This window comes from Juglans microcarpa x Juglans regia, chromosome 1D, assembly GCF_004785595.1.
Source record: "Juglans microcarpa x Juglans regia isolate MS1-56 chromosome 1D, Jm3101_v1.0, whole genome shotgun sequence".
Classification (NCBI taxonomy): domain Eukaryota; kingdom Viridiplantae; phylum Streptophyta; class Magnoliopsida; order Fagales; family Juglandaceae; genus Juglans; species Juglans microcarpa x Juglans regia.
The window spans coordinates 18,661,217-18,733,192 of record NC_054594.1 but is presented as its reverse complement, the minus strand read 5'-3'; the positions used below and the strand labels follow the sequence as shown (position 1 = coordinate 18,733,192).

Genomic DNA, 71,976 nt, shown 5'->3' with positions numbered 1-71,976 from the left:
CAATAGCGAATTGTAAATTGTTGCTCTCTTTTTTTTTTTTTTCTTGACTAGTCGCTGAAAATCAGTAAACAATCTATCCCAGTATCACCTAAATTCAGAAAGGCAAGACACCTAAAATATCTATCTGAATCTGCAGTCACCAATTAGACATTGACAGTAAATATTTTGTATCAGAGTAATAGGAAGAGTAAGGAATTCATGTGGAGAAGTGGAGGTTTAAAGTACCAAGCCCCCGGTGATTGAAAACGAGCGCCTACGCCAGGACCCCCAAATGCAGGACCACCCCTGAAAATGAGATCGAAAAAAAGGGTCAAAAACTGCTTATAGTGATTTCTGTCTGTGAGCGACACATGCAGGGAGGATTGCTCAAAAAGTTACAGTTAAGCAGATCCTGAACTTTAAATTAAAAATTGATGATGCCAGGTCCCTGATGCAAAATTCCACCGAATGCAATCTTCTCTCCCCCACCAGAAAAACCAAAAGAAAAAATATCATAATTGTACAAAGGAGACTGAAGGTAATGTTTTAGATTTCAAGACCTTGAATCTCCAGGCCTAGGCCTCCTAGGATCAGCAAATCGAACAGTAGCATACAAAATTGAGAAATTTCATTTGCAGTCTCTAAAAGTTTATGCAAACTTTTTATTAAATAAAAAAAATATTATTTTTATAAAAATATTATTATAATTTTAAAAAAAATTTAAAAATAAAATTGATTAGGCTTGTACATGCAGTCCTCAAATAGAAGAAACTATATATAGCATTGCTTGCATAAAAAATATGAGAAACTCTATTTGCACTCCCCACTCTAGGACTGCATGTACAAACTCTTTATTAAATAGAAAAAAAAATACTATTTTGATAAGGAAATTATTATAATTTTAAAAAATTTTAAAGGCAAAATTGACTAAGCTTACATGAATAATCTTTAAATGAGGACTGTACTATATGTAACATTGCTCAAAAAGTATAGTGTATAAATAATATTATGAACCCAACTACAATTGGGCTGGGCTTGTTAGGCCTCTAATTTAGTTGTTATCTTTATTTTAATTGAGTTGTTTAAATTGTTTATCGGCTCATGGGCTTAATTAATGTTAGTTAGAATTGGCCCTTGGCCTTAGTTGGTTAGTATATGTAGAGGAAATAGGGTTCCTTGTTTGGGATCTTGGATCTGGAACTTTTGGCTAAACAGAATCTGTAGTGTTTTCTTGGAAGGAGGTTGATTCTCCCTCAAAGCAGAATCGCTATCAATACAAATGGTGCGGTTAAGGCCTTTCATCAAACAGGTTATCTGCACTTGAATTCATCTTATTTTTGCATGCATCTTCATCATTCCTTCTTGCCCAACCTGCATACAATAACCAACAAAGGAGATTATTAGTAGCTTCTTAACATTGGTATCAAGAGACAGTCATCCTATTCATCCTAGAAATTCAATCCTTTGCAAACGAATACACCCATTACCAACCAAACAGATCCTCTTCATCCCAGAAATTCAATCCTACCCAAACAGATTTACCCCATTTTCATCCAAACAAATCCATCCCTACCATGGCAAAGAATACCCGATCCAAACAACAACAATTAGAAGCATTACAACATCAGGTAGAATATCACCACTAGGAATTTATTATAGTGAAAACCGATATCATGGAGCTGAAAACAGATATCTAGGAAATTAAAGATACGCTACGTACCATGGTCAACCAGCATCACAATCTACCTCCTCCTCCACCTCTTAACCATGAAAACCCCTTTGAACCAGAAAATCCTCGTGAATTTACACAACATTTCAACAAAATTTCTAACGGGAATGAAGTGGTGGCCGTAGAAAATGAGATGGAGATGAAAGAGATTGATGCAGAAATTTATTTCAATCAGATTCCACTCCTTCCTCCCCATGACCAGACTCTAATTCGTAACTCTAGAATAATCCTTCCCACGGCCGACACCAGTATCTGCCACATTCACCTTCTCAACACCATTTCCGAATATCTGAATTCACCCATTCCATTTTATGCATTCTCTTCTCTTCTGAGAACCTCCCTTGATTGCTCTACTTCACTCTATTCTTCTTATGTTCGCCCAATGCCGTGTTCGACAGAGGTAGATAATGCTACCATCATGGAGGCTGTTAGCGACCTGAAGACGCTCAAAGGCCATGGCGACAGGGTATTCAGGATACCCTATGAATACGAGATTGGTGAAGATGAGGATACAGGATACGATGAGTGCATTGTTTCTTCTGATATGGATCTCATCACTGAGGATGATTTCGGGGAGATTGTAGACAATGTTCCTGAAGTGGTAGCCTAATCATTGTCTCCAGTTCGGGCGACAGTGGTGGCCTCATCAACCAGACCAAGGAGCAGATTGGAGAAAGTACAAACGTCAAGAAAACAGCTCAGGCTCTACCGGTTGTGGCTTTAAAAGCTTTTTGAGATAGACAGTGGAAGATGCAATTCCACTTAAGGGCATCCATGAGCCCTTTGATAGAGGAAGGGAAAGAATTCCTGAGGGAAAAAACTGGTTTGGCCCTGGGGATTTGATGGGTCCTTTTTTAGAGATGTTCTACAATTACTTCAAAGACGAGCATCCCGATTCTCCTCTCAAACAATTATGAAAGAGGAATTCTGATGAGTGCGGAAATCTGCCCAATGCATTTCTTAGTACCTCAAGCCTTAGAAATGTATGATAGAGAGTACGAGCTAAGTTGCATTAATTCCCTTCTTGATGTGATGCGAACCCTTGATGAGCAGAGGGTGACTCAACACTTGAGAGAGATTGATGCAAGAATAGCAAGAGGAAAATGTGATCCAGCTTGTGATAATGCTGAAGTTGTTAGTGTTATGTATGAGATACTAATAGTCCCTATCCTTTTGGAAGATCAGTCATTGTTCACTGAATTCGAAACATTGATTAAAGCAATTATCAATGTTTTGCCACCAACACCTGAAACTTCAAGGTCAAGAGCAAAGCTGGACCATGCACCCATATGGCTTGGAATCAAATCATTGTTTGGATTCTTAAACCTCCAGCTTTTGAAGAAGGGATACTAGAACGCTATCCCATTTTTCTGGACCCTATACTCAATTATATCGGTGGTAAGCATATTTTCCCTATCTCTACTTTCACTTCCTATCGAGATTTGAGTACAAATTGTACCATTGAAGGCATTTTTGAGGATATTTGAAGCCCTTCATGTTTTTATGGTAATCTTTGGTGGAGGGTCATAGAAAAATCTCATGGTTTTACAAGTTTTAGTAGATACGAAGGTTACTCCTCATTTGCTCTATAAATTGTTACATGGGGTTGTTTTTGAGTGGGATGGGATTAATGGGACTGTTGTGTAGAGAAATTCTTTGAGAAATACATTCGGGCCCTCCTTGAGCACAATCTGTCTATTTGAGTTGATTATGGGTATGATGTCACCTTATTGGCCCTTTGATAGAGGAAGAGGACAAAAGAATTTGTGGAGAAAATACTTGAAAGGGGTTGGGCAATTGATCTCAGCAAGTACAAAGTTAAGGGACTCTTCCGATATGTAAGTGAAGCTACCCCCAAGTATTTTATTGTGGTATAATGGCTATAAAGACAAGAAGCAAAGCTCCTCATGCTCGTATGGATTCTGAAATTGTTAATGTTTGTTGGGGGAATTGGCGCATGCATTGTTCTCCTTGCCTTAGGTTTATTCTTTATTCTTAGTGTAGTAGCAGTATGCTTCTTGATGAATCTGCTGTTATAAATGCACTTATTGGAGTGAACGTATATGCTGCTAGTTTTCTCCTACCACTTGGGGTCATTTTGTATACCATAGCTGGAGAACTAAAAAATCCTGGATAACTATATACATTTTGATATAGTGTTATTAGAGAAGGAATTTAGCCTGAGATGCGATAAAGTCAAGCAGGTGGCCAGTGAATTGGCTGGGCCAGATTCTGGTGGTGAGCTTCGTGTGATGGTACTGTCTCCCTTGTTGATGACAGAGAAGAGACGTGAGCCAACTCTTAAAAAAAAGAAAGAAACCTTTCTGTTCCTCTACTCCAGTTGCATTTAAATACTCTACCATGGATTACACCATGTGCAATACCTTCAGTGATAAGAATCTTGATATCCTGATTTTAAAATTTCACTAGAAGAAGCAAGATGAATATGAAATGCTAAATTGGAATCAATACCATAGAGTTGTTTCAATATCTAAACCTTGAGGACAAGGTTCTTTAAAGTTGGGAGATTTGTTATGAACCCAAGTACAATTGGGCTGGGCTTGTTAGGCCTCAAACTTAGTTGTTATCTTTTACTTTAATTGAGTTGTTTAAGTTGTTTATTGGCCCATGGGCTTAGTTAATGTTAGTTAGAATTGGCCCTTGGCCTTAGTTGGTTGTTGCAGAATTAGGTCCTCATCTTCTAGTATATGTAGAGGAAATGGGGGTCCTTGTTTGGGATCTTGAATCTGGAACTTTTGGCTAAATAGAATCTGTAGTGTTTTCTTGTAAGGAGGTTGATTCTTCCTCGAATCAGAATTGCTATCAATACAAATGGTGTGGCTAAGCCTTTCATCAAACAGGTTATCTGATTTTGAATTCATCTTGTATTTGCATGCATCTTCATCATTCCTTCTTTCTCAACCTGCATACAACAACCAACAAAGGAGATTATTAGTAGCTTCTTAAGAAATAACTTTTAAAATGAAATCCATACAATATTTAACAAAACGCCATCCTTCAAAACATAAGAAGCAAGTTAACACCACCACAAATAACGAAAATACAAATATTTTTTCTGAAATGCCACTTAAATAAAAAGAGAGAGCATTCTTGGTTGTGCTTTTTTTGTGTACATGAAATAGACTACTAAAATCAACCATCTCACACTTTCTCACAAAAGTAAATTAACAGAAGTCAATCATACTTGCGGTTTTTAATCTAATTCCAAAATTTTGTCAAAAAAATAAAAAAGCATTCGGCACATGCTTAACAAGAGTTAACGATATAATGCAAACAGTAACAAAGCAGAGGAAAGGGACGAGAGTGCTCAGAGAGCATGAGTCATGGAATTCTGGAAAGTGCTCTTTCATTCAATGATTATTGTGCACGATACAAGAAGCTACTTATACACATATATTCTAACAAACTAACCAACTTACATACTAAAACAGAAAGCATCGTATTATGGAAATATGTACAAAAATAATAACCAAAAGAATAATAAAAACAAAGTGCAGTATAGCTAGTCATCTTCAGACTTCAGTATTTCTTCTAAAACGACATGTAGCCGTTGTGGGTGGATGACGACCTGCAGCTTTATTATGTAATAGCCCTCAGCAAGATGGAAAATAGAGATTCACTATTCCCATCTTAGAAAAATTTCTTTGCAGAAGATAAGAAGCAATGCCTTTGTAAAGATGTCAGCTAGCTGATATTGGGATGTAATATGAGCTGTGGTGATAGCACCTTCTTGAATTTTATCTCCTTATTAAGTGACAATCCAACTCAATATGCTTAGTCCGTTCATGGAAGACCAGATTAGCAACTATGTGTAGAGCGGCTTGGTTGTCACAATTAAAGACTGTAGCTTGTGGATGTGGAATCTTAAGATCAGAAAGTAAGTAGTGCAACCAAGTGAGTTCGGAACAAGTTGAGGCCATGGAATGGTACTCGGCTTCAACCGATGAACAAGATACCACAGTTTGTTTTTTTGTTTCCAAGAAACAAGTGAATCACCAAGAAGGATACAATATCCTGTAGTAAATCGACGAGTGTCGGGGCATGAAGCCCAATCCGAGTCGCAATAGGCTTTTGAGCTGAAGTTGAGAGGTAGATGGCAGCAAAATACCTTGTCCCGGGGCAGCTTTGATGTATCTCAACACTTTATGAGCAATGGCTGAATGTTGAGTCCTTGGGTTGTCCATAAACTGACTAAGGAGTTGCACAACGTAGCACAAATCAGGCCAAGTGAGGGTGAGATACAATAAGCGACCAATGAGTCTCCGATAAGAGCTTGGATCTGAAATGGGGTCGCCAGAATCCTTGCTCAATTTAAAATTCTGGTCAATAGGCAGCTTGGTGGGTTTGCTGCCAAGGGTTCCTGTGTCAGCAAAATATCCAATGCATAATTGCGTTGGCATAGGTGAATTCCTTTAGAAGATCGGGCAACTTCCAAGCCAAGAAAATAGCGTAAAGAACCAAGATCCTTGATTTAAATTGGCTATTAAGGAAAGATTTGAGAGCTATGATGGTTGGAACAATTTCTAGCCACAAATATCGTCTACATAGACTAATAAGACAGTAAATGCAGTACCATCAAGCTTGGTAGAAAGGCTATAATCAGCTCTAGATTGCTGAAAACCAAAGGCAATAAGAGAGGAGGAGAATTTTGAGTACCATTGTGTGATGCTTGCTTAAGGCCATAAAGGCTCTTAAGTAACTTGCATACTTGTTGAGGTCCTCCTTTGTTTGTATCCCTGGGTTTGCGCATGTAAATCTCCTCTTCTAAGTCACCATGGAGAAAGACGTTGTTAACGTCAAATTGATGAAGAAACCATCCTTGGATGGCTGTCACCGAGAGCAAAACCCGAACTGTCACAAGTTTAGCTACCAGAGAAAAAGTCTCAGTGTTAATCTATGCCCTCTTGTTGTGTAAAACCTTTGGCAACAAGTCTTGCTTTTAATCTCTCCACTGACCCATCAGAATTAAACTTAGTTTTGTAGCGTACTTGCAGTCAATGGCATCTTTTACAGGAGGTAGATCAGTGATAATCCAAGTTTGGTTTGTTCTAAAGTTTACAGCTCATTATCATGGCCTGACACCAGCCAGGGTGTGCCACGGCTTGCTTGTAGGTTTGAGGTTCAAACACAGTGGAAGTAGAGGTGGAGAAGCACTAAAAGTAGGTGAAAATTTCTGGTAAGAAATAAAATTTGATAGGGAATAGGAATTACCATGAGGAGGTGCAGAAATCTTGAATAACGATTGATCTAAAGCTGAAAATGAGGCTTGGTCACAGTGGAATTCCTGCAAGTACTGGGGAGCTCTTCTTGATCTAGTAGACCAACGAATGGTAGAGTATTGGATGGACTTGGTAGAGGTGGAGATGGAGGAGAATTGATGGGAGACGTATGAGAGGATGTAGTGGGCAAAGATGGTGATATGATTTCTGGAGGGCAGTGGATTTGGAGTGAGAAAATAAATGTTATTAGGTAAAATTGGGAGAAAACATGGTATGTGAGGATGTGGTGGAAGTAGGGATGGGCAAGGATTGAAAGGGAATATAGACTCATGGAAAATTACATCTTGAGAAATGAAGATGGTTTGGGACTCAATGTCAAGTAGTTTATACCCTTTGGTACCAAAGGGTAACCAAGAAAAATGCACATGCGACCTCGGAGATCAAATTTTTTCTACCATAGGAAAGGGAGAAGCAAAACAGGTGAGAATAGGTGGGTGGAGTGTGGAATAAAAGTTCAAAAGAGTTTTATTCTTGAGGAGTGGACTACGGGTTCTATTTATTAAGTAGTTGCCGTCAATACACAATCATTCCAATATTCTAATGAGAGACCCGCTTGGAGTTTTAAAGCACGAGCCACATTAAGCATGTGTTGGTGCTTTCTCTCAACAATTCCATTTTGTTGAGAATGGCAACACAAGTGGTGTGATGCACAATTCCTTTGGAGTTAAAAAAATCTGTCATGAGGAATTCACTGCCATTGTCAGCTCTCAATATTTTGATTTTCAGTTCAAATTGGGTCTCAACAAGATTAGAGAAAGCTTCAATGGTTTTTCTTGTTTCTGATTTATTTTTGAGAAGATACAGCCATGTACTTCTAATGATTTCATCCATTAAGGTAAGAAAAAATTTAGAACCATCATAACAGGAGTCGAACATGGTCCCTATAGATCACAGTGCACTATTCAAAGGGTTTTGAGGTTTTGTGTATGCTGTGAGAAAATGGAAGTCGATGTAACTTGGCCAATGGACAAATGCAACAAGGCTTTCATTAGAGTAATATTTTGTTTTACAATAGGATCTAAAATTAAATGCAAAACAGGAAATGAAAGATGTCCTAGGCGACAATGCCATAGGTCAGTGACATTAACAGGACTCAAAACAGATGCAGAAATTGAGGACTTGGCAAGGGAAAAATGCAAGAGAGTGGTAGCTAGAGTTGAAGGAGGGACTGTAGTTTTGAGCAGGTAGTAGAGACCATTTCTCACTTCACCTTTCCCAATCGTTATCCAAGATAAAAGGTCCTGTATGAGACAAAAATCAGAGAAGAAAACTAGGCAACATGTGAGTGTAGCAGCCAATATTTTTGCTGAAAGAAGATTAAATTGAAAAGAAGGGACACATAAAACGTCCGTGAGAAAAATGGATGGTGTGAGTTGGACACATCCTATGTGGATGACAGGGACTTCAGTCCCATTTGGTAGTTTGACACAATAAGAGACATGTGCAATGATTTTTGTGAGAGAGGAGGTGCAGCAGACCTGCACCAGTGTCTATAATCCAAGGAGTGTCTCGTGTGTGCAATGATTTGTGTGTGGATGTGGATAAGCAAAAGGGAATACCAGAAAGCTTAGAAGTTGAAGCTGAATGAATGTTGGACTGAATCTGTTAGCTGATGGCTGAGCAGCAATGGGAGACTCCCTCGGTTGGAGTAGGGCCATTAATTGTTGATACTGGACTTAGTTAATCCAACTCGATCATCACTGAGATCCTCAAGGTCAGAAACAGGACTTGGAGTAGTCTGAGTGGCAAACACAGCAAGATTTGGGGTTTTATTGTAAAATTTGTGGCCTGGTGGCCCATTCAACTTGTAACATTTCTCTATTGTATGTCCAGATAAATGGCAGTGAGAACGCACAGGGGCTCAGCATTGCCAGCTTTGAAACAATTGTCAAGAGAATGTCCAGTTATTTTGCAGTGTGTTCAGTAAACCCGCTCCTTCTTTTGGTTTGGTTTGGATTGAAGTGATGGTTTAGGGGTAAAGTGGAAGGGCCTTTTGACAGCAAAGGCCATGGAATCAGGAGAGGGTTTGAAGTTGGAAGAAGTAGGTGTTGACGTTCCTGCTGATGGATAAGTGAGAAAACTTTTGTGATGGGAGGCAATGGATCCAAGAGCATGATCTATCCCGAACAGGGAGTAAGTGTCGTTCAATCCCATGAGGAATTGAAAAACACAATCTCGTTGTTATCGGTCAACAAGTGATTTCAGAGAGTCACAAGTACAAATGGGAAGCAGATCGTAAATAGACAGTTCATCCCAAAGCGTCTTAAGTTTACCATAATAAATACTTACAGAATCATTCTCTTGGAGGAGTCGAGCTAGGGTCTGCTTGAGCTGGTAGATGCGAGGCCCGTTTTGATGAGAAAATCTGTCCTGAAGATCGAGCCATATGTCGCGAGCAACATCAACAAACGCCACATTGGACTTCATGGCTGGGCTGATGGAGTTATGTAGCCATGAAAACCATGTCGTTGCAACGTTCCCAGATTTCAAGAAGGTCCTCTGGTTTGATGGGTCGAGGGATAGCACCGGTGATAAATCCCAATTTGTTTTTGGCACGAAGGGAACGCCGCATAGCACGCGACCAGGTTGCATAGTTATCGGAGGTAAGTAGATCAGTGACTAAAATCACTGTAGGGTTGTCGCTGTTGTCCAATCGAAACGGGTTGCTTGGGTCTGTTAGGTTTAGGTATTTTGTCGAATGGTTGGTAGGGAAATCGGTTGTATGGTTAGAGTGGTTCGCAGAATGGGTTGAAGATGAATCGGCTGAGCTTTCCAAAGGATCTTCCATGGGTGGGTGCTCTCAGGCTGCTGATACCATGTAACAAAGCAGAGGAAAGGGACGAGAGTGCTCAGAGAGCATGAGCCATGGAATTCTGGAAAGTGCTTTCATTCAATGATTACTGTGCACGATACAAGCAACTACTTATACACATATATTCTAACAAACTAACCAACTTACATACTAAAACAGAAAGCATCGTATTATGAAAATATGTACAAAAATAATAACCAAAAGAATAATAAAAACAAAGTGCAGCGTAGCTAGTCATCTTCAGACTTCAGTATTTCTTCTAAACGACATGTAGCCGTTGCGGGTGGATGACAACCTACAGCTTTATTATGTAATACAAACGTCTATTTCATGTACACAAAAAATTAATAATAAGGGATATATAGAAGTAAGCTTGAAAGCCTTTAGCAAATCCTACAGTTCCAATTATAACCTTTTTCCCTATAAGATTATAATATTAGAGTACACACCATGCACAACTCTGCAGCCTCATATTATCACGCGCGAGGTAAACGTCTTCTACTCTGTCATACTTGGAAAGTTTGGTTTAGACCAGATGACTAAGCCGTAGGCCTACAATCGACCCGCCCAAGATTATTTTGGGTTCGACCCGACCTAGTGGCCAATCAGACAAAATGACTTGACCCGGTCAATTTGGGTAACCGAGGTTTCCCACTCACCAAGAACAAAAGTCTTCCATAACTCAAAATGGGTCTTGGCCTCTTGGGTGCCTTGGCTATTCTAGTGGTCCAAGAGATCAGCATCATGAGAGAAGGCTAACCGAAGGAATGGGACACCTGGACCTCTAGGCTCTCCCACCTATCCTTCCTCCTCAATGACGCCGTGTTCCTCGTCTCTTCATGTTGTTCATGTTGGTCAGGGATTGAGCCTTTCTTCTGGTAATAACTTCATTTTCTATATTTTCTTATGGTAATAAGCCTCGCATTTGATCGAATCCCTCCTAGCTTTCAAACTCAGATTCTGTAGTGGGAGAAAGACCTCTTTTTCACTACAATGGGTTTCAACTTTCGGGTGTCGTCCGATATTAGTCGAATTGGATGGATGTCAAAACCAACATTTACTTAACCCGACGACCCAAATCTAGTTGTGCGGCCTAGCGGATATTTTGTACGAACCTACTAAGTTGATAAGTTTAAATAGGACTAGGTAATTAAGATAATAAACTTTATCTTATTTTTATTTTGTAATTAAGTGATGCTAGGTTGTTGCCAAGCAGTGAATGCTAGTAGGGTGGGCAGCGGGGCCCGCACCCCGCTGACCCACCCCGTTCGCCTCACCCCACCCATGCGGCGGGGGTTTTGACTCGCTCAAGCGGGGTGCAAGGGCCCCCTGCGTCTGTTTCGCTTCCCATTCCAGACCTTCTCGAACTCTCTTCTCTCACTCTCTCTGAGTCTCTCGCGCTCTCTCACTTCTCAGTCTCGCACGAGTCCACGACTGCACGAATAGCACCACCGCTGCCACTTCTTCGTCTCCTTCTCTCACTTCGAATTCACCGCCACTCAAAGGTAAGAAATCCGAAACCCATTCTTTTTTTTTTTTAGTTTTGGATTGGAGATTGGAGGAAGGTTGGGTTGAATTGGAGATGGAGGATGGAAAAATTGTAAATTTGTGTGCTGTGGAGAAATTTGTGCATGCGTTTGATTCGTGTGTTTTTGTTTTTTTTTTTTTTTTTTGTAGATTGGAACCCTAACTCAATTTAGGATTTCGGATGGTTGGGTTGAATCGGAGATGGAGGATGGGAAAATTGTGAATTTGTTTGCTGTGGAGAAATTTGTGCATGTGTTTGATTCGTGTGTTTGTTTGTACTTTGTGTGTTTTTTTTTTTTTTTTTTTTTTGTTTTTTTTTCTTTTTTGTAGATTGGAACCCTAAATCAATTTAGGGTTCCAATCTGAAATCCTAAATTGAGTTAGGGTTTCAATTAAGGGGTTTCAATTGAAACCCCTAACTCAATTTAGGTTTTAGATTTTAAAGAGACCGACGAAGAGGGTGGTGATTAGTCTGGATCTGGACCATCTGGTAATTATTGTTTTTATTTTATTATTTTTATTTATTTATATTCATTTCAATTTCATCAGTATTAATTTTAGTATTTATTGTTGTAGCAACACATGAGACGACTCAGACGATGTCTACCTTCACTGCAATATGAATATGTGCTCAAGCCTCAAAAAAGTCAAAGACTACCCATGCGGCCACCCCAAATGTCACAATCAAAGACTCAAACAGCTCGCCTCTTTTTTTTAGATTATTAATTTCTTAGAATATTGAATTTTGAATCAGATGTATGTATTATGTAATTGATTTATAATTTTGTAATGTTGATACAATGTCCCTTAGACACCTTTTTCTTTGTAATTTTGTAATTGTTTAGACTTTCCATTTTATTTTTGTAATAGCTTAGTTATTATATTATTATTAGTTTATTAGGTAGTAGACTTGTTGTCTATAGTAGTACTTCATTAGTCTTAATTATATAAAATTGTTGTATGTATATTATTTTCATTCATGATTCATGTAACTTTTTTTTTAAACACTTTTTTTTTCAAAAAAAAAAAGAAGAGAAAAACATCTATTTTTATGGGCTCAAAATGGCCCAGAAACAACTTCTGGGCCATTTTGGGCCCATTTCAACGGTTTATGGGCCAACAATGGCCAAGAAACCACTTCTGGGCCTTTGGCCCAGTAGGGTGCGGGGGGGTGGACGGAGGACCCCCTCCACCCGCACCCCGTCATCCGGGACGGGGTCCCCGCCCCCACACTCCGGGGGCGGGGGCGGATTACCAAATTGACCCCCCGCCCATGCGGGGCGGGGTGGGGGCTACCCCGCCCCATAGGGGCGTGTAGCACCCCTAACTGCTGGGCATGCCGCCTAGACAAAACTCTTATTTTTTATTTTTTTTCATTTTTTCTTTCACATTTTTTAACATATTTAAATATTTTTTAAAAACAAAAATAAATATTAATTTCTTTAATCAGTAAGTAAAAGAAATTAAAAAATAAATAATACATGAACAGTTAAAATGAGGAGGCAAGATAAAAGGGCATACTAGCATTATTCTTTGTAATTTGGATGAATGTAAATAATTTGACTTTATCTATAACTATTTTGAGTTTATCTAGAAGTTGAAAAGTGTTTAGATAAGTCAAGAGTGTGAAAATCGAGTTTTAAGGGTTATGTAATTATCCAGAGAAGAGTTTGAATGAGAAACTGTTATTACTGAGAAGATTAAGTGCCAAGTGTCAGCATCCCGTCAGAAGAGTCCCTCGCGACAAATTCGCTCCGTCAGTAGAATCCTACTGTAATTCAAACTGCTTTCAGATTGTTTATTTAAGGGATCTATTGGTTAGGATATATAGAGATTCAGTTCCGGATATTTTTTAGAGTACTTTCCATTGCATATTTTGGTGAAAAATTTATTGGAGAATTTTCATATGGTTTCTCTCAAAGAGTGTGATCATTGATCTAAAATTGAGACAGTGTGATCGTAATTCAGCCACTGGAGTTTCAGGAGAAAGGTTAATGTTTAAAAATCGTTAGAGGTTCTGGCTACTGCTAAGGTAGAGACAAATGGGTCGTTGTCTGGTCAAGTAAAAGTGTCAATTAACAAAATTTTGTAATTGAAACTTGACTTATAACTGATTTTCAAATAAAAAATTGATTTTTTGGGTTTGGCTGTCTCGTAAGATTTTATCTTTAAACAGTTCTTTAAAAGGTTTCCATTCGTTACCAATTTTAGTATTATGTAATTTATTTACTTTATGTTATTGTTTTATTATTAAATAATTTCATAGTTGATGACTAACTAATTTATTGAGTAAATTTGTAGAATATTGTGTTACGATACAAGGACAATTGTGTAATTTCAATTGCCGAATAACAATCATTAGTTAGACAACACAAGTAGCTCCCAATTAAACTTGCACTGTATGTGCTTAAGGAGAAGATTTAAAGTACATATGGTGCTCATTACGGTAAAAAACTTTAAGCAAAGTGGTCTTAGAACTCCTTTTTTTTTTTTTTCACCATATTTATACTGTGGTTGTTGTTTTGGGGTATTTTGTTGGGGAACTCCACTCCCTCTAACATATATCACCTTTTATTTTAATGAAGTTTGCTTGCTTAAAAAAAAAAAAAGAGCAGTTCTCTAGGGCGTCAAATTGAGAAAAGATTAAGCATATCCAATGTATACTATAGTCATATGGTAAGAATCGGAGGGAAAGGACCTTTAGCAACACCGCCCCACATAAAATATCCAAGTGCAAATTTTTCTTCCTACAAGAGAGACACCTATCTACAAAGAGAAAAAGATGGAAGAAAAATCATGAAAAAACTCATTACAATCTATAGGAAGCTATCCAAAGGAAAAGAGTGTTGAATAGGTAAATTTTTGAGCTCCTCTGGCATCCATTTGCAATCCTCGAAATTTCTTTTTTATCAATAAATAAGAATTTTATTGATAATAAGCAAAAATCCTCAAAATTTCTATAACAACTTTTCCCTATAGGTACACCGTATGAAGTCGGTAGGAATCATCTTCCACGCTTCTGCAATTTATAGGCTGCCACGTAACCCTCTTTAGGAGTGAAAAAGGTCCACTACTCTCCAGCCTCTAGGTATAACCCAAATCAAGCTAACTAGATTGAAAAAGTTGGCAATCTCACAATAAAGTAAAAGATGATAAACAGGCTTCCCACCATCTTAAACGTGCAGCTCTAAACAACATAATAGGATGTATACTAGCATGTTTAAGAATGTTCTGAGCATGTCGATGTTATATATATTCATAAGTTCATTAAACATCACTATTATAACACTATTGGATGATGTCTATCAAGATTCTTCCCTATTTTTAGATTGATAAATAAAATTTTATTGATCATAAGTAGGGGTGAAACATTTTCGGTTCAAACCGGAAAAACCAAACGGATCGAATGGTTTGGTCCGGTCCGGTCTTGACCGAAAATTGTGTGGTCATTTTCGGTCCACACTTTGTGAGACTGAAGGGGTTCGATCCTATCCCAGGGTCTGTAAGTTTTGGACCTGACCGGACCGAAACCTACCAATTGAAATATATATTTTTTAATAATATAATATATTATTTTATATAGTAATTATATAATTTTTATCTAATCTATTATCATTGACTATATAAAATATTAAATAATATATGCTATCAATTAATAATGTATCATAAATCATATGATAATATATATAGATACATAATACATTCGTACATACTCTATTATTTACATTTAATTAAAGTAATTAGGTAATTTTTTTAACTACCTAAGTTGCAAGCAAGTAAGAATAATTTATGTACAATTAAATTATTTGATATTCATTAACCATATATAAAATGTAGGACATTATTAATAATTTAATTATGCAAACTGAAGAGTAAAGTCTAATTTAGTAAGTAGTAACTATCAATATCATAAATATAATTATAGTTAAATATATTTTTTAATGAGTTCATTACTTAATCCACATTAATAATTCACTTAATTTTAATTTAGTAATTTAAATAATTTTATATATTTATTTATTTGCTAAAAAAAATATGAAACAAAATAACTGGGCCGATTCGACCAGACCAGACCGGACCGGACCAATAGCTAACGGTCTGGTCTGGTCCACTAGGGGTGATCAATCCAGTCTGGTCTGAGAAAATGATGGACCGAAAGTTCGGTCTATCATCCCCTAGACAAGACCGATTTACACCCCTAATCATAAGAATAGGCAAAATTACCAAAGTTGAGAATCTTCCATATTTGACTGGTCCTACCAAAAGGAAAATGCTAAATTTGGAAATTTATTCTAAGACAAATCCGTACTAACCAAAAAAACAATATTTTTTTGTAGTTAATCAAGAAGTTTTATTCATAAGAGAAGGCAAAGCCCAAGTACACATAAAGTATACATGAAGAATACCTAACTAGGATTTACAACTGAAATCATGGACATTTAGTCCATTAAAATGTAATGTCCCGATGGAAAGCCCAAATCACATGATGTATACTCTAAAAAAGACTAGTCACTGATGTAATTGGAGCTCCATTAAAACATTATAAAGAATAATAACTTCTCATTCCCATGTAATGTGAGATTCCAAATACCACCGACCCTCACTTATCATATGGGGGTATCACATAAAATTAATGACCCCTACCCTTATGAATAAGGTTTTAAAAAAGAAAAATTTAAAGTCATCCATTGTTCTCTTGTGATTCTAGAACCTTATATCATTTCTCTCCCACAAACACATACATATAGGAGCCATTCTCCATATTGTTGCCTCTTGTAGATTACGTTGAAGACCTCTACAGCTTGCTAGGAAATCCACCAACCTAAGAGACATGACCCACAATAATCCAATTCCCACAAAAAAAAGTCATCACACATGGTTTTGGCCACCTTGCAATTAGGGTTGTAATCGAGCAAAGCAGTGCTGGTCTTTGGCTGTGTCAAGCTCGGCTCGACTCAAAATACTCAAGTTCGAGATTTTTTATTTATATTGTTCGAGCTTGACTCTGTAAGTTAAATTCCCAACTCGAGCTCGAACTCGACTCGAATTTTTTATTTTTGAGTATGATTTAATAATTAATAAATTAGATATATAAAAAATAAAAAATCAAATATTAAATTTGTACAACTAACAAGTAGAACATCTATTGAATTATAAGATTTTAAAATTTTAGAAATAATTAAAATCTAACTAATTAATATTTATCTATAATAACAATATATTATATACTTACAAAAATTATTAATACATACACATAATATATATGATAGTATATATCTATTTCATATATGATTCTCATATACTAGTATATGAAATTATTAAATTTTATCAACTAATTATTGTACAAATTATAAAATAAACTATAAGTATATTCAACATATAGACATAAGTAATTAGATTACATATTATATATTTAATTATAAAAGTGCTATGCTTTTATTATTATCTAATATATACATAGGTGTATGTATATATTTATCAATATATGAATGAGTTTTAATCAAGCTAAGCTAACGAGTCGACTCAGGTATAAACGAGCAGGCCTTAACAAGCCTTAGCCGAGCGAGTCAAGTTTTTGTCGAGTATGTGTCATTTACTAAACGAGCAGGTATCTGCTTTTTCGGGCATACTTTTTATTTTTTCACGAGTCGAGTTCAATTCGAATTTAATCGGGCGAGTATAGAGCGAACTATTGAACAGATTGGTCCATTTGCAAGCCATACTTGCAATGTAAAAAAAATGATCTACTAATTCACCATTCTTCTTGCACATGCAACATCAGTCCAACACCACTACCGATGTTTCTTCAGATTATTTGTGGTGATAATCTTGCCCAAGGATATTGTCCAAACAAAAAAGGCTGGTTTTGGAAGAGCTTTTGTATGCCAAATTCACCTTTCTTGGAGGGGCTCCAGTTAATCATATCTATAGTACCCTCAGTCATGCTTACAGAATACATTAAAGTAAAGAACTCTATGATAGCCTCCAACTCTCATTCTTGAACTATCCTAATGAAATCTACATTCCATTGAGGGGAGCCACTAGAGAAGACTAATGACTCGTTTGGATAGTGAGACGAGATGACATGGTTTTAGATAAGTTGAATAAAATATTGTTAAAATATTATTTTTTAATATTATTATTATTTTGAGATTTGAAAAAATTGAATTGTTTATTATATTTTGTATGAGAATTTGAAAAAGTTGTAATGATGAGATGAGATAAGATAGGTTGAGAGTGTTTCTGTAACCTAAGGCCTCATTTGGATATAAGAAGTATTTCATCTCATCCCATCTTATCATTACAACTTTTCAAATTTTCACATAAAATATAATAAACAATTCAAAATTTTCAAATTCTAAAACAATAATAATATTAACAAATAATGTTCTGATAATATTTTATTTAACTTTCAATTTTCATCTCAACTCATTTCATTTCAATTCACTATCCAAACGGTACCTAGGAGGTCAGCTATTGCCACATCCATTGCTCATGCAAGCTCAAAAATGGTAGGGAAGGTATCTTGGAGGCTTTGTTCACCACACTATTTGTTATGCCAAAATTTAGCACAAAAACCGTCCCCCACCGCAGCAAAAAATAATATTATTAAGGCTTCTAATAAATACATGAACTCTCCCTCTCTACAATTGATTTTTGATATTGTCAGTATTGCCTATGCCCAGATAACAACTTTTATTTGACCCATTAACTGCTCCAAATTAGGCAAAACAAGTAAATAACATTAATTTATAGAACCAAGCTTATGTTTTACTCACTTAATACCTTTTAAAAGCAAGATATAAAATTATATAACCAAACAAAACCTCTAAACCAAACCTCTATCATCCTAAAAAATAAATTACCAACTAAACCTCAACACAAGGCACATGATGCCAACATATAAAATTTAAAATCATTTTAATAATCATCACCTATGATTAAACCAAGTTTAATAACAACCTAGTATTTTCGAAATATAGGAAATACATAACAAAACAATTATAATACCATTCGGTTTGGGCCAAAAATAGGGCATACATATTTATTTGTAATATAGAAATTTAATTACACCAAAACACAAACTAAAAACACTTAATTGGCTTCCAAAATCATATTAAAAATAAATGAGTCAAATTAGGATTTTTACCTTAAGTTCTTAGCTCCTTTCAAAACACAAGTGGAAAACCAAATAGAGGTATAGCCGTGTGGATGAAGAGCAACATGATATCACTATTTAAACTCCAAAACCGAAACATAAAATATCATCAAAAGAAACCCACTTGATCAACCATGGCTAAATTTGAAATACACAAAGGAGGAAGATAATGGTACTCTTACCTTGCTATTTTCCTCTTGGGAAGAGGGAAAAATGGATGCTTGGCTTGAAGGAGATGAGAGGAGTTTGGTTTCTTGTAAAACAAAAGAGAGGAGAAGAAGAGAGGGTGTGTGTGGCTATGGTTTGCTTGGAGAGGAAGATGAAGTTTTCTTCCTTGGGTGAGGGTCAACGGATAGGAGGGGAAAATGCCTTAGGATTAGTTTTTATTTTGTTTTCTTCTTTTCTCTTTGTTGCCTTGACCGATGGGTGGAAGGAAAAGTAAAGTCAATAGCTTCCTTAGTAAGCTTACGTCCAAGGAAGGAAAAGGGATTAGTTGATTTGGTCAAAACTTATCACATAAGTTTGGGAGTTGGATGGTGGAGATTTATCCACCTCAAGGGTAATTTTCACGTACCAATCCAATGGTAGGGAATAACTGAGTCGTCTCTTAAATAAATAAAATTAAAGGGCATAAGTGAAAATATTTCAAAATCTCAAAAATAATACCCTTGATTTATTTTAATAAATCATATTTTAAAAATAAAGCATACTCATTTAAAATAAAATAATTAAAAGTAATAAAAATCTTTATCTTAAAATATTTAACTTAAAAAAATAACTAAAATAACGTAAGGACCTACGTAGTAGGACTCAGGTATTACATTCTGTCAATATGGTTGCTGGCTATAGAGCTACAGTTGGTTGTATTTCTAAATTTTTTGGTGTGTTTGTTTCATGTGGTGAAGAAATTTCTGGTATGCCAGTGTTGGTAGGGAATTCGGGAAAGTCATTTTCAATATTTTTGTGATGGTTTGAGGTACTGCGTTAAGAGAAAGTTGAGGTGAAGGTTCGGGTGACATGGAGTTTTGTGGGAATGTTGCTGTGTCTTGGAGTTGAGTAAGGGACTTAAACATGGAGTTGTGGAAGAGACGAATACGTCCCTGCAATGACAACATGTCGGGAGATAAAAAACTTCTTACTTGATGGATGAAAACATTTATAAGCCTTATGTTTTCCGCTGTAGCCTACAAAGATGCAAAGAAGTTTTCAGGATCAAATTTGTGACGTCGTGTATCCCAAGTGTAGGGAAAGCACTTAGATCCAAAGGCTCGAAGTGATGAGTAAATCAGATGCGTTCCATGCAATGCAAAATATGGGGTTTCAAAATTGAGAGCTGATGAGGGTAGTCGATTCATGAGATAAACAGCTGTAGTGAAAGCTTCTATCCATAAAAATAAAGGAGAACCACAATGAAATAACATAGTCATACCTAATTCTCTTATAGTTCTATGTCGTCTTTCAACCATACCAGTTTGCTCGAGAGTGTATGGGGCTGATATTTGATGAACAATACTTGTGGAAAGAAAGTGAGTTGATAGTTTTGATTTGATGAACTTACCTCCTCCATCAGAATGGAAGATTTTTATTTGCTTGTTGAATTGTCGAGCAACATATTTTTCGAAGGCTGGATATGCATTGAAAAAATCAGATTTTTGCCGTAGGGGATAATCCATGAATACTTAGAAAAATCATCAACCAAACAAGCATAATATTTGAATTTTGAAATAGAAAGAACAGGAGCAGGTCCCCACAAATCACAATGAATTTTCTCAAAAATGCTAGCACTTGAGTTTCTAAACAAGAAAAAGGTAAACAATTAAGTTTCCTAGTTGACAACTATCACAAGATGTTGCGATTTTGTTGTCCCTACAACATCAATTAATCCCTTATTTTTTAACATTTGCAAAGCGAAGATTAAGAGTGGCTGAGGCGTTGATGCCAAACTTCTGTTGTGCCAGACTTGAAACGATGAGAGAAGTAAAGTTCTGGTGAAGTGGGTAAGACATAGAGATCACCCTTGTATTTCCCTATTATCATTGCATGTCCTGTTTCCCATTCCTTAACACAAAATCCACATTAGAAAACTCACAATTAACAGGAAATTGAGTGGTTAGCTGACTTACAAAGAGCGAGTTCTTTTTAGATTAGGAACTAATAACACATCATTTAAAGGAAAGGCTGATTTTTTTTCCTTATATAAGATCTCCAATTGCAAGAATTGGCATGGAAGATCCATCTCCAATTAACTCTGAGTTGGAACCAGAATAATGTCGAATGTTAGTTAACATACCTAACTTACCTGCCATGTGGTTGGAAGCCCCGGTGTCGGTAGTCCATTCCGTGTCTGCTATGCTTTTGTCTAGTGTTAATGTCGCAAGTGCTTGTGGAATTTCATCTTGTGAAGTTGATTTTTTGGTACCCACTAGCATATCTTGGCAATATAGCCCATCATGTCACAATATTGACACTATTGATCACGATATTTCTCCCTTTCGAATGGGGTCATGCGGCGTTCACCTTGGTGGATGTCGGTGCTATGCACTAGCAGGAGAAGAGTTGTAGGCTTGGCTTGAATCCTTGCTTTGCTATGCCTGGAATCCACGTCCAACTGACGTGAATTTTTGTGTTGATCCATGATATCCTGAATTTTTGTCTGAGAACGTTGTTGTGTCCATAAAAATGCCACTTGATGAGAGAGTGTTGAAACTTGGACGTCGGTGTGGCTAGAGACCCAATTTCACCTTTGATCGTAATTTTGGAGTTGAGAAACCAACTCAGAATAGGATGGTCTCGGAGGCTTTAACATAATTGTTGTGAATGTTTCATATTGTGGACCAAGGCTGGTGAGGAGACAAAATACCTGTTCTTGGTCTGGAACAGGCTTCCCAATTGTTGCTAAATTGTCACAGAGACCTTTGAAGGTGCGGATGTGCTCTGTGATTGTTTATGGTCTTCTTTCTGAAGGTAGGTAAGTTGTTGACGCAAAGTGAATTCACGTTCTTGTGATTCTTGTGCATATGCATTCTTGAGAGCCTCCCATACTGCATGTGCTGTATCAAGACCAACGACGAGTCCGAGAGCTTTCTTCAGAGAGTGTCCCAATGATCCACCCTCGAAGAAGATGGTCAGACTTTCACCATGCTATGAAAGCATCTGTTAATTGAGGAATTGTGTTGTCTGCATTTGTGGAGTTACTTGGGATAATATATTTGTTTGGTGCAGGATCTTCATTTGTGAGATGCCCCACTAATTCTTGGCTCTCGATAAGAGCTAATGCTTGCTCACGCCACAAGGGATAGTTATTTGGGGTGAGTCTTAAAGTGATGAAGTTGCCAACATTGAGAGATAGTGTAGCCATGGTGAGCGGAAGAAGGAGCTGTGGTGTACTACCTAAGGTTCACAATGGCTCTCAATACCAAGAAGAAAAAAAAAATAGAGAAAATAACAGAGGATTATTTGAATAAATAAAACTGGTGTCTTATTTTTAATGAATGGCAACGTGAACCCTTAGGCTATACAAAAGGAGTATTTAAGCAAAGTAATACAATGATCTTCCATAAAAATTAAAAGAATCCCATAAAATCTGCTATGTTGACATATGATCCTCAGATTTTGTATTTGGTGTATATCTTTGATTTTCGGTAGTTAGTGTTGATCTTAGATAGGATTTCCTGCAGTTGGCATTGATCTCGAATTCTTTTGTTATTGACAGCTTTATATTAGGATCTCCCTTATTAGCCGAAACTGATAGATCTTCATGTTGATCTGATTCTTCCTTATTTTTAGGACTTGCTGAATCATCACTTTGGTTTGAACTTGTTGCCTTTAGAGCTCCAATACCTCTCAACGTCTTTCCATTGATTTCAGCAATATTGTGAGAGTCTTCCCCTTTTTTCTCCAGGAATCTCGTGCTTCCTTATTGCTCCATAGACTCTCACTGTTGTTAGGCGTGCCGAGCTGTGGTATACTGCTAATACTTAATACATTCGGCAACTCATTCAGCATTACAAAAATTCACTAGAAGGTTCTTTACAAGTGGTATCGAGAGACAACAATCTTGCCATGGAGTTGAGTAATGAAGAACTTTATGAATATTTTCAAAATTATCACCGTGCCTTCTATGATGATTTTTATAAAGATCCTGGCCAAATGGTGCTTATAGTGCAGTCTTCCAAAGGTAAAACCTAAAAATATTAGTCGATTCTTCCTTCACTATTTACTATGTGAAGCTCAATATTGAATATGCTTATGTGAGACACATCTATCCGATGGAGCAATAAAAAGTGCGACACAGAGGAGTTGTTTTAGAAGATGAGGTTATGTTGTTAGGGACGACGATATTTGACGATGGATATGCTGTTCTTGATATGAAGAGTGAAGAAGTCGGCTCAAAAAAATTAGAAGAAGGGGAAGCAACTACTGATCCAACAAAAGACATACAAAAATCGGCAGTGAACGAAGAGAATCAAAATGGTGTAAATCTGGTCGTAACTGCTAGTGGTGCTGGTTCCGAATTTGATGAATCTGATTGTCACAATTTTGCAGAACACGTTGCTATGCAACATACCAATTTGATCAGTGAGGTGATTGGCACTGAAGTGGATGATTTGAAGGAGGTTGCAATCAGTACATAAAGGCAAAGGTCAGCATCTGAAGGAGTGGAAGAAGAGATTTGGGATGCATGTCACTGTAGGAGGGTGAGAGCAATAAAGGGTCGTCGATTACGTGTTGGGGCCTTAGTCCAGAGTTCAATTTTTTTGTCTTCTGGTGGCTGGACAAGACTATTTTTCAATGAGATATACGCGCCCAGGAATATTTTGTCAGTAAACTCCCTGGACACAAATCAGAGGTTTGTGGATTAAACTCGTCGTATGATGATCGTGAATTAGCATCTGGCAGCAATGATAACAGAATTTTTGTTGGGAATCAAAATTCAACTCAGCCTGTACTGAAATACGGTGAGCATACAACAGCTGTTAAAGCTATTGCATGGTGCCCCCACACAATCATCTATATTCCCTGTAGTTTTTCGTTGTTAGTAGTAGGTGTTTTGGGCAGTGGTTCTTTTCTCCTTCAATGGTTCCCCTAGAGTATAAGAGTAGCTGGTTGTATAGTTGATGCGAGAAAGTTGTTTAAAAAAATACTTCAGAGAGGTGTGGGGTCTTGGAAGGCTATAGTTTTAATGTACATACAAGGAAGGACACCTAAGCTGTTTGCTGGTAGGCCACTTAAGGTGTTTTGCGCCCTTTGATAGAGGACGAAAAAGAATTATTGTGGATTGTATTCTTGGTGTTCTTTTCTTTGAAGAATCTGAGTTGCTTTACCTCTGGGCTCTGATTGCTCAAGCAGTATGCACTTGCATTTATAAGGATGTGACCAAGTTCATTAGTGGGTACATGGCATCACTTTCGGCAATGACCCAACTGGAACTGTTCTATATTAGTTTCCAAATACTTCTTGCTTGTGAAATTTCACAAATGAGTGCAAACCTTTCTTCAAACTTGGTGTTGTTGGTTGAGAGTGTTGAGAATTGTAAGGGAAAAGCTTTTCATGTTGAAATTGGAAGTCCCTATTACGTTGCACTTGAGAATTTGAAGTCACTTGAAGGACTTGATGTATCCTACAACATTATTTCCAATTTTTCAGAGATAGATTTCCTTGTGTGCCTTCCATTTCTACGAAGTTTATGGTTGGAAGGAAATTCATTATGTTGTGCCTGATGTTATAGAGCACAAGTATTCAGCTATTTTATTCATCTAGATAAAGTGAAGTTAGATGACAAGCATATCAGCAACATAGAGTACTGGAAATGGCAAATTATTATTGCCAGCAGGCAGAAACGACCTACCACCTTTGGCTTTTATTCTTCTGCAAATGATGTAGCTAAAGAAGAGGGGGGACCATTAAGCCTAGAGGAGAAAGTGTCAAACTCAAGAAGGAAGACTCTCTTTCCAGCATGGAATCTGACTCAAGAAGCTCCAATTTTGTCTTTATGCAGGGTACTTTTAATGCAACTAGTTATGAAAAGCAAATGGGAAGGTCAATGGTGTATCAACAATGTTTCACATTTGACCCTCCTGAGGGTGTGCTTTTTATTGGCGAGCTTATGAAGCAATCAGAATGTTACATTAATGAAGAAATTTCTTTGTTTTTAGTGGCATGTATATCTTTGGATGAAAATAAAATCTCTGTTTTGACCTCGGTGGATGAACATTTGATAGCATTTGGGTTGCAGAATTAGGAACTACATCAGATGGAGTAAGAAAATGCAAGGCAAATTTATTGAGTTTGCTTCTATTGTGGAAAATTTCAATGGAACTAATATGGAAGCTGCTCAACAATTGCACCCTTACTCTAAACCTTGAGGACAAGGTTTTTTTTTTAAGGGAGGAGATTGTTATGAACGCGATGACGTCGAGGAGAAAGAAATAAACATAGCATTTTGGGTCATTAGTTAAGCTATGCGTTTTGTTTAGACTGATCGTTTTGGGGGACTTTTACCTATCATTTAGGTACTGTTATTTTTATAGTCATTTTATTAATTCTTATTTCTGTTATGGGTTATGATGTATGAGCTGGTGGGGGTATATAGGAGAGCAGAGCGGAAAGTAGAGGGATACATGGAATCTGAAAATTTTTAAGGCTACTCTCTTGTATGGAGGTTTGTAATCCCTCGATGTATTCCATTATCAATACACTTGTGGCTCTTTGAAGCCTTCTATCAAACACCTTCCCTATTTGCTCTATTTTCATTCTGAAGCATTTTATTACATCTCGTTGGGTTTCTTAATACATTATGACAGCTCATTTAGCATTACAAAAGATTCACCAAAAGGTTCTTTACAAAGTAGAGAGACATCAACCCAAAAAGAAACCAAAAGCTTCATGCTAACCCTCGAAGTTCCTTAAGACTCTAGTATCACATTCACGCACAACCTTACAAGCATTAACACTCTCCAACAAATGGCCCATGAGTTTAACCGCTCAATTAACAGTGTGCCAAAGGAATGAACTATGAGTTCAACCACTCAATTAACGATATGAGCCACTGGTCAAATGTGATCAATGCAAAATGTTGTCTTGTAAATAGTAGAACCCACAGATTATTAATATTATAAAAAAAAGCATCCAAACATTTATTTTGATCCAACTTTTGAGCATGCTCATCCCATACCTACCATATAAAAAATGAAATGGGTTGCATTTGATATCGTGGTGACAGAATAATAGAAACGACAAAAAATGGATAACCACAAAAACAAACATCTTCCACATACAACAGGTCTACAACTCCAATGTAGCTTTCGGGCAACACACTTGTATATCACAATCCATTAAATCTAATCACCATAAATCGCTAACAGATAATCCAATCTCACCAAACCAATACGAAAAGAATTGAAATATTACAATCCGAGACATTTGAAAGAACTCCCAGGTTCACCAGGATAAATAAAAACCACACACAGTTGCAAATTACAATGAGACTAATTCCATTCAGAAACAATAATCTGTGTCAATCTCTGTACAATAGCAACAATCCTAACCACCCTGACATAAACACGCTACAGTTACGGCGATAGACACTCCCATTACAAATGATTTGTTGGGTAATGCTTCCACCTCAGCAGCTACAATTGCAAGAGTCGGATCTGTTTTGTCTTCCAAGATCCCGATTGATATACAAAAGCTGGTTTTTAGTGGGTTAGCCTTCTTTCTTGTTTGACAAGATGGACACAAAAAGGGTCGCAACCAAAACCAACAAGCCTGAAACTTGTTGCAAAATCAACTGAGACAGAAGATGAGCTTACACTTGCTCCCATCAGCCTCTCAGATGGCCTGAAATAAGATAAGCATGGATCACAATCATTTCCTACAAAATAGCTTTAGCACGCACCTTCTTGTTGTCCTGTTCTTTTATCTTTGATCAGAGCAACCTCTGTAACATTTCCATGCTCTCCAAACAAAGGACGAATCTGACATCAAATAAGCATGATATCATCAAATAACTAAAACCATAAAAGATAACAGGGGAGATATATCATGGCAAGTTTTCTATATGAATTATTTGACTCACATTTTCCTTAGTGGCTATCCTTGGAACAGGTCCAACAAATAGTTTGGCAAAACTCCCACCATCAAAATTCTCAGAACGAGTAAACACGAGAAAAGAAATTGAAGATGCAGGTATGTAGGGAACATAATAGATAGATAAAATAAAAAGGAAACTACAAATCACTTGATGCTGCATTCAACCATGAGTCTCTATGCACTACCACGAATTCATCCAAAAATAGACTAGAGCTATTAACCAGCACTGATAGAAAAAAAAATAAATTCTTCAAACAATTTAACAATACAAACATGAGTGAAGTAAAGCTCCAAATAATCCAGTTGGTAATGCGCCACAGAAACACGCCTAGAATACGAGCAACATAGAATTCAGAATTTTTAGACATACTGCACAAACACAAAAGTCTAAGGGCGAACTGGTGGAGAGCCTCCAAGGCCAGACAAAGGAACCCTCGCTTCTGACCCGAAAGAGGCAATTTCTAACGATAATTGGGGCTGGAACTTCCACCAGCATCACCCATTAGCCTGAAGCCTCCTCCCCTAAAGCTGTCAGGGATTAGCGAGGAGGGCTCTCAAAGGGCCGGTGATTGCCTCCATAGAAGCAGTTGGGGCTACGATGGTTGTGCTTGTTCAAGTTCTCAAGAGGCACATTGGAGAAGTGAGACTCACTGTGAGAGGGACCTCTAGAGTGACGGTAGGAGTGGGAGTGTGAGTCTTAGTGGTGGCTATGGTTGTCACACGTAATGGGCTGCACACAGGCCAGGGATGTGATGGGCTCACACATAGATGAAGACTGAGGAAGTAAATGGATCATGGGCTTGGGCTTGGGGCACTTGAAGGATGTTACTGTGTTTAGCAGTGCGTTTTACATTGTCTATATTGCGTTTTATTATCAAAAGGTCTTGCATGACTATTAGTTTATATAGTCTATTTTACCCTTTTTTGGACTTCATCTATTGGCTAGTTCTCTGTAGAAACCGTTAGAATGGTTTCCTTTAAGGCATGACACACCCTTTGTAAGGAATTACTTAAGAATATTTTTTAAATACAACTTCTAGAATTCTCTCTCTTTCTCTCACAACTTTCTGGAGGCTACTCCCAGTCCCCTCTAAGGAGTTATTCTACTTTCTCAATTACTTCTTCATTGTTACAATTTGTATCAGAGATTTCGATCTCTTAAACTGTGACATGGCTGATGGAACAAGGACGAGTCAGCTGCAGGAAGGGCGGCCAACCTCAACAGATCACAGACTCAAGTTTGAAACAGTGGAGACTGAGTTGTTGATGTTGAAAAGGCAATCAAACTCCATTATTCAGCAAATGGCAGCTTTGGCTACTGAGTTGCAAAGGAGAAACCCTCATTCTTCTGATGGGGAAACTTCTAATCAATAGAATCTGAGGCAGGAATTTCAAGACCTGAAAGAGAAGCAATACCAAGGTCAGTATGCATTGATTTCCTAGTTTTAATGGGGATGACCCATGGGTTGGCTATATAAGGCTAACCATTTATTTGCCTTCTATAACACCTTACCACACCACAAATTGAGATTGACTTCCTTCACGTGGAAGGCCAAGCATTGGTCTGGTTTTAAGACCTTAAGGAGTTGGGAGGGTTGATGGGATGGGATGTATTTGCTAAGGCCTTTCACTAGATTTGAACCTAATTCCTATGAAAACCCTATGGAATCTTTAACTAGGCTAAAACAAGGAGGGACTATGGAGGAGTATAAGTCCAAGTTTGAGGCACTCTCAAATAGACTAAGGGGATTGTCTGATTCCTATAAGTTTAGTTGCTTTTTAAGTGGATTAAGGGATGATATCAGGTTGCCTGTGAGGATATTTAAACCTGATAATCTCTTAGGGAGTTGGGATCTATACTCTGGAACTTCAGTGACCTGACTATGGGGTTCAAATAGGGGGAAAGGAAGTGATTCTTAAGGGCCTTAGTCAGGGGGTTCTTAGGCCCCATTGGGTATTACAGAAAATTTATAAAAGGGTATGAGAGTATTTCTGGACCATTAACTGGGTTATTAAAGAAGAATCAATTTCAGTGGACCCTTAAAGCAAGAGAGGCATTTCTAAAATTAAAGGAGGCAGTCTCTAAACCTCCTATACTAGTCCTACTAGATTTCGCTCAACTCTTTGTGATTGAGTGTGATGCCTCGGGAAGGGCAGTTGGAGCAGTGTTGATGCAAAAAATAGGCTTATTGCCTATTTCAGCCAAGCCTTGAATGGCAGAATTTTATCATGGTCAACTTATAGAAGGAATTCTATGCCCTAGTGGCAGCCATACAAAAATGGAGACCCTATCTACTGGGATAGATCCTCACTGTTAGAACAGACCACCAGAGCTTAAAATTTCTACTTGAAAAAATAGGGACCCTTTATAGAAAAAATGGGTGTTCAAATTACTTGCATATGACATAAGGGTGGAGTATAGAAGGTGTTGAGAATCGTGTAGCAAATGCCCTTCCAGGAGGGATGAATTTCAGAAGACAGAAGTGGGTTTGACTCATGCAGCATTGTCTATTTCTACAGTTGAATGTTGGGAAGAGGTTAAAGATGGGTACAAGCAGGATCCGTATGCATCCAAGCTAATGGAACAAGCCACTATTGGTATGTTACTTCAGAACTTTTCTGAGAAGGATGGGTTGCTGTTTTACAAAGGCGGATTGTTAGTGACTGGGCAGGGTGATTCAAGACAGAAGGTTTTGCAGACTTTACACAGTGGACCTTTATGAGGACATTCTAGTTATGACAAAAGCCTCCACAGGGTTAAGAAGAATTTTATTGGCCAGGACTAAGAAAGGAGTCAAGGACTTTCATAAAAATTGTGAAGTTTGTCAAAAGATGAAAACAGATCAGGCTAAACCTAATGGGCTCTTACAACCTATTCCTATCCCTTCTCAACCATGGCTGCACATTACAATGGATTTTGTTGAGGGTTTACCTAAACCTTAGGGGTTTGATAGCATATGGTAGTTGTGGATCGCCTCATCAAGTATGCCCATTTTACCCCTCTCACTCATCCTTTTCAGCTAAAACTGGCCCAATTGTTTGTGAGACAAATCTTAAGGTTTCATGGGATGTCTCAATCCATTATTTTAGATAGAGGCAATGTGTTTACCAACCTGTTTTGGCAGAAATTTTCAGAATGCAAGGAATTCAATTGGCACTCAGCACCTTATACCACCCTAAACAGATGGCCAGATTAAGGTAGTCAATAAATGCCTTGATAACTACTAAGATGCTTTGTGGGAGAGAAACCTAAAACTTGGGCCTACTGGATACCCTTAGCAGAGTTGTTGTATAAACCACACACCACTCTTTTATACACCTAACATCATTTAAGGCCTTTACTGTTATGCCCCACCCCGATTGTTACCTTACAGTTCTGGTACCACTAAGGTAGCTGCTGTAGATGAAGAGCTCAGATCCAGGGACCAGATCTTACTACTATTGAAACATAACCTACAGAGGGTCCAAGATAGAATAAAGAAGTATGCTGACCTTAAGAGGAAGGAACAACAATTCGAGGAAGGGGAATGGGTTTACTTGAGACTACAACCCTACAGACAACATTCAGTGACCAATTGACAAATCTCAAATTATCCCCAAGGTTCTATGGGCCCTATCAAATACTGAAAAGGATCGGAGAGGTTGCTTACAAGTTAGATCTACCACCCTACTCATCTATACACCCCGTACTTCATGTTTCACATGTAAAAAAAAAAAAAAAAATTGGGGCAAAATGCAGAAACGCAACCTAATCTACCACCAATAGATCAAGAAGGGGAAATCAAACCAGGACTAGCAAAAATTATAGAAAGGCACATGAGGAAGGTGAAGAACTTATCGGTGGTGAAGCTGCTGGTGCGGTGGCAAGGACAAGCTGTCGAGGATGCGAAATGGGAGCCCTTGATGGGAATCGAGATGGGCCTAGTCTTAAAAATCATTTGCAAGTTCTACATAGGCTAATTACAAGATCAAGAGCCAAGAAGATTAAGGAAGCAATACAAGGATTGGTGCAATCCACTTACGATGAAGCTAGCAAGAGCCCAACACTCAAGATGAGTTTGAAAGAAGGAGAACCAGTTTTGATCCACTTAATACAAGTTATGGAAGACATGACTTAGAGTTATTGTTTAGCTTATTGTTATTGAAGTTTTCAATTTGTTTAAATCATTTAAAAGATTTATTTTAGTAGTTATAAGAATTAGTCTAGAATAGTCAGACTTGAAGATGCTTGGCCCACATATGTTTTATTTTGTTGAACTAGGATTTTAACAGTTACTATAGCTGCGATACTATTCATCCAGGAGTATTTTGGATAAAAGGAGCCTTGTTTTGGCCTAGCGTTAATTGGGGTTTAGGTATTTAAATACTTGTAGCCGTCCAACACAAGTTCTCTTTAGACAATATTGAATTTTCATTGTGAATTAAGTTTACTCCTCTCGTTCTTGATTGAACTTTTGATCTTATCAAAGGTAAATCACAACTTTTGTGGCGTTCATCCTTGTAATCTGGTTCTTAAGATAGGTTCTTCAACGGGTCTAGATTTTAATATAATATAGGTTCTTGAAACGAGTTCTCAATGGGTCTAGATTCTCCATCCATTTTGATTTTTTGCTTTCTTGGGTGAGTGTTCAAACTAATTGTGGATTCAAGGGATTTCATTTCCACGGATGCATATCAGCCCTACGTCAAACTGAAGGAAGCCTACCCATACCTTGTGGCAAGGTGTTCTAATGGGAGGGCTTTGCCAAATGCAATGGGTTGCATCGAACTGAAGGAAGCCTACCCATACCTTGTGGGCAAGGTGTTCTAATGGGAGGGTTTTGTCAAATGCAATGGGTTGCACATGAGCTAAGGACATGATGGGCTCATGCATAGATGAAGACTAAGGAAGTAAATTTTTACTGGGCTTGGGCTTGAGGCACTTGAAGGATGTTACTGTGTTTTAGGCAGTGTGTTTTACATTGTCTACATTGCATTTTAATTATCAAAAGGTCTTGCATGACCAATTAGTTTATATAGTCTATTTTACCCTTTTTTTGGACTGTAGCTAGAATGCCATCTATTGGCCAGTTCTTTGTAGAAACTGTTAAAATGGTTTCCCTTTAAGGCATGACAACGCCCCTTTGTAAGGAATCACATGCAGAATATTTTTCTGAATACAACTCTAGAATTCTCTCTCTTTCTCTCACAACTTTTTGGAGGCTACTCCCATCTAAGGAGTTATTCTATAATATTTCTCAATTACTTCTTCACCATTACAGGTTGTTGTTGTTGTTGTAGCGGTATCCTCGGTGCCTATCCAGCTTGAAAGAATTTGGTGTGGAAACCAGAAACCTAGGAATTGGAAAAGCGTGTTAGGTAGGACTGTCCATATCGGGCCGAGTTTTTTTCCCTACCCGGTCCGAAACCCTGGAAAACCAGATTCCAATTCCGGGTTTCAAGTCAGAACCTGGGTTGCAAAATCTTGGTACACCTAGTCCAGGTACCAAGTTGTAAAATCGGAACCCGTATTTTTTTTTTTTCAGTTTGCATGTTTTGATGTTTCTTTTTATTATTATTATTAATATTATAATTATGAGGTTTGACAGAATATTTAATTATGTATAACATAAGGCAGCTCGATGAAGGAGACGAAGAAAGAAGAAATATTGGTGGCAATCAGCAAAGTTATCAAAAACTTCTACCAAGGGATTAGCAAATGCGATAGCAATGAGAGTTTCCCAGCAACAACAATAGTACAACTTTGATAGATGTCCACCTGGAACCCCTCAGCATCCACAAATTCTTTATCGCTTTCATCACCCACATCCAACAAATCCTGCTCTCTATATGTGTCCTATAGTAAATGAATTGGCCCTATGTTATACAGAATTAAATATTCTGTCAAACCTCATAATTATAATATTAATAAATAAAAAAAACATCAAAATAGTCAAACTTAAAAAAAAAAAAATCGGGTACCGAGTTGTAACCAGGATTCATCTAGGTTCTAGCCTGGATCTAACCAAGGCTAACCCGGTCCCAAGCTCAGGCCCAGATTTGAAACCTGGGTTCCAGTCCGGGTATACCCTGGTTCCCTAGGCCTGAACCTGGATGAACAATCCTAGACTGTTAGGCTTCTTACACAAACTGACCGAGTGTTTCTTTCAGTTACAGGCCTATACCGTTCAGGCAAAATGGGAAACGAGCTTTAGCTTCAAAAGCATCAAATAAATTAGCATGCTTCCTTTGTTTTGCTTGGTTTCAAATAAAAAGAATTTCAAAGTTTTTTACCCTAACTTAAAAAAAACATATGGAAGAAATAATATTGCCACTCTTAATTACTCGGTATTAGTTAATTTGAAAGCCTAAACTATACAAATATTTATTAATTGCAAGGATGAAAATTGTATTATCATCAAAGTTATTAAATATTTTTTCACTAAAAAAAATAATTGATGTGCAGTCAAATAGCTAATGAAGAATAATACTTTACAAATCTATATAGAATATACATATATGAAAAATCTATTTTCAAAGTCGATGTATAGAGCACACTGAGTAAAGTGCTTACATATCTCGTGCTTACATGATATAATTTGATTTGAAAAATAAATTTTAAATTTGAATCTTACGAATCAAATCTTACCATTTAAATGTTGTGCCAACTTGAAAATAAAATAACTATATACATACTATACAATGGGAGGCCAGAATATTATGCCAAGGTTGTCGGGCCATTTTTCTTTGTATGGGACGACATTGTAAGGATTGCCATGAAAGAGCATCGTTGTCCATAAGAGAACAATGCCAATACAGAGAAGAGCTTAATCCAAAGAAAATGCATTCGGCTTTTGGACAATACACGTCATATTCTATAGGGTGTTGTGGCACTTGTGATCAAATGTGCTTTTGAGGATTGTAAATTTTTGCTTTAATTGTTGGAACTCAAATCGATATACCAATTTGTGTAACCAAAGTTTCTGGACAAAAAAAATCTCAAGCGACCATACCCGTATTAAGGAAGATTGGCAACAATCAATGCCAAGAAAAATGAATCAAGATCCAATTAGCCAAGTCAACCGAATCAAGCTCAAATATAGAATCATAGTTGTTTTTTCCATTTATTGTAAATCTTTTCATTTATTGTAAATTCCATTCTTGCACAACTCTATTTCCGTATATATGTAGTTACCAAAAACTGCTCCTGCACTTGTAATATATTTGATTCAAAGGTCAATGAAATGTTGTGAGGTTTTTTCATTGAAACTGTATGTTTTTAAAATTGTATATGGTATCAAGAGAGTCATACTCTCACGAGCAAACAGATGCTCTTCTCTAAGATGGCTTCCCTCATCAGAACAAACATCTACCCATCCTCCACACACTCATCCAATATCACCCACCGAAAATGCCCTCATTGCTCTCAATATTTTACAACAAATCAATGAAAATTTGACACCATCTACCCTCTCTCAATGGAGAGCACAATTTGAAGCTCTCTTTATAGGCTTTAATCTCCTTGACTATGTCAATGGAATTTCACAGTGTCCTCCCCTGTCGGCACCTCTTCCACCGAGTTAAATAAAACTCACTGGGTTCATCAGGATAAATTAACCATGAGTGTTATCCTGGCTTCAACCCCCACCACCATTAATCCCTCATCGCCATTGCCAAAACCTCTCATGAGGCTTGGAAGAAACTCAATCATATGTATGCCAATAAATCTAGAACCCAAGCCATGCAACTCAAGGAAGAACTTACCTTCATTCAGTGAGGAACTCGTTCCATCCCTGACTGTTTGCATGCGGTGAAAGCACTTGCTAATGAAATCGCCCTTATCGATCATCCCATATTTGATGATGAGCTTACCCTTTATATTCTTAACTGACTGGGTTCTGATTTCAGGGAAATTGCAGCGCTGATTCGTGCCAGGGAAACATCCTTGGCCTTCGAAGAACTGCACAACATTCTTGTGGGACATGAAAGCTACCTGCGATGCTTGGAGATGACAACCCAACAACTCGTAGCTTCTACAAATTATTCTCACCGCAACAAGCAAAAATCAAGTGCCTCTGGTGGGTCTCAATCAAAAGGGAATTATAAGGCCAGTAGGCCTCCTCGGCCTCAAGGCCAGAATCGCACATCTCAAGGCTCGCCCAAAGACAATTGCATGTATTCTCAAACACCTATTTGGCCCAATCAACGAAGATACTAGCCAATTTTGTGAACAAATGGGCCACATAGCCAAGTCTTGTCCCTAGCTTAATTCATCTGAAGTCACGATAAACTGTGCAACTACGTCAAATCAACAGATCACAAGTGGCTTCTTGACTCCCTGTTTCTCACAATATTATTGGTGACTTGGCAAATTTATCTATTCACTCTGAGTGTGATGACACTGATGAAGTTGTTATTGGTGATAGGTCAGGCTTGGCCATCTCACACATTGGGTCATTGGTTTAAATTCTCCAAAACAGATCTTTATTCTTCGTGATACTCTTTATGTCCCAAGTATTTGCAAAAGTTTGATTTCTGTTCATCATTTCATATCCCAAAATAATATTTTTATTGAGTTTCACCCTTCTCATTTTCTTGTGAAGGATCGGATCACGGGGGCGACCCTACTAAGAGGTGCATGTGAAAGTGACATTTACATTTTTCCGAAATCACTGGTGGGCTCCTCTTCAAAAATGGTGGCCAACGTGCATGAACGGACCTCGTTCGATGGGTGGCATAAGCGTCTTGGACATCCGTCATTTAAAGTTGTCCAACATCTTGTCAAAAAATTTTCTCTTCCTGTTATGAACAATAAAATGAACTTTTGTGTTCATCTTGTTCTATTAATAAAGCTCATCAACAATCTTTTCGGCCCCTGAGTTTTCAAAGTCATGCTCCTCTAGATCTTATTTATACTGATGTGTGGGGACCCGTTCATTGTCTTGGTCTCGATGGTTCTCGTTATTATTTGCTTTTCATTGGCCATTACACAAAATATATGTGGTTCTATCCCATAAATGAAAAATCCTGTGTTAAGATTGTCTTTCCCCAATTCAAAAATTTTGTTGAGAAATGTTTTCAAGCAAAAATTAAAAGTCTCTATTCCGATAATGGTGGCGAATATATTAATCTCAAACCGTTTCTCTCTCTCCAAGGCATTAGTCACTACACTACTGCCCCTCACACACCTCAACAAAATGGTATTTCCGAACGTCGTCACCGTCACTTAGATGAGACTGGTCTTACCTTACTTCATGATGCCAACCTTCCTCTCTTTAATTGGCCCCATGCCTTCCATACTTCCACCTACCTCATAAATCGTTCAACCACCCCTCTCCTTCAAAATAGATCACCCTTTGAGGTTCTTTTTGGACAAAAATCAAACTACCTCAAATTAAATCCTTTGGGTGTCTTTGTTTTCCCCTTACTAGGCCCTAGAACACACAAACTCCAGTCCAAGTCCAGCCCGTGTGTCTTCATTGGATACTGTTCAACCCAAAACGCATACAAATGCCTTGAGCCCATTACCAACAAAATCTATACTTCTCGGCACGTCCTCTTCGATGAAGCTTAAACCATAACATCCATTGGTTCCTCTCTGCCTCCATCTTTATATTCGTCTGTTGTGCCACTCACACACAACGTCGTTCAACTCACATCTGCAGTCTCCTCACCAACTCCATCTCGCACCGTCCCAGTGGTCTCGAAAATTGTCTCCACCACGGTCTCAATCTCCTCCAGGTAATACCCGTATATCCCCTTTCATGGATTCTTAGATTCTCAAAATAATTTGGATTCTACATCTATGTTGCCTATAAGTTTGCTTGAATCACATTGTGAATCTGACCACCCGATTGAACTCAGAACCGATCCCCTCCCTCCGAACCGATTCTGACCACCCCTGTTTTCAACTCAAAACCGATTGAACCACTTCCCACATCAAATCGTCGCACCCACTCTATGACCACCCGATCTATGAATAACATCTTCAAACCGAAACAACTCAACACTATCAGCAAACACCCTCTCCCTCCGATTGAACCAACGTGTGTGACTCAGGCATTAACCACACCTCAGTGGCGTGCCGCCATGTCTGAAGAGCTCACTACTCTTATGAGACATGGCACTTGGGACTTAGTTTCCCCTCTAGTAGGCTCTAATCCCCTGGGTTGTAAGTGGGTCTTTCGGGTTAAGCAAAAGGCTGATGGCTCAATCGATTGCTTCAAAGTCCGTCTTGTTGTGAAAGGGTATAATCAAAAACCTGGATTGATTACACAGAGACTTTTAGTCCCGTTGTAAAACCAGCCACTATTCAATCTGTCCTTATTGTTGCTGTCATGCAAGGCAGGGTTTTAAGATAAATGGATGTTAACAGTGCATTTCTTCATGGAGAAATTACTGAGGATGTGTATATGAGTCAACCTCCAGGGTTCAAGGATCTGTCCAAACCCAATCATGTGTGCAAATTACGTAAAGCAATTTATGGTCTTAAGCAAGCCCCTTGGGCATGGTACTCAACTCTCAGTGATGCTCTTCTTCAACTTGATTTTCATAACTCTAGGGCTGATTTTTCACTCTTTATTTATCGAAGTAGCTCGATTATATGCTATTTCTAATATATGTTGATGACCTTGTGCTTATAGGAAATGATTCCAATTCCGTGCACTTTATCATTAAGCAACTTGGTTCTAGATTTTCTTTGAAAGATATGGACACTCTTCACTATTTTTTGGGTATGGAAGTTATCCCAAGCCATGCATGTTTGTTTCTGTCACAGTATAAATATATCCATGACTTGCTGTCCAAAACCAACATGGTTGGTGCTAAGGATGTGTCAACTCCTTTATCTACTAGTACATCCTTAAAATTGGTTAATGGTACAGCTTCTTTTTGATAGTACTGAATTTCAACGTGTTTGTGGGAATCTTCATTATTTTCACTTACTCATCCTAATATATCTTTTAACAAGTTGTCTTAATTTATGCACAAGCCCACCATTACACACTGGACAATAGCAAAAATGTTACTTCTCTATCTGAAGCAAACCATCTTTTATGGCATTCAACTCAGAAAGATCCTTGGCATCTCATGACATACTCCAATGCTGATTGGGCTAGGAATGTTGATGATCGTACATCTAATTCAGCCTATATCAGTTTTCTTGGTACCAACCCAATCTCCTAGAGCTCCAAGAAACAAAAGGTTGTTGCACACTCATCTACGGAAGTTGAATACAGATCATTAACTAATGCAGCCTCAAAAACAATGTGGTTACTTGGCCTTCTCAATGAACTCGGATTTCCTCTCAAAGCTCCATCTTCTATGCTATGTGACAACCTTGGAGCCACTCATCTAAGTTTTAATCCAGTTTATCATTCTCGCATGAAGCACATTCAAATAGACCTTTATTTTGTTCGTGACTTGGTTCAAAAAGGGACTCTTTAGGTCAAGCATGTTCATACCAAGGACCAGCTTGCGGATTTGCTGATCAAACCATTGTCCAGGCAACGTACTGAATTTCTTCGATTTAAGATTGGCCTTGCCGATGGAAGCCCTATCTTGCGGGGGCATATTAAGGAAGATTGCAACAATCATGCCAAGAAAATGAATCAAGCTCCAATTAGCCAAGTCAACTGAATCAAGCTCAAATATAGAATTCTAGCTGTTTTTTCCATTTATTGTAAATCTTTTCATTTACTGTAAATTCCATTCTTGCACAACTCTGTTTCCGTATATATGTAGTTACAAAAATCTGCTCCTACACTTGTATATATTTGATTCAAAGGTCAATGAAATGTTGTGAGGTTTTTCATTGAAACTGTGTGCTTTTAAAATTTTATAACCGGAGGTACAATAAACATATATGCAATGCAAAATAACATAGCACTCTTTATCACAATCTCAAGCATTCCACCACATTACAGTTTTCACAGACAGGCAATGCCTAAAATAATTTTTTTTTTTTTATAAGTAAAACAATGCCTAAAAGAATAGAGTTAGTATCAAAGGAATACAAATATGATCTAGACTGATGGGTCAATGAGCCAAGACAATAGTATGACTAAAATAAATTCTATTGAAGATGATCATCTTTTGAAGATCAAACTATCATGTAAACATCTCTATGATCTTCAGGTAGCGAAACGCATCGATGAAGGAATCACAAGTAAGAGGAAACTAAAGAATACATGACTGCAAGTTTGGGGGCAAAGACAAGATGAAATTTCTCATCTCATCTTATCTCATCATTACAATTTTTTTAAATTTTCACACAAAATATAATAAACAATTCAACTTTTTCAAATCTCATTTCAACTTTTTCAAATCCCAAAATAATAATAATATTTTAAATTAATATTTTAAACTTTCATCTAAAATAAAAAATTCTCATCTCACTTTCCAAATCTTCATGTCTTTCTTCGATTCCATGTGCCAACACAATTTATAAGTAGCAATGTAAGCACTATTATACATCACACATAATAAAGGATCAAACAGTCTAGTCTCCATCCAAAATAAAGTTTCTGTCATTTTACAAGCACCCTAGCACAGCGTCAATAAACCTAAAACTATCACAAATTCTGATAGATCACAACTGTAATATTTCTAAAAGATAGTTTTAACACAAGAAAATGTAACTTATTATATTGAGTATGATACATGACTCAGAGTGCATCAAAGCCCGAGATGCACACCACTACCATGTCAGTTCCATTTCCAAGATTAAATAGTCCTAACAATCTTTAGTTTAAATTGCTCTGTTCTGTTCCATCAAGTTCAAAACCAGTAAGTAAACTACCAACCATCTTTCACTACAAGCTTGTTGCAATAATTTGATGTTAAATGATGCCAAATAAGGATAGAGCATTACTGTAATTGCAGCATTAAGTAAATTATAATTCGATGTTGAATGTAACGGGACTTTTTAAGGGAACAAAAGGGACATGTATAACCAGCACCAATTAATTGAAAAGTCCATGTGTTCAAATGAGACAGATTTATAGTCCTAATGGGTGGGAGAAAAGCAAAACATGTTGCCAACAACAAACAAAGATAATGCATATTGCACAGGACATTGCCACAGCTACGATCAGCATCCTTTCAAAATTTTTGTCCAATATGGTCATGTAGTTGAATAAATCAGTTAGTTTGTCACCTAAAATGTATTTCACAGGAGAAGAAACAATCCTTAAGCCAAAATTTAAATATTCTTGTAACCCACTCTAGATTATAGGCTATAGAGAGTTAAGGAACCTCTATATGCATGATGCATTGTCGTATAGAATAATGCAGGCCGGCTTGGTTGCACAAACCAAAATAACAACAGGATAGCATATGCATTAACACAGAAATTAGGTGACTAACAACGAAAGCAACGTGGAATTCGGTCCATGAACAGAAACAGAGACTTGTCAGGTAGCGATAAAAGTGCAACACCAAAAAACTTCAAGTTCAATTCTACCCCCAACAAAACCCATACCAAAACATACCATCAAAAACTCATCAAATCAGGCCATTTCCGCACATTCAAAGCCTTTCCCATTGAGAAAGAAAGATAAGCGTCGACGCTTGCATACTGGACCTGCTGCTCGCTAAGCCAGTAATTATCCTAAGCACTCCTACCAATCCGCTCGGGCTTCTCCACGTCCTTGAAACCCAAAATACGGCCTGTCAACTCCTCCATCGAGAGACTCCTACTCCAGCCCTTCGTCGCGGCCACCACATCACGAACGTCAACGAGGTTTGAGACCGATAGCTCGTGCTTGGAGTCGAGGAGCATGTCCTTGTCTCTGTGGTTCCAGACGCCAACGAAGGTGTTGTCGGTGTTGGAGAGGAAAAGCCGGAGGAAACGGGGGACGCGGGGCGCGTGGAAGAGCTGGAAGACGAGGCAGCGGTGGCCAATGCAAAGCTGGAGAGTTGCGGCAGAGGCAGAATAGGGGTTCCACTGGACGCCGAGACCGACGACGAGGCGGCGGCTGTGAATGTGGGTGAAGAAGAGGGGACGGACTTTATGAAGCCATCCACGGACGACGGCGGGGGTGGAAGTGAGAGTGACGTGGATATGGTGGTTGTGGAAGAAGTGTACAGTGAATGTTCGGAGCCTCTGAGGATTTGGGCTGTGGTGGGGTTCAATGGTTATGTGGTCGTTCATGGTGGGTGAGTCGGTCTTGGTAGGGTTTACGGTCTAGGTTAGGGTCCCTGCAAAGAATTTTCTCTGGTACGTATATGCGTGGAGAAGATGGTACTGCAGGCGGTTATGACTTTGTGCCGCGCCGGTTGCAAGTCTGTCAGAGCACCCGTCCGGATGAAAAAAAAATTCTTCAAATTTCATTCATCTTTCTAAATTTTCTACATTTCACTTTATATTTTTTTTCTATTTTATTAAAATAATTTTTTTATTATTTTTACAACTCATTTATTTATACATCTTTAACTTCTCATTTTTTTTCTCTCTAGAAAAGAGTGGAAGAAAATTTTTAACTTATTTCTTTCACATTTTCATAATTTATTTAATTATTTATTGTACTTATATTTTCAATTTTTCATCTGTAACAAATTTTTTTTAACTATTTATCTCTCTAAATGATAATATTTTAAAAAAATGGACAATTTTTGAAAAAATAAATAAATTGGATCATCTCAATGGTGACATTGTTTTCAAATTTCAACTATAACAAAAAATGAGCATAACAAAAAGTACAGATGATTGGAAGAAAAATTTATTTTATGAGTTATAATAAAATATTTATAAAAAATAATTTAAATATGAACAGTAGCTCTCTATATTTATGGAGCCACTATTCAAACCCTCAACACTTTCACTAAGATAGGCAACCGGATGAAAATGGATTTTTGCCAAAAAGTTAAAAATTTTTACTAAAATTTAAGTAATTCAATAGTATAGGCATTTGGATGCGGATGCTCTTAGATGGTTCGGTTTTTCAAAATCTTGACTAAATTTTAGCAAATAAAAAAAATAAAACATGTACTTACTAAAATAAGACTTGTTTTATCAGTTTTTTTAAAATTAGATTTTAAATATCAAATTTTATAACTTTTTATATATTAATAGTTGATAGGTAGAAAAATAAATTTTTTGTAAATTTTTTTTAAATAATTGACAGGTCGTAAAATGAAAATAAGTCGTGTAGATGATATCACTACAAGTCTACATCCCACGTACATTTTATTACTCTAATTTAATAATTTTTATTTTATAATAAAAATAATTTTATAATTTAACATAGTATAACGTAAGAATATATTTTTAAGAGATCGGACTAAAGGATTTCTTTCTATTTAAAAATAATTGTTTTGTTCGGACAGTCATATTTTCACTAATTTAAGGATTTCTTTCTATGAAAGTAAAATACTGGTGCGGGGAAAGTGGGTTTGTAGATTGTGTAAAGATAGTGTCAAAAAGTTAAATAAATTAAGCAAGCATATGGTTTAACTTCGCTAAAATAGTAGGTTTTTATTTAAAAATGGCTAGCTGCCATAGCAAAATTAAATGTTTTTATTTTATTTTAATTAGTCGGATGTGAGTTGAATTAACATCACGTTTATACATAATATTAATATACTTTAATTGAATATGTAAGTCGCTTTGTTCATAAGGAGAATGATCAGTCTAAGGGAATTTTTTTCACTTTACAAAACCCATTGGACCTCGGCCTAATACCCAGCTCAAAGGCCACCAGGACCGCGTAGCAAAGCATCAACCAGGAAACAGAGTCAAGTAATCAATAAGACTGGTTAGTCTGACATTCCACAGCCGCATTCAGATCCCAAAGACTTGCACTATGCACAACGGAAAATGCAGACAACCCTTGATCCATCAATATCAGACCATTTACGGTTCACAAGGGATAAACACAAAGTTAGGAAATCACGCCGCATTAATGGCGTCACTACTGAGCTACACGCCACATTTATGGTGTCGTCGTAAAACCACGCCGCATTAAAAAATTCTGACAACAAAAACAACAGAAGAGGCACGAACTCTGTAGAGACAAAGACGATCTACACCTTCCCCAACTCACAGTATAAATAGTAAGTTCCAGGTACGAGAAAGCTCTCTGATCCCTAAACTCTTTCACTTATTTACAAACTTTCAAGAATACTTTCAAACTTTGGTATCAGAAACTCCCCAGCCCCAAGGCTGCTCTCTCCCAGTTACACTCTTTCCCATCTTTTGCAGGTCCATTTCGAAAAACTTGAGTTGTCGAAACCTGACCTAAAGTTGTGCGAAACACGATATTAATAATAACGCCGTCTGTGTGATCTTTTTTAGGTCTTAAACACGCTACAGTTACAACAATAGACACTCCATTACAAATGATTTGTTGGGTAATGCTTTCACCTCGGCAGCTACTATTGCAAGTGCATGATTGGTTTGTCTTCCAAGATCCCGATTAATATACAAAAGCTGGTTTTTAGTAGGTTTACATGTCTTGCCTTCTTTCTTGTTTGACTGGATGGGCACAAAAAAGGGTCGCAACCAAAACCAACAAGCCTGACACTTGTTGCAAAATCAACTGATATGGAAGATGAGCTTACACTTGCTTCCATTAGCCTCTCAGATGACCTAAAATAAGATAAGCATGGATCACAATTATTTCATAGAAAATAGTTTTAACACACACCTTGTTGTTGTCCAGTTCTTTTATCTTTGATCAAAGCAACCTTTATAACATTTCCATGCTCTTCAAACAAAAGGCGAATCTGACATCAAATAAGCATGATATCTTCAAGATAACTAAAACAATAAAGGATAACAGGGGAGAAATATCATAGCACAATTTTCTATATGAATTATTTGACTCACATTTTCCTCGATGTCTGTCCTTGGAACAGATCCAACAAATAGTTTGGCAAAACTCCCTCCATCAAAATTCCCTAAAAGAGAAAACACGAGAAAAGAAACTGAAAATGTAGATATGTAGGGAACACAATAGGATAGATAAAATAAAAAGCAAACTGCAAATCACTTCGATGTTGCATTGAACCATGAGTCTCTATGCACTAAGCAAATCCTGAATTCATCCAAAAATCGACTAGAGCTATTAACCAACAGTGATAGGAAAAAAATACAAATTCTTCAAACAATTTAACAATACAAACAAATTAAAGCTCCAAACAATCCAGTTGGTAATGCGTCACATAAACGCTCCTCGAATACGAGCAACATAAAATTCAGAATTTTTAGACATATGACACAAACACAAAAATCTAAGGGCAAACCTAGTGGAGAGCCTCCAAGGCTAGACAAAGGGAACCCTCGCTTCTAACCCGAAAGAGGCGGTTCCTGATTATAATTGGGGACGAAACCTCCACCAGCGCCACCCCTTGGCCTGAAGCCTCCTCCCCTAAAGCTGTCAAGGGAGTGGCGAGGAGGGCTCTCAAAGGGTCGGTGATTGCCTCCACAGAAGCTGTTGGGGCTACAACGGTTGTGCTGGTTCAAGTTCCCAAGAGGTGCATCAGAGAAGCGAGAGGGACCCCTAGAGTGATGGTAGGAGTGGGAGTGTGAGTCTTGGTAGTGGTTGTGGTTGTTGTTGTTGTTGTTGTAGTGGTGGTCTCCTCGATGCCTATCCAGCTCGAAGAATTTGGTGTGGAAAACCGAAACCTAGGATTTGGAAGAGCGTGGACGTTGACAAGTTTGTTTGAAGTCCAGCCCCGCGAGAAGCACAACAAGTGTGAGAGAGAGAGAGAGAGAGAGTTCCTGGGTGAGTGGGTGCAGTCGTGTTGGGCTTCTTACACCAAATGACCGAGTTTTTTTTTAGTTACGGGCCTATATCGTTCAGCAAAATGGGGAACGGGCTTTAGCTTCTAAAGCATCAAATATATTAGCAAGCTTCCTTCTTTTGCTTGGTTTCAAATAAAACAATTTTCAAAGTTTTTTACCCTAACTTAAAAAAAATATTGAAAAAATAATATTGTCCATTCTCTAATTACTCGGTATTTTGTACTTGTGTCAGTAATAGTTAATTTGAAGCTAAACTATACAATATTTATTAATTGGAGGATGAAAATTGTGTTTTCATCAAAGTTATTAAATATTTTCACTAAAAAATTAATTGACATGGAGAGTCAAACAGCTGATGAGAATACAAGTTTACAAGATATATATATATATATATATTTATAATTTTATTCTCAAGTTGATGTATAAAGCACTGGATAAAGTGCTTACAGGATATAATTTGATTTAAAAGAAAAATTTTAAATTTGAATCTTACGAATCAAATATTACCATTTAAATGTTATATATGGTATACCCTACACACCAGCTTGAAAATAGAATATCTATAACCATATAGGGAGGCCAGAATACTATGACTAGGTTGTCGGGCCATTTTTTCTTTATATGGGATGGCATTGTAGAATTGCCTTGAAAAAGAATCGTATAAGAGAACGATGCCAATATTGAGAAAAGCTTAATCTAAAGAAAATGACTTCGGCTTTGGACAATACACTTCATATTCTACAGGGTATTGTGGCAAAGTGCTTCTGAGGATTGTAATTTTTGCTTTAATTGTTGGAACTTAGATCGATATACCAATTTGTGTAATCAAAGTTTTTGGACAAAAAAATCTCAAGTGACCATACCCGATCAAGGTACGATAAACAGATATGCAATGCAAAATAACATAGCACTCTTTATCACAATCTCACGGATCAACCAACATTCCACCACTTCACAGTTTTCACATACAGACAATGCCTGAAATAATTTTTTTTTTTATAAGTAACAATGCCTCAAATAATAAAGGAGTTAGTATCAAATGAACTAGACTGATGGGGCAATGAGCGAAGACTAGAATAAATTCTATTGAAGATGTTCATCTTTTGAAGATCAAACTCTGATGTGAACATCTCATCTATGATCTCCATGTAGCGAAACGCATCGATGAAGGAATCACAAGTAAGAGGAAACTAAAGAATACATGACTAAATCTTCATGTATTTCTTCGATTTCCATGTGCCAACACAATTTATAAGTAGCAATGTACGCACCATTATACATCACACATAATAAAGGATCAAACAGTCTAGTCTCCATCCAAAATAAAGTTTCTATCATTTTACAAGCACCATAGCACAGCGTCAATAAACCTAAAACTATCACAAATTCTGACAGATCACAACTGTAATATTTCTAAAACATAGTTTTAACACAAGAAAATGAAACTTATTATATTGAGTATGATACATGACTCATAGTGCATCAAAGCCCGAGATGCACACCACTACCTTGTCGGTTCCATCTCCAAGATTAAATAGTCCTTAACAATCTTTAGTTTGAACTGCTCTGTTCTGTTCCATCAAGTTCAAAACCAGTAAGTAAACTAGCAACTATCTTTCACTACAAGCTTGTTGCAATAATTTGATGTTAAATGATGCCAAATTAGGATAGAGCATTACTGTAATTGCAGCAATAAGCAAATTATAATTAAGTAATAAAAGTTCGTAGGAGTTGAATGTAACAGGACTTTTTAAGGGAACAAATGGGTCATGTATAACCAGCAGCAATTAATTGAAAAGCCCATGTGTTCAAATGAGACAGATTTATAGTCCTAATGGGTGGGAGAAAAGCAAAACAGAATTCATGCTGCCAACACCAAACAAAGATAATGCACATTGCACAGGATATTGCAACAGCTATGATCAGCATCCTTACAAAAGTTTTGTCCAATATGGTCATGTAGTGAATAAATCGGCTAGTTTGTCACCTAAAATGTATTTCACAGGAGAAGAAACAACCCCTAAGCCAAAATTTAAATATTCTTGTAACCCACTCTAGTTCATAGGCTATAGAGTTAAGGAACCTCTCTGTGCAGGATGCGTTGTCGTATAGAATAATGCAGGGCTTGGTTTAGTTGCACAAACCAAAATAACTACATGATAGCATATGCATTATTAACACAGTAATTAGGTGATTAACAACAAAAACAACGTGGAATTCGGTCCATGAACAGAGACAGAGACTTGTCAAGTAGCGATAAAAGCGCAACATCAAAAAATTTCAAGTTCAATTCTGCCCCCAACAAAACCCATACCAAAACATACCATCAAAAACTCATCAAATCAGGCCATTTCCACACATTCAAAGCCTTTCCCATTGAGAAAGAAATATATGCGTCGACGCTTGCATACTGGACCTGCTCTTCGCAAAGCCAGTAATTATCCCAAGCACTCCTACCAATCCGCTTGGGCTTCTTTACGTCCTTGAAACCCAAAATACGGCCTGTCAACTCCTCCATCGAGAGACTCCTGCTCCAGCCCTTCGTCGCGGCCACCACATGACGAAGGTCAACGAGGTTTGAGACCGATAGCTCGTGCTTGGAGTCAAGGAGCATGTCCTCGTCTCTGTGGTTCCAGACGCCAACAAAGGTGTTGTCGGTGTCGGAGAGGAAACGGCGGAGGAAACGGGGGACGCGGGGCGCGTGGAAGAGCTGGAAGACGAGGCAGCGGTGGCCAATGCAAAGCTGAAGAGTGGCGGCCGAGGCATAACAGGGGTTCCACTGGACCCCGAGACCGACGACGAGGCGGCGGCTGCGGATATGGGTGAAGACGAGGCGACGGAATTTGCGGAGCCATGCACGGACGACGGCGGGGGTTGAAGTGAGAGTGACGTGGATATGGTGGTTGTGGAAGAAGCGTATAGTGAATGTTCGGAGCCTCTGAGGATTTGGGCTGTGGTGGGGTTCTATGGTTATGTCGTCGTTCATGGTCGGTGAGTCGGTCTCGGTACGTTTACCGTCTAGGCTTAGGGTGACTTTTCTCTGGTACGTGTATGCTTAGAGAGGATGGTACTGCAGGCAGGGATGACTTTGTGCCACCCCAATCGCAAGTCTGTCTGTATTACAGCACCCGTACGGATGAAAATATCCTATCTCACTCGATATTTCTTTTCTTTTTATTAAAATAATATTTTTATTATTATTTTTTCTGCTGATTTTTTTATACATCTTTAATTTCTCATTTTTTATTTAGTAGAAGAAAATTTTTAACTTATTTTTTCATATTTTCATAATTATTTAATTATTTATTATACCTATATTTTTCATTTTTCATCTGTAACAAATTTTTTTAACAATAATATTTAAAAAAAAATCATATTTTCTCGTAGAGAACTGCTACGTACAGTCAGTTTCATGCACCTCTTGCACACCCAGACTGACGTGGTGGTTGAAACTTATTCTATTAAAAAAAATGAAAATTGCATTGAGAATAGACCATTGATGCAAACTTCTGAAAAACTTGGTTCCATTTTTCTCCTGCATTCAGCTTGGTTCATTATACTGCAGTTGGACTTGAGCTTCAATGGCAAGAAAATTTTGAGAGTGGTTGATTTACTCTGCAAAGTGCAAACCCATTAAGGCTCCTGTAAACCTTCTTGCCCAACTATGGAAGCTTTCGGCTTACACTTACACAAGTATTGGAGAGACCTTCCTTACGCGCCACCAGTCACCACTGTTGCTCAAATTAGTGCTGGGGAGACTGATGAAGACGAACCTTTTTTCGACTTGGGAAGACCAGCAGAATATCAACAAGTTTAGAAGATTAAACAACCACTTTCACGAGCTCAAGTATGAGATCAAAATCGCTAAGGAAATGAATGATAATTTGGAGGATGCTATAAACGAATTGATTCTCACTTATGAGGAAGTCTTTGCCCATGTCCCGAAAGAAGAAGTGGAGAGCTGGATAGAACAGATGAACTCTCTGAGTTGTTTGTTGTCTTTGTACTTGTGCTTGTTCTTGTGCCTCTATAGCCCTTGCACGCTAGTCGGATTGTCGATCTTCAATGACCAAAATGGTGGACAAGGCAGTAACTATCAAAACTAGGAAGTTCATGACCAACAGGCTCCTTCCCGAAAGTAATTTGTCGTCGATGTCCTTCATCCAGGAAGGCCCAATGTTTTCAAGACTGAGCTAAAGGAGAAGTTGGCAAGGATGTATGAAGTAAAAGACCCAAACTCGATCTATGTTTTGGAGGTGGAAAATCAATTGGTTTTGGGTTAATTTATGCTTCTGCTGATCAGAATGCAAAAAAATATGAACCCAAGTACAGGCTCATTAGGAATGAACTTGATATCAAGGTAGAAAAGTCAAGGAAGCAGCTAAAGGAAATGAAGAACAGGGCTAAGAAAATTCCTAGGGTGAAGAAGTCAAGGCCTCAGATGCTGCCAAGGGCGGAAAGAAGAAATAAGTTTTCATTTTGTGGGCCTCATGCTTGACGGGTGCGCAAAGTCGCTTGTGTTTAAAGTTTTACTTTTTGAGATGGTCAATTTTTAGAAAAAATAAAAATAAATCATCTTAACGGTGACATTTTTTTTCAAATCTCAAATATAACAAAAAGTGAGCATGAGAAAATATAGATAATTGGAATAATAATTTGTTTTATGAGTTAGAATAAAATATTTGTAAAAATTGATTTAGGAATAAACAGTAGCTCTCCATATTTAGGGAGTCACTATTCAAATCCTAAACTCTTTCCCTAAAATAGGCAACCGAATGAAAATAGATTTTTGTCAAAAAGTTAAAAAAAATTTACTAAAAATTAGGGGAATTTGATGTTATAAGCATCTCAATGCGGATGCTCTTAGACCGTTCAAATTTTCAAAATCTTGGCTAAATTTTAGCAAAAAAGAAAACAAGGCATGTACTTACTAAAATAAGACTTGTTTTATGAGTGTTTTTTTAAATTAGATTTTAAATATCAAATTTTATAATTTTTAATATATTGATAGGTAGAGAAATAAGTTTTTTGTAATTTTTTTTTTTTTTAAATATGGCTAGCATTTTTCAATAATGAAATTTTATATATAACTAACGAGAGGTGATGCTATTGTGATTTTTAAAAAAATAAAAGATAATTTAATGATTATAAAGTTATTACATTTCAGGTCAGAAAAGGAAAATAAGACGTGTATATGATACCACTACATCCCACGTGTATGTTACTACTCTATTTTAATAACTTTTATTTTATAATATAAATAATTTTATAATTTAACATACTATAAAATCATTTATGAATATAATTTTAGGAGGAAAAATAATAAACACAAGTAACTTTTCACAATATTTTACATAATAATATTTAAAAAAAGTTTATTTTGTAAAATAACTTATAAAAATAATATCATTTTATCAAAATATCTCTATCTTACAATATGCATTATAAAATATATTTTAAAATATATTATGTAGATATCATTACTCAATATATATATCATAATCTATGAAAGTACAACACTGGTGCGGAGAAAGTGGGTTTGTATATTGTGTAAAGATGGTCTCAAAAAGTTAAATAAATTAAGCAAGTATACGGTTTAACTTTGCTAAATTAGTAGGTTTTTATTTAAAAATGGATAGCTACCCGAGCAAAATTAAATTTTTTTTTTTATTTTAATTAGTCGGATGTGAGTTGAATTAACATCACGTTTATACATAATATTAATATACTTCAATTGAATATGTAAGTCACTCTGTTCATAAAGAGGATGATCAGTAAAGTAGTTGTAACACCCCGTACCTGGAGGGTCGGAGAATTACTACATGTTACTTACCAACCTGTCTCTCCAAGTACCTAAAACTCTAAGGATTTCATAAATAGCACACAATCTCATATTATCCAAATAACCACAATACAAACTCCATAAGTCATCATTACAAAAAACATAAACCAAATGGGTCCAAAATTTTTCCATAATCTCAATCAAACAGAACGATACATCTTTAAATCTCAATAGGTCCAAACGACTCAAAATACTTCAATTTCTCAAATTATATCATTTTTCTAATAATGGAACTCGACCCTCTATCCATATTCAGACAAACTCCAATTTCTAATCCTGACCCCCAGCTGGGCAATCAATGTCATCAAAAAATATAAGAAAATAAGAAGGTGAGTTATCCACAACTCAGTAAGCAGAGAACATATACTAGTATGTAAACATGAGCCATTTTTAGAGAGTTTGGTATGCAGAAATAAAACATTTCGTTTTCATATGCACATCTCAAAACGTGTTATCAGAAAAAACAGAGCGACTTTTAAATCTTTTCATACTCATAAATCATTTTCATATTCAAAAATCATTTTGGCATAACGTAACTGCAGATCTTCATCTTATTATATCATATCATGTCATATACCATGTTTAACCCCCCGTGGTAGGGTTGTGCTATCTTCGGTGGCCAAACTAGGCAGTATCATGTTGTGAAACTTCCCATTTTTCAATTTCGGAGCCCCGAGTGTGCAAACAAGAAAGAACATGTAATAGACCACTTTGTTTCCAAAGTGAGTGCACTCATATCATATCATATCATATCATGTTGGTACCAACCATATCACGTGAACCAGTATCATCATATCAGAACCATATTCAGCATCAGATTCAGAACAGATAAGTATGCCAAAGATTTATCATATCATTTCCATTTGATCAAAAACATATCCAAATCATTTCATATCACATGTATAAAAATCTCAATGATATCATATTCGCTCTTTTGCATATTTCAGAAGCATGTCAAATATTGCTCATGTCTACACTTTTCATGTCAAAAGCATTTCTTTTCTCTTTTATACATATCTTATGAGTGAATGCAAAACATAAACTAAGGTTGTTTTTTCAACTTTTCTTTTTAAAACAATATGCACATTTTTACAAACCAACCTCAGTTCATTTCTTTTTATGCAAATTTAGCATAGGAACCTCGCTTACCTGGACTTCTTAACTTTTCAAAAATTTCCTCAAAAGTGCCGAAGAAATATTAATCTTCATTTACAAGATAATCACGTAAATTTTCATAAATTTCCGATAAATCTCGTATTTCGATATTCAAGCCTAAAACTTCTAAAATAATCCATTCTTTAATTCCTCAAACCCAAAATTCTCATTATTCTTGAAATACCGACATCACTTTCTAACTCATCAATATCCAACTTAATAACTTCGAATAAAAAATTTAATTCTAACTTACTTACGATAGAGATCTTACTATAATTTATAATACTAAATAATATAACTATATCAAAATTATCATAAGTAGAAAATCATACTTGTGTTCGAATAAAAAAAAAAAGTTCTTTTAAAAGGATTCAAAAATAAGATTTTGCACTTACCGCTCACTTCAAAATATTTCATCAGTAATTGCATAATAAATATTCTGTAAAAAAAATATCAGTCTCTTACAAAAACCTACTTAACAATATAACTCCACACGTCTACTTCTAAATAAAAACATACTCTACAACCCACGTAATATCTTCATGATTTCAAACCCAAAGTACATAATATAAACTCATTAAACTACACACCCGAAACAAATAAATCTGGAAGGAGATACTAAAAGGGGTAAAAAGGGTAATAATATTTCCTACTATTAGAATAACGTGAGTTACCGATACATATATATATATATATATATATATATATATACACATGTGTACACCAGAAAAAGAAAACTCCATATAGTGCAGCTGAAGAACTTACGGAGAGGTGGGGGCACGACGGCGTGGAGCTGGTGGTTGGCTACGGCGGATGGGGGTGGCGCTTGGTCACTGGCTGCGAGAGCAAGAGAGAGAGACGAGTGAGAGAGGCACACGGTGAGAGAACGAGGGAGAGACTGAGAGAAAAGGACCCCCAACTGGAAATGGCGTGAGCTTACCGTGGGAAAAACTGAGGCGGCGTGCGGCAGGCCGGGGTGATGGGGAGTCCTCATCGGCAGTTTTTGTGGGGTCACGCAAGGAGGAGCTTCCGGAAGAGGAGATTGCAGCGGCTTAAGGGCTTGAACTACTCTGTTTTCGACTACCAAAACAAAGGAAGGCAGGGCTTGGCCACGGGGAAGCTAGACGGCGGCTTTGTACGACTGAGCATGATGGTGAGGTCCGGACTGAGTTTCACGGTGGAGGGTGAGGACCGAACGGCTTGGGGTGGCGGTTTACTAGGTGCAAACCGAGCCTTCGATTTGGTGTTTTGCAGAGAAACGATGGCCTTCTGTGAAGAGGAGAAATGAGTGGCGCTTAGTCTAGGGTTGAAGATGTTTAACATATATATAAGATAAAAATAGTAAAGAGATAAACCTAGAGGAAAATGATACACATACATGCATGAAAATGGAAATAAGAACGTGAACAAGCGACGAAGGCGTGAACCCGTGCGACAGTTTATGGAACCGTGAAACACGTGCATGGATGGCAATGAGCTGGGTCTTACATCCTCCCCCTTATAAAAATTCCGTCCTCAAAATTTGTTTTAAAATGTCAACATTCGCATCGAAGAGTTGTGGGTACTTATCTCGCATTTCTTCCTCCAACTCCCATGAAGCTTCACTAAAAGCATGATTTTTCCACAACACTTTAACAAAAGGGAGAGTTCGAGTCCGTAACACTTGCTCTTTCCTTTCCAAAATCCAAACTGGTTCTTCCGCATAAGTCATATCCTCCTGAATCTGAAGCGGTTCATAGTCAATAATGTGCGTTGGGTCAGGAACATATTTCCTCAACATGGATATATGTAATACATTATGCACTCCCGCAAGTGCAGGTGGAAGTGCTACTCTGTAAGCCATTGGTCCAATCCGGTCAAGAATCTCAAATGACCCAATATATCTTGGGCTCAACTTGCCATTCTTTCCAAATCTCATAACTTTTTTCGTTGGTGCTATTCTAAAAAATACTTTGTCTCCCACCTCAAACTCCAATTGGCTGCAACATTTGTCTGCATAACTCTTTTGTCGGCTTTGAGATGCTTTCATTCTTGCCTGAACGATATCTATCTTCTCTGTAGTCTGCTGAATAATCTCTGGTCCTAAAAGTTTCCTTTCACCTACTCCATCCCAATACAATGGAGATCTACACCTTCTGCCATACAAAACCTCGTAGGTGCCATCCCAATGCTAGCCTAGAAACTATTATTATAGGCAAACTCGACCAATGGCAAATGTTGCATCCAAGTTCCCTTAAAATCCATCACACATGCCCTCAACATATCTTCCAAGATTTGAATGGTTCTTTCTGACTGTCCATTTGTCTGAGGGTGAAATGCAGTACTGAAGCTTAACTTAGTACCCATTGCCTCCTGTAAGTTTCGCCAGAACTTGGAGGTGAAACGAGGGTCTCTATCCAACACAATGGATACCGGTACCCCATGCAACCTCACTATCTCTCGTACATACAACTCAACTAGTTTGTCCAATTTATAAGAGACTTTAATGGGTATAAAATGAGCAGCTTTTGTTAAGGGATCCACGATCACCCATATAGCATCTTGTCTGCTCAATGCCCTCGGTAGGCCTGTCACAAAGTCCATGATGATATGCTCTCACATCCACTCTGGAATCTGGAGTGGTTGTAATAATCCTGCTGGTTTCTGATGCTCTGCCTTCACCTGTTGGCAAGTTAGGCACTGTTCCACAAATTTAGCAATTTCTCTTTTCATGCCATTCCACCAAAAAGACTCTCAAGTCCCGATACATTTTGGTACTCCCCGGATGAATTGTATATAAGGAACGATGTGCTTCTTCAAGAATTACCCTTTTCAGTTCTTCATTAGCTGGCATGCATAATCTACCCCTAAACCTTAAAACTCCATCCTCGAAAACGCTAAAGTCAGATTTGTCCCCGTTCCTGACTTCTTCCACTAGCTTCACCAACCCTAAGTCCACCTTCTGAGCAGCTTTGATTCTATTTATTAAGGTTGGTTGAACTATCAAACTAGCCAAGAAAGTACTTGTATCACTAGTGATAACCTCAATACCAGCTCTTTCTAGGTCCATTAACAACCTATGTTGAGTGGTAAGTGCTGCAACTGCTGGTCCCATAGACTTCCTACTTAAGGCGTCAACTACAACATTAGTTTTGCCTAGGTGACAATTGATGGTGCAGTCATAATCCTTGATCAACTCGAGCCATCTCCTCTGCCTCATATTTAATTCCTTTTGGGTGAAAAAATATTTCAAACTTTTGTGATCTGTATAAATCTTGCACTTTTCCCCATATAGATAGTGTCTCCAAATCTTAAGTGCAAAAATGATTACCTCAAGCTCCAGATCATGCGTGGGATAATTCTACTCGTACGCTTTCAACTGGCGTGAGGCGTATGCTATAACCTTCCCATGTTGCATCAATACGCACCCCAAACCAAGCCTTGATGCATCGCTATAAACTACAAACCCCCCTCTAGCTGTGGGGACTGTTAACACCGGAGTCGTCACTAATCTTCATTTCAACTCCTGGAAGCTTCCTTCACACTTTGTTTTCCATTCAAACTTATTATTTTTCCTGGTGAGTGCTGTGAGAGAAACTGCTATCTTGGCGAAACCATCAATGAATCGACAGTAATAACCCCCCAATCCCAAGAAACTTCTAACCTCATGAACATTCTTCGGTGTCGGCCAATTAACCACTGCCTCCACTTTTCCCGAGTCCACTGAAATGCCATCTTTCGAAACTACATGCCCCAGAAATGCGATTGAATCAAGCTAAAATTCACACTTTTTCAATTTAGCAAACAACTTTTTATCTCTGAGTGTCCCAAGTACCAACCTCAAATGTTCCTCATGCTCAAATTTGCTTTTAGAATATACCAATATATCATCAATAAAAACAATTGCAAACTTATCCAAAAATTCATGGAATACCCTGTTCATCAAATCCATGAATACTGCTGGGGCATTAGTCAGGCCAAAAGGCATGACCAAAAACTCATAATGGCCATAACGGGTCCTGAAAGCCGTCTTAGCTACATCCTCTGCTCTAATCTTCAATTGATGGTAACCCAATTGAAGATCAATCTTTGAAAATACCTGAGCGCCCTGAAGCTGATCAAACAAATCCTCTATACGGGGTAGCGGGTACTTATTCTTTATGGTCACACGATTAAGTTCCTTATAGTCAATACACATCCTCATCGATCCATCCTTCTTCTTCACAAAGAGGACTAAAACTCCCCAAGGTGATACACTGGGCCTGATAAAACCCTTATCCAACAGGTCTTGCAATTGTTCCTTGAGTTCTACTAACTTAGACGATGCCATCCGATAAGGTGCTTTTGAAAGGAGTGCTATGCCTAGAACTAGTTCGATAGTAAACTCTACTTCCCGCTCGGGCGGGAGTCCAGGTAAATCTTCTTGGAAAACCTCTGGATATTCCCTCACCACAGGTATCTGCTCTAACTTCAACTCCTCTTTTGGTGCTTCTACCATGCAGGTTAAGAATCCCTGACAACCATCTCGTAACAATTTCCCAACTTGAACGGCATATATGATAGGTGGATACATCCTCACTTTCGAACCTGTGAATCGAAATTCACTTTCTTTTAGGGGTCTGAATACCACTTCCTTCTTAAAACAGTCTATGCTGGCATGGTAGTAAGCCAACCAATCCATACCCAAAATTACATCAAACCCGATCATGTTAAACACTATCAAATCTGCTGGCATCAATCTTCCCTCAATTGATAAAGGACACCCTGGTAGGAACTCGTCACAGACTACCGAATTTTCTGTTGGGGTCGCGACCACTAACTTGGACTTTAACTTTTCGGTTTCTAAGGTGCAAAATCGAGCATAAGTTATGGAAACAAACGAATGTGTCGCTCCCGAATCAAATAAGACAGTGGCATTATTAGAAAACAAAGAAAGAGTACCTGTGGTCACAATCAACATCATTCATGAACTAAAATTTCCAAGTCTTAACTTCAATCCACAAATTAATATCTTAAAACATAACAAAGAAGTCATACCCGTGATCACATCATTCCTATCCTCAGCCTCTCCAGGTGTCAGAGCAAAAACCCTTGTAGGCACAGTAGTACGCTGGATGTTGCCTCGCACTATCCCTTCTGTCCTAGGTGGTGGTGGAGGCCTGTTGCTATCCAATTGCAAAGGGCAGTCCTTGAGATAGTGACCCGATTTGCCACAGCCGTAGCATAGTCCCGCTTCCTTCTTGCACACTCCAGCATGTACTCGGTTGCAAGTCCTACATTGATATGCTTGTTGGGTGCCCTGAACCATCCTTTTTCCCTAGCTACTACCTTCATTTCTCTTTTTCCACGATCCTTGGTCCATACCAGAATGAGGCCCCGATGAAATAGTCATCTTCCTCTAATCGTGCAATGCAGCGCTCCTTTGAAGGCTTCACTCAAAAACTATGGCCTTATCTACCAATTCTGAGAAATTCTGAATCTGGAAGCCCACTACTCGTTCATAAAGTTTTTCATTTAGCCCTTGTTCGAATTTACGCGCTTTCTTTTCTTCGTCAGGAATCAGATACGCAGCAAAACGGGATGATTCAATGAATCTAGCTGCATATTGGTGCACCGTCATGGATCCCTGCACCAAAGTGGCAAATTCCATTGCCTTATCCTCTCGAGCCGAGCTTGGAAAAAATCGCTCAAGAAAAATCTGCTTAAAATGTGGCCAACTGACTATTTATGTTCCCCTGCTTCTCGGATAGTTCTTTCTGAGATCCACCATCTTTTTGCTTCACAGGTCAGTTTGAATGTTGCATATGCCACCATTTGTTCATCTGTGCAGGTTAACACCCGCAATATCTCTTCAATATCTTGCACCCAATCTTCAGCTAGGGTTGGTTTGCCTTTCCCATCAAATGAAGGGGGTGCATCCGATTGAACTGTTCTATGCTACAACCTCCTTCATTAAAGTTGCGCTGGCGACCCACGGGATTTTGCGCGAGATCGTCTATTAACAGATGAGCTGCTGCTTGTAGCACTTCAGAAGCACTCCGGTTTGCTCCCCTTTCGTTCTTGTTCACGTTCAAATCTGACATATTTCGTTCTCGACGATGAGGTGACATCCTGTAATAAAGAGAAAAGAAGTACGCGCAACAGTAGTAATGATTAATCTCCAAAGTCTAAAACTTTAAGGCCATCAAATCTATTTAATAAAAAGTCTCCAAAATCAAACCAAACCACAAACAACATGAATTCAACTCATAGACCTGTAAAATCCTACACGTCAAAATCATTCCTAAAGTTTGCAAATTTTAAGACCTCGAATACCTATGATATTGTTCCTTATAGCCCGCTCCACTATCTATCACATCCAATCTAGAAATGATTTCTTAAAGCCTATCTATCCTCCAAAATCTTACACTCTATAATCTGTAGTACCTCAAACCTGGCTCTGATACCAACTGTAACACCCCATACCCGGAAGGGTTGGAGAATTACTACATGTCACTTACCAACCTGTCTCTCCAAGCACCTAAAACTCCAAGGATTTCATAAATAGCACACAATCTCATATTATCCAAATAACCACAATACAAACTCCATAAGTAATCATTACAAATAACATAAAGCAAATGGGTCCAAAATTTTCCCATAATCTCAACGAAACAAAACGATACATCTTTAAATCTCAATAGGTCCAAACGACTCAAAATATTTCAATTTCTCAAATTATACCCTTTATCTAATAATGGAACTCAACCTTCTATCCATATCTAGACAAGCTCCAATTTCTAATCCTGATCCCCAGCTAGGCAATCAATGTCATCTGAAAATATAAGAAGAAAAGGGGTGAGTTATCCACAACTCAATAAGCAGAGAACATATACTAGTATGTAAACATGAGCCATGTTTAGAAAGTTTGGTATGCAGAAATAAAACATTTCGTTTTCATATGCACATCTCAAAATGTGTTATCAGAAAAATCAGAGCGATTTTTAAATCTTTTCATACTCATAAACCATTTTCATATTCAAAAACCGATTTGGCATAACGTAACTGCACATCTTCATCTTATTATATCATATCATGTAATATATCATGTTTAATCCTTGTGGTAGGGTTGTGCTATCCCCGGTGACCAAACTAGGCAGTATCAGGTTGTGAAACTTCCCATTTTTCAATCTCGGAGCCCTGAGGGTGCACACAGGAAAGAACACGTAAAAGACCACTTTGTTTCCAAAGTGGGTGCACTCATATCATATCATATCATGTTGGTACCAACCATATCACGTGAACCAGTATCATCATATCAGAACCATATTCAGTATCAGATTCAGAATAGATAAGTATGCTAAAGATTTATCATATCCATATCATATCAAAACACGTGCGAAACATGTTCATATCATTTCCATTTGATCAAAAACATATCCAAATCATTTCATATCACATGTATAAAAATCTCAATGATATCATATTCGCTCTTTTGCATATTTCAGAAGCATGTCAAATATTGCTCATGTCTACACTTTTCATGTCAAAAGCATTTCTTTTCTCTTTTATACATATCTCATGAGTGAATGCAAAACATAAACTGAGGTTGTTTTTCAACTTTTCTTTTTAAAACAATATGCACATTTTTACAAACCAAACTCAGTTCATTTCTTTTTATGCAAATCTAGCATAGGAACCCCGCTTACCTGGACTTCTTAGCTTTTCAAAAATTTCCTCAAAAGTACCGAAGAAATATTGATCTTCACCTATAAGATAATCACGTAAATTTCCATAAATTTCCGATAAATCTCGTATTTCGATATTCAAGCCTAAAACTTCTAAAATAATCCATTCTTTAATTCCTCAAACCCAAAATTCTCATTATTCCTGAAATACCGACATCACTTTCTAACTCATCAATATCCAACTTAATATCTTCGACTAAAACATTTAATTCTAACTTATTTACTATAGAGATCTTACTATAATTTATAATACTAAATAATATAATTATATCAAAATCATCATAAGTAGAAAATAATACTTGTGTTCGAATAAAAAAAAAAAAAAGTTCTTTTAAAAGGATTCAAAAATAAGATTTTGTACTTACCGCTCACTTCAAAATATTTCATCAGTAATTGCATAATAAATATTCCATAAAAAAAAAAATCAGTCTCTTACAAAAACCAACTTAACAATATAACTCCACACGTCTACGTCTAAATAAAAACATACTCTACAATCCACGTAATATCTTCATGATTTCAAACCCAAAGTACATAATATAAACTCATTAAACTACACACCCGAAACAAATAAATCTGGAAGGAGATACTAAAAGGGGTAAAAAGGGTAATAATATTTCCTACTATTAGAATAACGTGAGTTATCAATATATATATATATATATATTTATCCATGTGTACACCAGAAAAAGAAAACTCCATACAGTGCAGCTGAAGCACTTACGGAGAGGTAGGGGCACGACGGCGTGGAGCTGGTGGTTGGCTACGGCGGATGGGGGTGGCGCTTGGTCACTGGCTGCGAGAGCAAGAGTGATAGACGAGTGAGAGAGGCACACGGTGAGAGAATGAGGGAGAGACCGAGAGAAAAGGACCCCCAACTAGAAATGGCGTGAGCTTACCGTGGGAAAAACTGAGGCGGCATGCGGCGGGCCGGGGTGATGGGGAGTCCTCGCCTGCAGTTTCTGTGGGGTCACCACAAGGAGGAGCTTTCGAAAGAGGAGATTGCAGTGGCTTAAGGGGCTGAACTGCTCTGTTTCGGCTACCAAAACAGAGGAAGGCAGGGCTTGGCCATGGGGAAGCTAGGCGGCAGCTTTGTACGGCTGAGCACGATGGTGAAGCCTGGACTGAGTTTCGTGGTGGAGGGTAAGGACCGAACGGCTTGGGGTGGCGGTTTACTAGTTGCAAACTGAGCCTTCGGTTTGGTGTTTTGCAGAGAAACGATGGCCTTCTGTGAAGAGGAGAAATGAGCGGCGTTTAGTCTAGAGTTGAAGATGTTTAACATATATATAAGATAAAAATAGTAAAGAGATAAAACCTAGAGGAAAATGATACACGTACATGCATGAAAATGGAAATAAGAACGTGAACAAGGGACAAAGGCGTGAACCCGTGTGACAGTTTATGGAACCGTGAACCACGTGCTTGGATGGCAGTGAGCTGGGTCTTACAGTGGTGGTTTCTTTTAGGAGTGGTGGCTTCCAAAATAAGTTGATATGGTTTGTGAATAATAAAATAAAAGTTGAATTGTTTATTATATTTTGTGTGAAAATTTAAGAAAGTTATTTTGAGATTTGAAAAAGTTGAATTATTTATTATATTTTGTGTGAAAATTTGATAAAATTATAATGATGGGATGAGATGAGCTGAGGTGAGGTGAGTTTTGAATTCATACGAGGTCTAGAGTCAGCTGTCTTTGAGTAGTGTAGTGATTTGACTATTCAATATTTTATCATTACTTTTCATATATTTTTTATTACTTTTTACGACAATTCACTATTGTTCAATATTTATCATTATTTTTTTACTATTTTTTTATTACTATTAACAGATCATAAAAAATCACTTCACTATCCAAACGTAACCTTAGAGCATTAGCAATGACTTATGCATCTTTATATTTATTTTCATATTTGCATAATATCTCTCTAAATTGGTTTAGATTAGATTATGCATTTTCAAAATTTTACACAACTATGAATAGTATTTCTTCAAATTCTCCAAATATTATTTTATTATTTTTTCTCTCTCCTACCTATTAAAATCAACGTTGTGGAATTTGTATTAAGAGATTTTGATATATGAAATTTGTATTAATTTGATGATACAAAGTATTTTTTTAATACATATTAATATTTATTGATAAAATTGGTCATTTGGATATATGAAATTGATAATATTTAAATATATAGAATTGGTATTTTTGAACACATTATACTAATTGTAAAATATATAAAAATAATAATTTTAATAAAATAAATAAATAATAATATTTTATTATTATTTAGTTTAAAAATACATAATTTAATATGAGAATTTTTTTTAATATGTAAAATTAATCTTTCAAAATGCATGTAAAAAAATAAATGCCAGTGCTCTTCTTGTCTCTTTCTTTAAAAAAAAAAAAGAAAAAAAAGTGCAAGCGCTCTAGGCATCTTCGTCAACAAGAGGTTAAGTTACCAACTTACCATCGTGCCTGCATGGAAAAACGTGTCGTACGTCATTGTTGCAAATAGCAGTTGTATATGGAACGTTGGCGATTAGGTCTTGATGTCGAAATGTTTGATTACGGTGGAAGATTTACGATTTACGATCGGTGCATGAAGTAAGGTTTGACAGAAAAGTAATGCTACCTTATTTAAATTCTCATTATCCTATCGTAATTTTATTAGATAATTAGATATTATTTATTATATTTTATTTATAAATATATTATTTAATATCATATTATAAAATAATAATAATAAATATTGAATAAATTTACTCTCGGCAAAAAGAAGATCGCCCAACTTTCTACTTTCTAGTTCAAGCATTAAAAAAAGAAAATTGTTAATTATCATATCATATCTGAACTACACATCAATACATAATTTGTCACTTTTATTATTTTATTTAAATATTTATCTTTAGACATCAATATATATTTAAATAAAAAAGTAAAAATTATCGAGTAATATAAAAGATAAAATGTAAATTTTTTCTTTAAAAAAGGACAATATTTATTTAGATCTTGAGAGACCGTAGCATTTGAATGATCTCAAATTATTGGCTAAATTTAAAGTTTTAAAACGAGAGATATTATGTGCATTAACGAGCGAGCAGTGCAACTCTGCCGCTTATATCTGTCCACTGCAAGTTATTGTTAGGTTAAAATTGGTTTTTTATTTTTTTTATTTTTAATTTATATTTTTTTATCATTTTAAAATATTTTATAAAAATATAAAAAAATATATTAATATACTAATAATTACTTATTTAATAATTAAATAAAATAAAATATAAAAATAGCATTATTCTTAACGAGCAATAAATATTAAACCCTTAAAACGTCACTATCTACAAGATCACTGTTATTGAGTTATGGAGAATCATGCCCACAAACTACGAAGAAGAGACCAGACTTCACGTGAAGTAGAGCAATACAATACCCGGGCTAGTACTTGCTCGGTCAGGGAAGAGTTTAACGCAGATAGTATGATCTGGTCAGTCAAAACCCATTTGACATAACCTAGATTTTCAACTCCATCAAAGAGGAGGAGGCATATCACATGAGCCTTTCACATGATGAAAGAGTTGATGACCTTTGAGGAAATGCACCATTTGAGCCTTCCACAAGAGGTAATTATCAATAGACAATTTTATGTTGATGGTGGTGGGTTGCGTGGTGATGAAAGAGACATCAGAAGAATCGGAACTAGCCATAGAGAAGATGGGTGAGTGATTAATGATTTTCATATACCATAGAAGAATGAGAAAAAAAAAAAAGAAAAAAGAAAAAGGTAGACGCGAGTCAAGAGGCTCTGATTACCATATTGAGTTATGGAGAATCATGCCCACAGAATGTTTGACAAAAGTTCTAAAGGAAACCTCAATGTCGTATGCCTCTTCTTTCTCATTGATTCTGAGTGCATTTACAATCAATATATATAGACAAACTTTACATCAACCTATCCTATGGATTTATAACACCTGTCCCTTTACAAGAATATTCTTTATTGCTCAGTATTCTGTGTCCACTCGTATTTGCCTTAGTGGTCCTGCTGCAGTGCTCCCTTCATGTCCTTGCTCTGTTCTGCTGCAGTCCATGCTTGTGCAGTGGAGTGTCGTGCTTGTGTAGTGGAGTGCTACTGTGAGTGATCAATTTCCTCAACAACTGTCAACCTAGTAAATTAATGACTCATATTTAAAAGCGCCCATGATGCGAGGCTAGCACAAACCCAATGAGTTCAATACACAATTCTTGCCTCTTCTGTAACTACAAGTCTACAAATATCTCCTTTAAAAAAAAAAAGTCTACAAATATCTAAAATGAGACAAGACCTTCTTGTCCCATTCATGAGCCATCTATAAGAGGGCCCCTAACATCTGGTAGGCTGGCCGTCATTCACCTAGACAGGGGTCTCGATCATTCTTTTGATGGTTGCACACCATCATTCCTGCTCCATCGGTTGTGGCAAAGAGGAGAGATTTTTCCCTTATTAAACCTGATGGAAATGGATACATTTCAAAAATATCTAGTTTGAATGCTTTTGTTGTGAATCCCATTAAGTGGGCTGGGTCCAATGAATACAAAGTGGTTTAGTGGTCCATGGGCCTAGTTAATGTTTAGTTAGAATTTGGCCCCTGGCCTTAGTTGACTAGACTGAATTAGATCATCTGCTAGTATATGAGGGAGAGGAGGGAATCATTGTGGGTATCGAGAATATTTGGCTGAAACAATTTGTTAATTTCATTTGGGAGGAATTGGAGCAAATATCCCAAGACATAGCCATTATCTTCATCTCTCTTGTTCTCAATTCTTCTTTTACTGTTTGTATAACTGTTCTTTTCATTGGAATCCTAACAATTGGTATCTAGAGCCAACGATCGAGGACAAACTATTTTTTGAGTAGCAACAAGAGGCCTTACAACGGCCAGTAAATGCTAATGAAAAGAGTCTTCAGGGGTTTAATAACAGTTTTAACAACTTGATAGATATGATGCTTCATTGGGTAGTAAGGCAGAACAATATTACTAATCAGTACGATGTAATGGAAAAATTAGTGAGATTAAAGGTTAGGAAACGGAGGTCACTAGTTGTTGAATACCAGGTGGACGAAGAAGAATCTAAGTCTATTGTTGAGTGTCCTAGAGGAAATTTCGCAATTGGTGAAAACTTCGGCTCAAAAAAATTAGCGGAAGAGAAGGAAGCAGTTATGGCTTCAATCGACGATTCACAATCATTGATAGTGTAGGAAGAAAATGGAATCGTAAAAAAAAAAAATAGTGTAGATATGGCCGTAACTCTTGATGGTGTCGAAAATGGAGCAAAGGATGAAGATGTAATCGTGGAGAAAGGAAAAGAAAAGGTAGCAACGATGGAGGTCGATGAGTTTTTGGTGGCTCTTTCTGAGGATGACTCGAAGGGCTTTTCAGCTTCGTTCCATTTTATAACAATGACCGCGGATGTGGACTTGTGCAATGTTGGCGACGTTCCAAAAGGTGATGTTGAGAAAAAGGGTAGCTACTAGGATCTGCTTAGAGAGAACAACGGGGTTGATGACTCTTACGTTTTCGTCAGTGGAAGCAACTCTGTTTCCAACGATCAAATTGAGCCGTTGGATCTCAATTGGGTTGCCAAAGTTATGGTTGTTTGTGAAGATGGTGAAGACATGCTAGCTGAAGTTGATCGAATGGAAGTTATCGATATGAAGAGATTAATGGGTATGAATTTTTTGGCTCATTTTTTGCTTGATATATTGTTGCTGAGGGGTGTGTTAGAGCCTTTTGATAGAGGATGGGAGACCTTTGATGTAGATATTGCTTCTACTTGCTCAAAGATTCGAAGTGGGAGTAGAACTGTGTTTGAAAAAATGGTCCGCAGGTATGTGAAATTTTGGGATGCTTTTCATGGTCTGATTAAACTAGAGGGGAGTGGTACTGGTGATACAAACTAGAGGAATTTCCAGAGTTTTGAGTTGGGTGTACGCACGGGAAAGGGTGGAGCAACAATGGACCATGTGGTTAATGTTGTTAGGTGTGCTCGTGTGGCCTGGCAGTTGTTCGATGAAATGTTTGAGGAGATTTTTTGTAGTTACTTAAGCAAGCTTGGTGTTGATGGTGTTATTACTCCCTCTCAAAAACTCATGGGATGGAACGACCTAGGCCTCTGTCCTTGGGCGAGGCATCACTTCTTGGAGCTTTTGGACAACTGGATGATGGTCGAGCAATAACGCTTGGAGAGATAATCAATTCAAGGTCTGAAAGATAGGAACTGTAGTTTGAGGGAGCGGGGAGGACTCTTTACAGTCAAGTTGCAGATGGTGTTGCAATTCTTTGTATTAGCATTAGGGAATTCCTTTGCAGTGAAGCAAGGCATGGTCAAGGAATTCCAACGACTCGTGCCCTGTATCTTGTCACAATAGGAAAATATGTGACAAGAGACATTTTTTATGGTGACAATCTAAAAGAAAAACCTCGAGCAATTGTTTGCAGAGTTGCTCAATCCTTCATAATCTTTGGATTATACCAAATACATACCTCTAGAAGGAAAAGGGAACTTGGCATCATTCGCGCCTTGGCTGACTATGTAATCAGGCACCATTTTCCTCGTATAGAAAACATGAATAGAAGTGAGAGTTTATCCTTCGGCAAACACCACGAGGGTCATTCTGTTGTGGATCTAACATCAAACACGTATGCAACTTGGGCAGTGGAGGTTCCTGAGCGTACTGCTACCTTGAGTGCGAGTTGGCAGGGGGTTGGTTTTACACATGGTGTACTAAATACTGACAATATGAGTATTTGGGGTCTCAGCATTGATTATGGTTCTTTTGGATTTTTGGATGCTTTTGATCTAAGTTACACACCGAATACAACAGATCTTCCTGGTAGAAGATACTATTTTGCAAATCAGCTTGATATGGGACTATAGAACATTGGAAAGTTCACATCAACTCTATCGACTGCCCAGTTGATAAATGATAAAGAGTCAATTGAGATATAAGGGGAACCCTTTGGTGTGCACAAAGCAGTACGACTGATTCTGAATCATCTCATGAAGTTCTTGGTTGACCACAATATTGTTAGGGTCTTTGAAACTCAAATGAAACTGCCAAATGTACAAGCTAATCAAGAGGTTCCTCCACACCAATCCTAGGGCCCTCCTACTCAAAATTATTACCATCCTGCTGAAATACCTCCTGCGGACAACAAGCATCTTCAAGGGCCTCCTACGTATAGAAGAGATGCTTTTGTGGGGCTTCATTCGTCAATTGGGTGGCCACAACAACTAGTGGATACGAAGGTTATGCAAGACATGCAAAGTCCTCTATTATATGTCGATTCTGTAATTGGTAAATCTGGTGCTAATATAAGCTACATACGTCATGCAAGGGGAGTTACCCTCCAAATTTTTTGCAAGCTGGCTTATGTACACACAGGTATTAGAGTTGGCCATAGGGATTGGAAGCCTCAAAATCTTTTGGTTGATCATCTCACTCACCAGATTAAGCCTTGCTATTACGGATGTGCAAGAATGCTAGGGAAAGGCGAAGCTAACAAGTCAAACATGTATTCACAATTCTATCTAGCTTCCAAACTTATAATTGGTGCCACAGAATACACAACCTCACTTGATATAAGTTGTTTAGTGAAAATGAACCTTGAGGACAAGGTTCTTTAAAGGGGGAGAATTTGTTGTGAATCCCATTAAATGGGCTGGGCCCAATGAATAAAAAGTGGTTTAGTGGTCCATGAGCCTAGTTAATGTTTAGTTTGAATTCGGCCCCACTACAAAAAAATACAAAATTGCCGGCGTTCGATATGCGCTATCAACTGTCTCAAAAAATGCTGCTAATTAATTAGTAGAGATTTTTTGCCGGCGTAGCCAACCGCCGATAGTGGGTCGTCGGTATTTGTCCATTCCGGCATTTTTTCAACTGATAATTGACAAATTCATTAGCAGTGTTTGTATATAATTTAGAGGCATTTATTTAAATGCCGCCAGCTTTTCTAAATTAACTACGTTTATCGATACATCGCCATTAGTTCGTTGCCATTCCATTGTATAAAATAGTGGCATCACAGTAAACGCCGCTGCTAGTATGTTGCCCGCGCATCATATAAATTGGCGACATTTATTTAAACGCCACCAATAGTACATTGGTGACACATTGAATAAATTAACGGCGTTTAGATAAATGTCGCTATTAATACAAGTAGCAGCATTACAATAAACGCCGTTGCTAGTATAGTGCCAACGCATCATATAAATTGGTGGCATTTATTTAAACGCCATTAATAGTATGTTGGTGACACATCGAATAAATTAACGGCATTTAGTTAAATGCTGCCATTAATTCAAATATCAACGTTACCATAAACGTCGCTGCTAGTACAGTGTCAACATATCATATAAATTGGCGGCATTTATTTAAACGCCACTAATAGTGCATTGTGATACATTTATTAAATTAACGACATTAATATAAATATTGCCACTAATTAAAATAGCGGTGTTATCATAAACGTCGCTACTATTATATTGCCGACGCATCTTATAAATTAGGAACATTTATTTAAATGCCACTAATAATACGTTAGTGACACATTGAATAAATTAACGATGTTTATATAAACGTCGCCACGAGTACGTTGCCACCACAATCCATAAATTAATGGCGTAATGTAAACGTTTCCAATAATTCGTTGTCTGCACATTGCATTAATTAACATCATTTAGGATGCACCAATAATATGATATACAACAATAAAAAAAAATATATAATATATAAATTAATAATAAATATGATATAATAAAAAAATTACAAATCAAATCATATCAAAGTGATTTCAACTCACAAAACATTTTGAAACTCTATTACAGATAGATTAGCCAAACAGAATTTGTACAGCTTTCCACAGTTTGTTTCTCAGCTGCCTCTCGTAAAAGTCTACTTCATCTCTTCCTTTCACAAACAATGCAGAGAAGTGCTTCTCGTACCATAACATCCCTATGCATGAATGAGACATCAGAAATTGACAGATCATAATAAATGGAAAGTGAAAAAAAGTTAAACAAAATTAGAAGCAATGATCGATCTTTATATTTCCCTTTTCCAAATATATATATATATATATATATTTGCTCTAATTAATTCAATATGTTAATTAGATCCAACCAACCCAGTTCTTTTTGTCAAAAATAATGTAAGACATACGCTTAGAATACAAAAAAAAAAAAAAAAATTATGGGGTATTGGCAAGTTATATAAAATATATTTCTTTATGCATTTCCCCACTTTCTGCATTTCTTCATGTCAATGTGTATGAGGTACTGGCAAGTTATATAAAATATTTAAGAAGAAATAAGCAATATTGAAGTAGTACTGCATAGCTTAAAGGAAGATCAGATATCATGCCTATCAATTAATCAATTAATTAGGCCTCAGCTGCAAAGTGGGGAAAAAAACTAAACTTGAGATCAGGATTTTTGATCCTCCAATGCATGCAGTCCCACAGAAACCTAGTTCAACAAGCTAAATCAACAAACAAGCATAAACATGAAGAAGCAAAGCTTGATGAAGAGCATGGACAGATGAAAAATGAGAAGAGTTACCACGTCTTTGTAACATGAATTTCTACAAAGTCATGAGAGCAGAACCAAACAGGGGCTGTGCGACGGAGACTCTCCATGAGAGCAGCTACGAAGCGGTGGCAAGGTGGCTGGGATGCGGCAGTGTACTGTGGAAGCAGGGAGAAATATTGTGATGAGAGAGAGAGAGAGAGAGAGAGAGAGAGAGAGAATGTAGAGAAAAAGCATGATTTGAGGGGGTTTACTCATAAAATAGTGTGGGATCGAAGTTGCGGATAGTGGTGCTGAACATCAATAAAATAGGTGGTGGAGGCTTGTTTTCCGCCTCACTACATGTCCTGTTGTTGCTTGCGGTGGCGTCGTAGCCTAACTATAGCAAGACATGGCCCTCGGTTTGGAGATAATGCTCTGTTCTTCTTGCTTAAAATAGAGGCTGCTACAGAATTGATACTTATATATATGCAGGTGGTTGCTGGTTCTTGGCGTACTCTCACATGTGGCTTCCAATGCAGATTTCCAAGAGCCAAGGGTGGTGGCGCCGTTGGTTGGAGGGACTTCCGTTGTGCATGAGAGGACTCGGCTGCATTGGGTGGTAGTCATACGCGGCTCATGTGATCTGTCATGGCTGATCTTCTCGTGATGCAACGGCGCATGGAGTAAAGGCGTGAAGCAGAGGTTGATCTAGGCATTGCTTGGTGGTTCTTTGGTTCAGGATGGCAGTGACGTGGAGAAGCTGTGGCAATGGCTGGTCTTGTCTGGATCTCTTCCAATGAAGGTTGATGTGTGCGTGGGCGGGGCTGGCATCTTGTTGGTTGACGGCGTGGGCGGGGCTGAATCTCTCTCTAAATTTTTTTTCTTATAGTTCTTAAATTTTGTATAATTTCTATATAATATCTATTTTCAAAGATGTGATCCCATCAAAATTAAATTAAAATTAATAAGAGAAATAATAAACTTGTTAATTTCTATTTATTTTACATAAATATTCATATAGTAAAAAAAATCAGACCCTCTTCAAATAAATTGTTGGTTCCGCTACTTTCTTTCTAATTTGTTGACTAATATTATGTATGTACGCCTCTTTCTTTCTAATTGGTTTACTAATATTATGCTTGACCAATACTCTTTGATCCAAATATTCCAATCCTCTCTGTAATTGAAATGTTAATATAATATTTTTTGAATTATACATAATTATATTATATAATAATATTTTATTATATATATTATATATAAGATAATGTTATTATAATTTTATGTTAATATAAAATATATATAATAAGGTTATTATAATCTTAAACATGAATATTTATTTGATTATATGCTTTAAATAAAATATATATTAATAACATTTTATGGCTTAATAAATTCTCAATATATTAATCTTTTTGATAATTATATTAGTAAATTAGTAATACTAATATACATTAGTATATAATGTATATCAATTTCAATTTATACTTTATGGTCTTATACTAACACTCTATTACTATTAGTAATATACTTTAAGTCTATATATAAATTATTATATAAATCACTATAGTATTAGTTATACTAATACTACATCACTTATGATACTATTAACTATATATAGTGATATAGTAATATTAATGATATTAATGATATAAACATACATACTATCAACACAAACTCTTCAACACCGTTTTATATTGCCAATCAAATTGTGGCCACCTAACCAAAATACAAGGCTAATGCGTGTAGATTGAATGATCAAGAAATTGCTTAAGATCTTCGACAACAAATATATATAACTTGACCACTAGACCTTAAACAAACTCTTTAACTCCTGGCTTTAAATAACATGTTAATGTAGTTAGACTAATGCCGGAACAAACCTTGAAATAACACGGATATTATATACAACTTGACCACTAAACCTTAAAATAACTTTAGATTCAAGCTCTTATAATGTGTGAAATGTAAGTCATGCAAATTTACTAGAATCATTTATTTGTTCAAAACTAAATTAACCAAGCCTTTTATTAGGACATAAACCCTTAAAATAAAGTCCACTAAGCTCTACTTATAGAAATAAAGAAGATTCTTAAATTTTCCATAAGTAGAAATTTATTAAAATTTAGACCTAACTTTTTGAATTTGAAGCCTCTAGCTAGACCTGACAAAGTGTCATTGTAAGTTGGCATGAGACTGCCAATTAAGTGTTACTTCTATTTTCTTCTTTGGCTTCTACCAAACTCTCTTCTTCTTCTTTTTAATTTTTTTCGTTTCTTCCCACGTAGTCTTCCATTTCAGTGGCACTTATGTTTCATTATTCTTTTTTTTGTCTTTTTTCCCTATTGCATTAATAGTAGTAATTATTAAATAATATATCTTTATCAGTTTTAGACTTCAATATTGTTGTGATTTAATTTTTTTTTCAAATTTAAAGAAAAATTAGACTAAATTTTTAGCTGTAGGGACTCTCATTAGTGTTGTTTTGGATATAAATATCAAGTTAAATTTTTTAAGATGCTAAAGATATAATATATATATATATATATATATATATCCTTCTATATTATATATATATATATATATATATTTATCAGTACGTATAATGTGGGCATATAACGTTTTATCTTCCCAGTGTTTTCAAAACTCCAACAATACTAGGGTTGCCGAATGTTTTAACCAAGCACAGAGCATCGTGCCGCGCATACATGTACGTTCCCACATAGCAACACCTCTGATCACTCCATAGCAAGGCAAACGAAGGTCGTTCCTCCACCGATAGACGTCGGTTTCCTCTATTTTGGACCCTCAAAACAGAGCAAGAAATAGCAGTGCAAATTGAGAGTTTTCCACTGATCAAACACCCGCCGTACGTAAGTCTCACGTTAAGCTGATCTCCATGAATTTACTCTTCACGCTATACTGATCTCTATATATTTACTCTATTTATTTACTCTATGTTTCTGCCTCTCTATGTATTTACTCTATGAATCTGCCCCTCTATGTATTTATTCCATGATTTTATTGAAATCTTGCTAGCTTTGAATGGGATAGAGACCCAGTAGAACAGAGATTGACTATAAATAGGACTCTCCCACACCGAATTGGACTCAAGATACACCAACACCTGAATGAAGTTTGACTCCAAATAACCATCAAACAAACTACTGCATCTAAAGACACCTACTAAATCTATACATGCTCATGCAATACTGTAACTCATCTCCAAACATAACCCTTATACTCTTAATTGGCAACAAAAGATGGCATTAATCCTACTATTTAACAAAAACCTTTTAACTTCTATTGATTGAAAACACACAATGCTCTCAGACCAACCTTGGTGACCAACGAATTTAACTAAAAGGGGAAGTGGTAAGAACATGTTTGATGTATATATGATTCAC

At 37.1% G+C, this 71,976-nt stretch overlaps 2 protein-coding genes, 2 long non-coding RNA genes and 1 pseudogene across 6 annotated transcripts; 2 read left to right on the top strand and 3 right to left on the bottom strand.

The window, feature by feature from the left end:
* Positions 1–25,980: 25,980 nt before the first annotated feature.
* Positions 25,981–27,503, bottom strand: LOC121238385. The gene is made up of 2 exons (XR_005935116.1): positions 26,584–27,503; positions 25,981–26,482 (listed from the first exon to the last, which is right to left on the bottom strand). It is a non-coding gene; the product is annotated as an uncharacterized LOC121238385 (long non-coding RNA).
* Positions 27,504–39,110: 11,607 nt separating this feature from the next.
* LOC121238368 lies at positions 39,111–40,874 on the bottom strand. Of its 3 annotated transcripts, none has more exons than XR_005935110.1 (2): positions 40,057–40,867; positions 39,111–39,339 (listed from the first exon to the last, which is right to left on the bottom strand). XR_005935110.1 is itself a non-coding variant. In XM_041135221.1 (2 exons), exon 1 carries the CDS (start codon positions 40,726–40,728, stop codon positions 40,186–40,188), a length of 543 nt encoding a protein of 180 aa, XP_040991155.1. In that variant the 5' UTR covers positions 40,729–40,874; the 3' UTR covers positions 39,111–39,339; positions 40,154–40,185. The 3 variants fall into 3 exon arrangements, 2 of the variants coding, with proteins under 2 accessions (XP_040991155.1, XP_040991164.1); XM_041135221.1 differs by having other exon boundaries at positions 40,154–40,874; XM_041135230.1 differs by having other exon boundaries at positions 40,159–40,874.
* A 4,650-nt stretch (positions 40,875–45,524) lies between these two features.
* LOC121238362 lies at positions 45,525–46,846 on the bottom strand. The gene is made up of 2 exons (XR_005935109.1): positions 46,637–46,846; positions 45,525–45,893 (listed from the first exon to the last, which is right to left on the bottom strand). It is a non-coding gene; the product is annotated as an uncharacterized LOC121238362 (long non-coding RNA).
* Positions 46,847–48,396: 1,550 nt separating this feature from the next.
* Positions 48,397–48,795, top strand: LOC121238353 (annotated as a pseudogene).
* Positions 48,796–64,646: 15,851 nt separating this feature from the next.
* On the top strand, positions 64,647–65,935 carry LOC121237229 (protein adenylyltransferase SelO-like). Its single transcript, XM_041133904.1, has 3 exons — positions 64,647–64,885; positions 65,167–65,259; positions 65,368–65,935. Exons 1-3 carry the CDS (start codon positions 64,647–64,649, stop codon positions 65,933–65,935), a joined length of 900 nt encoding a protein of 299 aa, XP_040989838.1.
* Positions 65,936–71,976: the final 6,041 nt, after the last annotated feature.

Bases quoted from the DNA above. Each gene is read 5' to 3' on its own strand.
- LOC121238368 (XM_041135221.1), bottom strand. From the start codon at position 40,728: ATGAACGACCACATAACCATTGAACCCCACCACAGCCCAAATCCTCAG.
- LOC121237229 (XM_041133904.1), top strand. From the start codon at position 64,647: ATGGTTGTTTGTGAAGATGGTGAAGACATGCTAGCTGAAGTTGATCGA. The intron at 64,886-65,166 runs GTATGTGAAATT...GGAACGACCTAG, and splicing joins TTTGAAAAAATGGTCCGCAG to GCCTCTGTCCTTGGGCGAGG. The intron at 65,260-65,367 runs GTCTGAAAGATA...ATTCCTTTGCAG, and splicing joins GGAGAGATAATCAATTCAAG to TGAAGCAAGGCATGGTCAAG.